The sequence below is a fragment of the Solanum dulcamara genome, chromosome 6, assembly GCF_947179165.1.
Source record: "Solanum dulcamara chromosome 6, daSolDulc1.2, whole genome shotgun sequence".
Taxonomy (NCBI): Eukaryota; Viridiplantae; Streptophyta; class Magnoliopsida; order Solanales; family Solanaceae; genus Solanum; species Solanum dulcamara.
The window spans coordinates 3498276-3569481 of record NC_077242.1 but is presented as its reverse complement, the minus strand read 5'-3'; the positions used below and the strand labels follow the sequence as shown (position 1 = coordinate 3569481).

Sequence of the window (71206 nt, the reverse complement as noted above, 5' to 3'; positions counted from 1 at the left end):
ATCTTTTGTGCAAAAGTGGAAAAAACCCTCAAAACTGAATTTTTCCTAATTTTCAGATTATGGGTAATCTTGATTTGTTGAATTTTTGCTAAATATTCATACAAATCTGATATTTGCCACAATTGAGTGAGAAAACCCTAAATGGTATAAATGTCAATTTTGCTTCTTGAAGAACCCCTAAAATAAGAGGAGTGTGGGACAAAATAAATGCATGATCCCTGAAGCTGGTGGAGAGAATAGTCTGTGGCATTACTGAATTTAAGCTAATATTATGTATCTAAACTCAATGGTTGATTTCTCATATTCTCACTCAACTAATAGTTATTATCTTTTAAGTCCTAATTCCAATTTTTCTTCTACGAAGCAAGCCTCATGTTTGACCATGACTCCGACCCAGGCCACCCCATCCCCCTCGCTCCTTGCCATAGGCAGGATGTTGGTGTTACCCAATAGTGACCATCTGAGAAATCAACTCCAATTATGTTCTTTAGAGTAGTGAATAAACAGGATACACTGCATGGACTGTCAATAAAGTTTGTAGCTTTGTAATGGTATCCGTGAGACATAATTTGTAGATATTATATTCAAGCTAATAAAGAACAAACTTTGGGCCTAACTCAACCCCCAAAAGCTAGTTGCAGTTTTTCTTATATACGATAGCACCCCCTCTGCCCTCCTTGTTTAAGTAGTTTATGAGGGGAGGATTGTCCAAGACCATATAATAGAGTTCTCCTGATCCCCCCTATGTGGGACTGAACACTAAGAAATGTTCACTGAATGAAAGATGGTATGGAAGAAAAGAATTGATCTTGGCATAAATGTAGTTGAATTGCTGGTCTGTTTAGAGTTCTTCACCTGCGTGTTTATTTTTTTGTTGTTGTAACTGCCTCCGGCATTCTCTTTTTGCTGGGTTACTAATGAAAACTACTAATTACCAATAATTTAAAAGGATGGTATGGAAGGAAACATTTGATGTTGCACAAATGTAGTTGAATTGCTGGTTTGATCAGAGTCCTTCACGTAGGATGGTATGAAGAAAAGATTTGGTCTTGGCACAAATGTAGTCGAATTGCTGGTTTATTTAGAATTCTTCACCTACACAACTTTGTTTTGTAATGGCGATCTGTTTTGGTTGCAACTGACCTCCATCATTCTCATTTTGCTGGTTTACTAATGAAAGTTGCTAATTACCAATATAAAAATAAATATGGTATGATAGAAAGATTTAATCTTGGCACAAATGCAGTTGATTGCTGGTTTGGTAAGAGTTCTTCACCTATGTGAATTATTTGGAGACGTTAGATTCGTTCTGATTAGAGGTTAGGAAGGACCCTCAAGCTATGGGAGTTGCATTTAACAAAGTCAGAATTCTGGAGTGGCAAAAACTATCAAGAAGGACACTTGATCATATTTTTATGTAACAAGTAGGACACGTGTTTCTTAGATAAATCAAGTGGACTAATGTTTCTACGATATGCCTTCATGAAACAATTAGGACACTTGATCATATATTTATGTTTATGAGAGCTGACGACTGGCATTTTTCGTGTATTCAGTTGGAAGTGCAGAATACACAGAAGAACCAGCAACTAAGGTGAAGTTTCAAAGATCATTGAGCCTACCTGGTTGCTCTAATTTATTGTCATTGCTTGGAACTGGTAAGCTGCAAATCAATCAATAATCTTTTCCAATAATTTAAGAACAAACTTCAGTTATTGGTTTATCTGCTTCAAGTTCTCTAGATCATGACAATGGTTATGTTCTACGCTCAATTTTTGTTGCACTTCCTACAAATTTAGGATACAGGGAAAAGGTTTTTGCAATTATTGGTGTCAAGGTCTATGCTGCAGGCCTCTATGTTAATGACTCCGTCTTTAGTAGATTAGATGCCTGGCAAGGACATTCTGCTGCAGATATTCAGCAGGATCCTTCCTTGTTCAACAAGATCTTTGAAGGTGAGTCGGCGATGTTAAATTGTTTGTGACTGTTGGGATGGGGAAGAGATCATATCATCTAGGTGATGCTAAAAATGATTCTACGAATTGCAGCCGATCTGGAGAAATCTTTACTTATTGTGCTGGTCAGAGATATTGATGGTAAAACTTTCTGGGATGCCTTAGATGAAGCCATTTCTCCTAGAATCAAATCCCCTACTGCCGATGATAAATCTGCTCTTTCCACGTTCCGTGGTGTCTTTCAAGGGAAACCTCTTAAGAAAGAAACTTCCATATTCTTGACTTGGGTTGACCCAACCAAAATGCTTGTAAGTATGCAGTTTATTTACATTATTCTCTTTAGGCCTAGATTATATAAACTCCTGGCATCAAATGTGGCCTTTGTTTTCTTCTTAGCTTTCTTAATTCTAATTCGATGCTCTCTTGTATTGAAATCTTGAAAGGTTTCACTCTCTTTTGATGGGATGCCTTCCTCGGTTGATGCTACTATTGAGTCACCAAATGTTGCATCAGCTCTCTTCGACGTATTTCTTGGAGGTGATCCAGTTTCTCCTTCACTGAAAGGATCAGTTGCCAAAGGATTGGAAGCTACACTCAAGTGAAGTACGTAATGAGTTAGTCTTCCAGTTGACTTTTAGTTCCTCGTTTTGTTAGCATAGCTCCATTGGAACAAAATTGCTCAAAGTTTTGTTAGTTTCCATGTATTCGGACCGAGGACAAGCATTATGCAAAACGAGTATCAAAAAAAAAAAATTATATTATTTGAGAGAAATTAGTATTGAAACAGAACACCAAGAATCTCATGCCAAAGCATTTATCTTTATTTGCTCAAGCACTAAAACGACTTCAGCCATGGTCGGTCTATTACATGGATCTGCCTCAAGGCACATCAATGCAATGTTAAATACATGGTTAATTTCATCTATGGGAAACTCTTCTAAGTTTTTGTCAAGTACATACTCTTCTCTTTTCTCTTGAACAACTGTCTTCACCTGTAAAACAGAACGAGATCAAGTGACCGAATTAATGACAGCTCGAAAGCAGCTAGCATGAAAAAAGAAAAAAAGTGAACTAAAAGCTTACCCAAGTTACAAGCTTGGTCCCTTCCTCCAAAAATGCTTCATCTGTTGGCTTTTTCCCAGTTAGAAGCTCCAGTAAGACGACCCCAAAGCTGTAAACATCTCCTTTTATTGTTGCTTTTCCGGTGTCAAAATATTCTGCAGAAGATAATGACATAATTGACAGTTTTTCAAACACAAAGATTTGAGTCTTCTGATCGCCTAATAAAAACGTACCAGGAGCCAAATATCCAAAAGTTCCAGCTACCAAAGTTGAAACGTGTGTCTTATCTGGATCCATCAGGGTGGCTAGTCCAAAATCAGATACTCGAGCCTCCATATTATGATCCAACAAGATATTGCTCGACTTAATATCTCTGTGGATAATGTGAGGGATGCAATCGTGATGCAGATATGATAATCCTCTTGCAGCTCCTACTGCTATTTTGTATCTTGAAGGCCAATCCAAAACCTTCCTGGCAGCCGATTTTCCTGCATTATAATGTTATCATCTTAAAGTATATCAGCATATCAAAAACTTGAAAGGTCTTTATTATGCATCTCTGATTCTAGCATTATTGCTTGTACTGTCCAAAAATACCTCTGGAGGCAGGTCAGATTCTCCAACAGTAGTGCATTTTTGGAGGATTTGACACTAGTTTGACAACATTTTTGGAGAGTCCAAGCAACATAACCTTAGACAATAAGAAACAGACATAGACATGTACCATGAAGTAATTCATCTAAACTTCCATTAGTCATAAGCTCATATATCAGAAGGTTATACTGAGTTGTACTGTAGTATCCATGAAGTATAACTATATTTCGATGCTTTATGTCCCCCATTGCCTCCAACTCTCTTTCAAAACCTCGGTCTTGTTCTGCGCTTATTCTGTTTAACCTCTTTACCGCGAAAGAAATTGATTCGTTAATTGTCAGTTTATAGACTGTTCCATAGCCTCCTGATCCTATAATATCTTTGTTGGTCAGCTTCATGGTCCTCTTCAAGAACACGTTGGACTTCAACGTGTTCATTTTCGGTGACTTAAACAGCACTAGCTTTCCACCTGAATATGAACATAACAAAAACATAAGATATTCTTGATCCAACATATAGAATCTTGAATATTGAACATCATATCTTACCAGATAAGCTGTCTTCAACAACCATTCGATTTCTCTTCCATCTACGGTAACAGAGGATTGCCATAATAATCTTCGAGATAACAAAAGAAACCACACATATTGTTACATAGAGTGCAATAGTTTTAGAATTTCCCATTTAGTACTGCAAGTAGTTAGACCAAGTTAGAAACCAACATTGTGTACATTAGAGCAAAAGTATAAGAGTTAAAAAAAGGTACCTGAATAGTCGGCGTCTCTCAGACTTTTGGCCTCCTAGGTTTAACTGTGGAATTACATAAATGTTGCTGTTAATAAAGTGTACCAGATGAAAAAAGGAACAACAGATTGTTAGTGATTAGGAGCTGTTTAAACCTCCTCCAGGCTTTTACTGTTATTCCTAGACTAATTTTTATTCTTTGAGCAACACCTTTTCACTTGGCGTTGTTGGATCACTAAAGCTGACTTTCTTCCCTGCAATCAATCTTCCTTCTGCTTTTTCACTCGAGCGCCAATCTTAATACACAACCTAAAGAGCCTACATTCCACTTGCAGAAAATACAACCACAACATAACTTACACGAGATTCAACAACTTAAGCTACTGATAGTCCTCCTGACAGAACAATATCTTTCTATAACAGTATGCGGTATTGAATAAGCAAGTCATTGGTCCAATCCAAGAAAGAAAAGAACCATCTTTTGAAAAGGAAGTAAAAGGAACTTGCTAGGCCTTTAGAACAAAAGCTATATTGTTCATGCTTCAGACGATCTGACCAATTCTATATACTATTACATAAACAAGCTTTAAGAACTTAAAAGTAGTACTTCACCTTGATAATCAATTGCAGGAATAGCTCATTTCTTGAAACAACCCAAAATCATGTAGAGTTCTCCAACCAAAATCATTCAAAAAAGTTTAAAGTAAAAAAATTCCAACTTTAGGAGCATCTAATAATAGTGGGGTCCAAAGCTAGCTCACCTGTCAGTCAGAGAAAGAAATCATTATCAGTATGAACAAGTCTCATGTGAATATGATTTATTTATTTATTGCTTTTTCCCTAACTGATAAGGTTGTTTTAAATTTTCAATCATTGATATATATGTTGACAAAAACATAAGTCCTAGTTTACTATTCATGGAAAATCAGAAAGATCTGCCAACCTTTCATGTATGTATGTACTTTTTGTTTTTGATATTAGTGGCCCCTTCATGCGTTAGGTTGCCGGCACACTTAAAAACATATACGTAAACGTAATCTTGAAACTTATACATACCCAACTTTTGTTGAAAATATTGACGTTTTACACTTTAAGAATTAAGGTGAAAAATGATAAAGTATATTTTTAAAAAAAATAATATGGGATAATAGGTCTGCCTTTCTATCCTTCTTCACGTGAAATTTTCACCATTGTCCCTTTTTGGACAATTGTTTAGTGAACGGCACTCTGTTTATTTCTCTGGCAACTTACAGATATTTTAAACCGGCAAGATTGAAATAATGGTGGTATTAAATTTTATAAGTTTTTTGTAACGTTAGATGACGCTCCAATATTTTATCAATAGCGTTGAGCAATATATGAACAAATGTTAGACATAAATCTAACATTATTCGGATTAGTAATTTTCCAAGGGCTATATTTATACAACTTGTAAAACAAGGAACAATATCTAAATGAAACTAGGAAAAAAATCTAAATGATGGCCTATAAAAAAAGGACATTTGCATAATCAACTCTTCTCCACTTAAATATCAAACTTTGATGTACAACAGAGTTTGAACTGGTGAGTACGCCTAACCTACACATCACATGCTACACTCTTACCATTAGACCTGTTGAAAAGTGACACATATTATTGGCTGTCTCCATTGATATGGCACCGAGCTGTCCTTTTGCCATTTATGTGGATGTTGGGAATATTATCAACATTAGTAGGATTGCTTTTCTTGGAAAAAGTTTGAGCTGTCAAACACGCTATTACTACTCTTTTAAAACTATATAGCTCCAAACTGCCTCATGAATATTGTGAAAAGCAAGGAACATTTTTTGAACTAAAATAAAGAAAAGAAAAAAGCATTATCTTTTTGACGTTTGGGAGTGTTTAACTGTTGAATTATGTATAAAGTTGATTTTTAAATTTTTTTTTTTTGGTAGTTGGGGGTTGTTCACACGAACAAATCATAACAAGTGAACGCCAATTCGAAGTTATTTTTGCTTTACCATTCTGTTAGAATTACTGAGTATGTTGGGGCATTCAACTACTTTAAACTTATAATTCTTTTTTTAATCTTATTCTGATTTGACAATGGACTCTACATTATGGCAGCTTTCAGAATAAAACCCAACTCTAAGTTGTGCATTTAGAGTTGTTATTTGTAAAAAGTAGATAACTGAAATCAATTTAATGAAACTCTTTGCAGTTTTGTTGAACAATGCCATTGTTGTTGTTTTGTTACTACAAGAACTAAGTTGGGAATTGAAAAAAAATGGAGGAAAAATATGTTATGATGATGAATAGATGAGTGGGAAATAATAATGCAAAGTAAAATGCCTTAAATAACAACAGGTTATTGTCAAATGTCTATTTAATAACTACACTTACATGTCATCCATGCGACTCTTCTACAGCAAGATATTTTTTGTTCTTATGCTGAAACTAATTTCTCTTCATTCATTTCACATTTATTCTTGTCTTAATTTATGAAAAACTAGAAATAAATTATTGAGTTCGATCAAATTCGTATGTTGTCTTCATCACATTTTCTTAAAATAGTAAAACATAAGTGAACGTTTTTAATTTATGTAATGTGTATAGACGATTTTGAAATAATTGAGAATTAATTTTACAAGCTAAGTAGTTTCTTCCTTTTTTTCAAATTTTATGTACAGAGTTACATAATACTCTTGTATTGTAAAAGCTAACAAATACTTATAAAATTAATTGAGGTGCGTGAACAGATTCATACTTTACCGTCTAAAATTTTTAAAAAAAAAAAAAAAGTTATGTGCTTGTAAAAATAGTGATTCTATTCTACAAGTACGATTTCTCCTCCTCAGTACATGTCCAAAAATTATAGAGTAAGATCAAAGGTGTAAAGAGATTTTCATTCTACTATGCAATGTATTTAACAAAATGTAGGGAGTTGTGCCATATTCATTCCAATATCACCTGTAGCATCCTTTAATTTGTAGGCTCTAATCATTACTTTGTTTTTCTCAATGTGATTTATTGCATTTTTCGTATAACTTTTTACATGAATTTTAATTTTAAATATTGAGTTAATTTAATTTAATTTAATTTTTAAAAAAGAGCCATAATTTAAAGTAAAATTTTTAATTATGAGAAGAAAATAAAAAATTTAAAATAAGACACTCAATTTTAAAAATTCACCAAAATGGATAATTCGTCCAAACTTCAATAATTTCCCTCAACATTAATAGTCCACTCCAATCAAATGTCCATGTTCAAACGAGGGACTGTTTGAGGTGGACCGTTAATGTTGAAGGAAATCGTGGGAGTTTGAACGACTTGTTCATTTTGATAAATCCCAAAATCGAGTGGCCTTTTTTAAAAATTTGCCCCTTTAAGCTTCAAACTCCCAAAAAATGTATGAGAATACTTTTAAAATATTAGTGTAATATATCACATATTACAATAAATTACAATTGAAAAATAAAATGACAAAAATGAATGAATTAATGAATAAATAATTCATTTAGGCTGAGGCGCGGATATCTTGCTCTCTTTAAAAAGATTCAAGCCTACTGCGGCATAATCTACACCAATCCAGCAGTAATACTCTTGATTTGTCTCCTCCAGGATACAACAGCTCAACAACGTGTACAATTCAAACAATTTTGAATTAGTTGAAGAGTCCAAAACTTTACCACGTGAACACCTTCCTTCAACATATAAATACCTTCTTTTGTATAGTGAATATAGTTGAAGACTTAGAACATTTTCTTGTCTCAACTCTCTCTTTCACTACTTCACACTACAATATTTTTCCACACTTAAACATATTTAAGCTCAGCTTATTTGACATACACTTCACAAAGAAATAAATACCACTATTTATAGGTGAGGAATTCTTCTCTGTCTTGAATAAAAATAAAGTGACTAATAATATAGGTAAATGAATAGAGAAATCATGCCTTGAAGGTTACATTAGTTACAAGGCATAATAAGGTAGAACACGACTTAGTAATTACATAAATTACACCAAAAATAATTAACCACATTCTTGTCAATTTATATTCACTAAAATATGCACTTAATATTTTATTTTACTAATAAAATGCATATAAACTAACATAAAACAAACACAACTCAATAGATTATTTTTTGAAGGGTCTAATGGATTTTATATTACTAACGGTTATATAAAGGGAGCAACATTACATATCCAATGGGTAGAAGAGGATGCAGTTGGTTGAGAGTTAATGTGGATACAGAGGTATTGCAGTCTCAAGTGAGATCATAGTGGAGAAATTTTTGGGCGAAATGCGTGATTCAGATTTAGTCGAAACTTCAATATAAATATTGAATATTGGGTGGGAAAAAAGAAAAAAGGTCAAAAATGCCCTTAAACTATTTAAAATGAACAAAAATGCCCTCCGTTTATAATTTGATCCAAAAATGTCCTTACCGTTAATATTATGGTCCAGAAATGCCCTTATTGTTATTTAATGGGTCAAAAATGTCCTTATTGTTACAAAATGGGTCAAAAATACTCTTTTCTGAATAAATATTTTTTTTAAGAAAAAACAAATCTTGTTCCTTATAAAAATATTACTTTTAAGAAACTCTATTCTTGTTTTCTTTCTTTTTAAACCACTTTAAGTAATAAAAATGTAGGAAATTATTTTATACTTTGTAATCTCATTTTATCAATTAAAAAGGAATAATTTCATGTACTTTATATTTTAACGGATAATATATGTCATATATATAAGATCATAATAAATCCATTATTAATTTATTCAAATAACGATAAAAAATAATTATAATAAAATAACAAATATTTTTAATAATTGAAGTAGAATAAACATTTGCTAATAAAAAAAATATTATTAGGAAAATAATATGTTCAAAAAGAATAAGTAACAATAGGGGCATTTTTGGACCAAAGTATTGATAGCAAAGGCATTTTTGAACCAAAATATAAACGGATGACATTTTTGTTCTTTTCAAATAGTTTAAGGGTATTTTTAACCCTTCTGCTCGGCCAGGACATAATTTTTCAATAAGGAGTGACCAACATCTTTATATGATTTAAGTAAGAACTTGTTGAGAATCTGTGGTTTGTAGAAGAGTCACAAGAAGTGCCTTATTTAAGGCAAGGTGTTGAATTTCCATATCAAGTTGAAAATGTCGATGTTGGTAGAATCATTAGATTTCAGTGAAGTTTCTAATATGTGGTTGAACTTGATCATAGTTTTCTGGTAAACATATGTCAGTGAAATGTGAATTATACTCATAAATTTTAAAAACTATTTAAAATACTCTTAAATTTGATATAAAATTATCAGTTATATAATAAACTAGACCATACATTATCCAAAACTTATAACACAATATTTTAATAAAACTACTAATAATACAATTATCAGTTATTGTAGTTCGTCAATTACAATTAGTAACGGAGAATTATGTCTTTTACAATCTTCTTCCTCGTGAACTTTCAGTTTGTGTAATATCTTAAAAATATATTAATGATTTATTTTATCATTTTAGTTGATACCGTTGAATCACCATGATTTATTAATATTTATCGTTCCTCAAAGATTATATTAATACGTTAAGAGTCCATTTTCTCTGATAGTTTATGTTAGTGGTTCGTCCTTACACATTTCGTTCTTCCTACCATCTTTATTGAGTATTTTTTTTTTAATTATGTATGTTATTTAAGTTGTGATTGAATCCCCTTACCCATTCATCCAAACACTGATATATGAAATCATAGTATATGCCATGATAGAATATTAGTGGACAATAATTTTTTTATATAGTATACGTTCCTCATGTATTTTATTTTTATGTATTTATTTATTATCAATACATGTAGTATTTTTCTAATTTTCTTGTCCACAATATATGTAATTTACTATTTGTATGTGTGAGTATACAAAATACTTAACTCATTCTATTGTCATTTTCTTAACTATAATTATAATTTATAATGTTTTCAAGTATTTCTTTCTTAAATTATGTTGACACTAGATATTTTATTCATTGGAATGATAAAAGCTTGGTTGAAATTTTTATTAAAATATAAAAATTGTTAGATTCTTTTGGGATCCTTTCTTTCTTCAAACGAAACAAAGAAAATCAAAAGCAATACAAAGTAAGCACACAAAATCTTGATATATTTCTAACTCCAATTCGAACAATATAAAATTAATATGGAGATGTGCTTTGTTTGAAAATGGGCATTTTATAATTGGTGGATCAAAAGACACATCATATTAACTATCAGTAATAATTTCATTTATTAAGATTTAAGAAATATCAAAGACATCACTGATAACATGGAGAGATTATGTAATCCAAAAATAGTTGGTGGTCTGAAATTTTTGGATATAACAAATTGAAATAGAGCTGTAACATGTAAACATTTTTTACAGCTCTTCTTAAAGAAAGATTGAATATGGATCTAATGAATTCATGCATATTATATCAAGAGAAAGGGGGCTGGGGGTGGGGGGGGGGGACTGTTTGACACGCAAATGCTCCCAAAGCATCTTGAATCTTTCGTAGCTACTGAATATAAGAGATGGAAAGTTGTTATTATGACAAAATTTAGTACAAAACTAATATACTCTAAACTGATAGGGAACTATACCAAAGTAAACTATAGAAGACTAGTGTGTAATAATCATGAAGTCCTAAAATAAAAGTTTGTACCATCCTAGCAATTTGGAAGAGACTGTTGACCAGAGACAAATTAGTCAGATGAAAAATTATTAGTGACACTTTCTCTATGTTATGTACCAACTTGGACGAGATCATGAACCATCTATTCTTTGAATGCTCATACTTTGATGCAATATGGGACAAGGTGCTACTATGAATGGACATTTAGAGATGTTCAATGGATTGGAAAAATGAATTAAGTTGAAAATTTGGTTATGCGAAAAGTAAATCATCACATGCAATCTTGTACAGATTATCACTAGTATGTTGTTGGTATTCAATATGGCAGGAGAGGAATATCATAATCTTCAAACAAAAAAACAACAACCTCATACACTCTTGAGAGTCATCATTCAAGCTATCTCACGAAGAGCTGCTCACTTTTTTGGCTTGTGTCCCGTTTCGGGAGGGTACCTTAGACGTGATCGACACTCAGAAATCATTACTGACTCTCAAGCGAACCACTTTGCCCAATCACACATCCGTTCGTTCATTCAATCAGCGGACGACTTAAAATAAAAAGACAATTAGGTGGACAATTACAATCAACAATCTAACTCAATGAAGAAAGACCATAGGACAACAAATTAAACTCCAATCTATGTCATGAGAATAGTCTGACAAGGACAATTCAAGGAATAAAAATACTCAATCAACCCATCTCTATATAATCTACGAAGCCTCTATCACTACTATCTAATTGGTGCCAATGACAGTTTCATGGCTACCTCAAATCAGAATGAAAAAACTAAATTCAGTGCAGTAATAACATAAGTCGTATCCTCCGGATGTAGGGGAGGACTCACCAATAAGCTTAGTGTGAAAAGATCCTCAACGGTATGCCTGTTGATGATCTCTTAAACCTGTCTCTGCATCATTAGACGATGCAGGTCCAAATGGACATCAGTACGTGGAATATACGAGTATGTAATATGACAAAATAAAACATGCATAAGGTAGAATAACATCAACTCAAGTAACTCAATCAGGATATCATAAGTCTAAAGCAAGAGTAAGGTTTCGACAGAGAACAATCATATACAATCCAATCCATTCAGAGTATACTATCAAGACGTAATGAGAGTTTCTCTTATCCGACAATAATCACTTATGAGCCAGTGACCGTACAATAAGCCCATTGATGTTGCCACAACTGTCCAGTACTTTGTCAGGGTAAAGGACAAAACATCCAATCAAAGATCCAATCAACCAGTCAAGTCCTATCTTTTCAGGACATTAAAATAAAGGAAAACATCCGACTTTAACGGTTCAGTCTTCTCCTAAACTGGTTACGTAGTTATTAGGTTCGAGTTATTACTTACTCTTACCCAATTCGGTACTCGACACTCCTCCCAAGACTCAATGCTTATACGACAATCAATTCCAATCAACCAATCAACAAGTTTCATATGGACTCTTACTAATTCATCAGTTCTATTCAATCAATCCTTTCAACCAATCATTCCCAATCATTTAAGAGTAGTTGAGACAATCATTTATGACAACATTAAGTTGAGACCATTCAGTTGGGTTCAATTATGAAGATTTAAAGGACTATCAAGTTTCATCAAGTCTATCATCATTCTCACATCCCAATCACAATCATATATTCACAAGTTCAAGGCTTTAGACTCAATCCTAAGTCATGTACATCCAATATTAGTCAAAAATCACGAGGGTTTGTGAAGTAAATAGTCAAAAATCACGAGGGTTTGTGAAGTAAATAGTCAAAAATTATTTTTTTAAAAAACGAGTTCATAGAAAACATTAATTACGCAATATTATGTGGAAATATGTTAAGTTTATGAAAAATTCTCAAGAAACACAATCATGGGACTCAATTCATTTACAAATCAACCTATCACAATCATGGGGCACATGAAAAAACAAGGTCCATGCTTTAGTTAAACCTTACATACCTGTAATAAAGACAAACAATAAAACTTACAAGATTCTGGCTTAAAATCCTTGAATCCTAGCCCTTTCTCCTCTCCTTAATTAACCCTAGTTTCTTTTGCTTGAAAGCGTAAAAGTGACTTAGGTATGTTTAGAAACTCTTTTAAGGTCGAAAATGACATATATCAGTCGTAGGTTGAGTATAAGAAGGGTGAAAAAAGACCGAAAGATCCCTCACTAAAATTGAAAAACATACAAAAAATACACATAAATCGCATTCCACGAATGCGTTTTATAAAGAAAAATGTAAATCGCATTTAACGAATGAGTTTTATGAATTGCAAATTTTGCCCAAAGAAATTATTTTTTGATTCGGTTGGCCTAAAATTCTATCGAGACCACTTTCCCCCATGATTTCCCCCTGATCGATATTCCGACCTTAAATTGCCCGAAAAAGTTAAGAATAATACGTTGTACGAGCGTTTTTTCATCTAAGGGTATTTTGATAATTTTTATCAAATATAACAGCTTGAGATCAAACTGACTGCACGTATTATCTACCTGATGTAATTTGTGAATCTTTGTTGGGGTTTTCCAACATTGTTCTTTTTGCTCTTCGATTTCTATTTTGATAATAAAATTAAGTTGGTTACTTAAAAAAGAAGAAGAAAATAAGAAGGATCATTAATGCTCCAATATATATATTTAAAGGACTATTTTGAGTTTAACTATGAACTAAAGGGACTATTTTAGTATTTTCTCCATTATTTTTCCTTTTATCAAATCTTCTCCTTCCTCACTTAGGGTTCCAACTTCCATTACCCTATACAATCCACTGAACCCCTCCCATTTCAACACTTGGGACATACACAGAATTTCGAAAAATCTCCCTATAACTCAACAAAACTCTCCAAATTCGAAGCACTTCCGATATGCCGCGCAACCGGGACTACGACGACGATGATGAACCAGAGGAGGAAGAAGAGGACGTGTATGAAGAGGAGGATGTAGACGAGGAGGAGGAAGATGACGATAGAGGGAAGTCTGGACGAAAACGGCGTAGATCAGATTTTATAGATGATGCGGCGGAGGAAGATGATGATGAGGACGAAGACGACGATGATGAAGATTATGGCGGTGGAGGTGGAGGCGGAGGCGGAGGTGGGAGAAGACGCCCTAAACGGAGGACTGGTTCGGAATTCTTTGACCTAGAAGCTGCTGTTGATAGTGATGAGGATGAGGAGGAAGAAGAAGGAGAAGATGGTTAGACTTACTATCTATTCTGTTTTCTTTTGGTTGTTAATTTGATTTATAGCTTAATTTGTTTACTTGACTGCATCAAAGAATGAAGAATTTCACAAAAATGTATTGAAAATATATTTATTTTTTTTTAAAATTGAAATTGGGGATGAGCAGATGAAGGAGGATCGGGAATAGGTGGAGAGTTTTATTTTTCATTAACACGGTCTGTCAGATCTTTAGGGTCAATTTGAACATATGTTTGAAGCTGAACTTTTTTTTTTTTTAAATTGAAGTTGGTTGATGTTAAATTTATGTTGAAACATGTATTGACAGTATACATCCCTTTGTTGTGGCCTCTTCTTATCAAATGATCTTCATGAGTGGTTAGGCTTACAGATGAAGGTAGTATGCTGAAGCATTCAGCAACCTGATTCAGCTCCGATCATTTATGTTTCGTCTGCATTTTGTATTCCAACTGTTGCCTGCCAAACATTCTGTTACTTGAATTCTTTGTCAAGTACCAACATTAATATTATTCTCTAAGGGGTAGATATCCCAACCATTTATCTTGCAAAAAATAAATCTTCCTTCCAATACCAATCTTGAAGTCAATATGCTGTTAGAAAACAGGCCATAAGGAGCATATGTTCCTCCAAATACTAATTCCTTGCGGAGAGGGACCTCATTTGGTGCACCATACATTCAAAAGACTCGAATTTCTTTGCAATTGCTCTCCTTCACAAGGTGTTAGCTTTCCACTGAATGTCCGAAGACATTTCTTTTAAAGGTTTCTGTTTTATATCCTTAAGTTTTCACTGCAACTTCCCTTGCTCCTTTGTTGCAATGGCAATGCAAGATTAATATTTCCTACTTTGGATGACATGAGAAATAAGGACATTGTATATGTGGGGATTGCATCCAGTACACTGTTCATTAATCTTAATCTTCCCCTAAGGAAATATATTATTTTTCCCAATTAGCCAATTTTATTTCACATCTATCCACTACTCCTTGCCAAATAAATTCAGATTTTGCTTGTGCCCCCATAAGCAATCCAGGTAACTAGTAGGAAGAAACTTTGTTTAGCATCCTAAATTTGCAACAACATTCTGCAAATCTTGAGTTGTGTTCAATGGAATTATTCTGCTCTTGGTCCAGTTTAAGCACACATAGAATCAGCCTCAAATATCTTAATTAGTTCACTTCTGATTCACCAATTTGTGAACCAATTAAGATATTTGAGGCTGATTCTATGTGTGCTTGAACTGGACCAAGAGCAGAATAATTCCATTGAATACAACTCAAGATTTGCAGAATGTTGTTGAAATTTTAGGATGCTAAACAAAGTTTCTTCCTACTAGTTACCTGGGATTGCTTCTGAGGGCACAAGAAAAAATTGAATTTAGTTGGCAAGGAGTAGTGGATTCACAAAAATTAAGAGAATCATAAGGTGTTCTCAAAAGCTTTCCTTGTATGCTCCCAGGCCCTCTTCTCGAGATCCACCTCCAAGGTCCCTTCTGGACCTATAGAGACCTCTTTCGGTAGTATTTGATCATCGGAATCAACCTACTGATTCCCCCTTCTTTCCTTTCTAGCATCCTTTTTCTTTCTCCTGAAGTATGGGTGAAGATGTCATATATTTCGCAGTAGGATTTAAATCGTACGATATCACTAGGACGGTCTCAAAAGCTAAGACTTGGTACAATTGGCTGGAAAGTAGGCGTAACATGATATATAAGAGCGAGTTTCAGCCAGAAAACGATGGAGTAGGTCATGTCCTCAGAGAAGCGTCGAAGACCAAAGGAAATTCAGTTAAAAGATGGGAAATTCATGATCATGTCTTAGAATTTTTTTGCTCTAGAAACTTCAACAAATTTTGCCGTTACATTAGCATTATTAATATGCAAGGGAAAAGGAAAGCAGTAATCATCATTCTTGAATGGTCTTTCAACTGAGGGTGGTTGGACATTGCTCTCAAAATAATGAATTTCATTAACGCCAAGACGAAAAGAACAGTGACATTAATGCAGCGAAATACAGTGAATGGAATACTGTATGCTGATACAGTCAAAAATATTAAATTGTCCATAAGAGAAATGATGTGCTGCTAGAACCATAGACAAGGAAATTTGCTGGTGATTTCTATGAGTCAGGGAGAACCCAGAATGAACTTCTGGCTAGAAGTGTAGTTGACAGTTTACCGGAGGAAATTCCTTGTGTCATCTTGTCGAAGATCTGCCGATGGTCGACGAGTACTTGGAAGCATCTTCATGGTGTAAACATATACAAGATGGGTCAAAATCAGTTTCTTTTTGAACTCCCCACATCTAGCTATTTGGAGGAGACTGCTGACCAGAGACAAATTAGTCAGATGAAAAACTATTAGTGATACTTTCTCTATGTTATGTACCAACTTGGACGAGATCATGAACCATCTATTCTTTAAATGCTCATACTTTGATGCAATATGGGACAAGCTGCTACTATGAATGGACATTTAGCGATGTTCAATGGATTGGAAAGATGAATTAAGTTGAAAATTTGGTTATGCGAAAAGCAAATCATCACATGCAATCTTGTACAGCTTGTCCCTAGCATATTGTTGGTATTCAATATGGCATGAGAGGAATATCATAATCTTCAAACAAAAAAAAACCCTCATACACTCTTAAGAGTCATCATTCAAGCTATCTCACGAAGAGCTGCTAACTTTTTTGCTTGAGATCAAAACTAACTGCACGTATTATCTACTTGATGTAATTTGTGAATCTTTGTTGGGGTTGTCCAACATTGTTCTTTTTGTTCTTTGATTCCCATTTTTTTTTGATGATAAAATTAAGTTAGTTACTTAAAAAAGGAAGAAGAAGAAAATAAGAAGGATCATTAATGCTCCAATATATATATTTAAAGGACTATTTTGAGTTTAACTATGAACTAAAGGGACTATTTTAGTATTTTCTCCATTATTTTCCCTTTACACTTACCAAATCTTCTCCTCCCTCACCTAGGGTTCCAACTTCCATCACCCTATACAATCCAGTGAATCCCTCCCATTTCAATCAAAAAATCTCCCTATAACTCAACAAAATTCTTCCAATTCGAAGCAATATGTGCCATGCAACTGGGACTACGATGACGATGATGAACCTGAGGAGAAAGAAGAAGACATGTATGAAGAGGAGGATGAGGAAGATGACCATAGAGGGAAGTCTGGATGCAAACGGCGTAGATCAGATTTTATTGATGATGCGGCGGAGGAAGATGATGAGGACGAAGACGACGATGATGAAGATTATGGCGGTGGAGGTGGAGGCGGAGGTGGGAGAAGACGCCCTAAGCGGAGGACTGGTTCGGAATTCTTTGACCTAGAAGCTGCTGTTGATAGTGATGAGGATGAGGAGGAAGAAGAAGGCGGAGATGGTTAGACCTACTATCTATTCTGTTTTCTTCGTGAAGATGGAGAAGATGGTTCATTGATAATTTGATGGGTTCTCAGCTCCAAATTATGCTTTAAAAGCAAAGTGCGTAACTTATTTAGCTGGCTCAATCAGGTTCCTGTAACTAGTTGTGCTATTTTTGGAGTGTTTTTCTTCCTTGGTACTAGACTAGACTAGTTTTTGCTTTCATGAGCAAACACACTCTCTTTCTTTCTTGCAACATCTTCTTGATGGTTTTTAATGAAACATTTCTACTTCACCCAAAAAAGGATATTATTCAACTATTGAAACATATACTTTCTGGGTTAACTGTTGTAGCTGTGACATTAGCCTTGGGGAAATCTTTAGTTCGAGATGCTATGTACAGTTTATTTGCAGTCTACTTTGTATTTGATGGAATTTCTTGTCCAGTCTATGAGTTTGAAGCCGTTGTGACCTGAGTTTGTCTCTGTCTAGAATAAATTTAAGGGGAACTTAGTTTATAAACGGAATAATAACTTTGAGCTTTTTCTGTGGTATTTTTTCCCTGCATTGTCTTTATCTGTGGGTATTGATTGTTAGATTTTCATTTGCAGATTTCATAGTAGATAGTGGAGCAGATATACCTGACGACGATGGTGCCAGACGTGAATATCGTCACCGACTGTTGCCGCATGAGGACCAAGAAGAAGACCTTGAGGAGCTTACGAGAAGCATTAAGCAAAGATATGCGAGGTCACCTCATGTAGAGTATGATGAGGAAGCAACAGATGTTGAGCAGCAAGCTCTCTTGCCATCTGTCAGGGATCCAAAGCTCTGGATGGTGAAATGTGCGGTATGGTGTTGGCGTTCTGCCATGAAGTTCAGAATTTTATTATTTTTTAAATTACAGTGGTGTCCGTGACATCTTATGCAACCTCGACTGGTCCATCGGTTTCCTGCTACTTCCACTAACATGGGTACCGAGTAACTCTGCCCACAAAGACTTAGGTAGATTGAAAGAAATCACCTAGTGTTTTTTAGGCTCTGCTAGGATTTAATCCAAGACCTCGTGGTTCTTCTCCCACTTCATTGATCATTGGGCTGGACCACTCCCTTGTGTGCTTAGGCATTTTTATATTTCTTTGTAATTTTTTTTATAACCTTCACATTTTGTCTTGTAATTTGTTGCTACATCATGTTTTGTAGATTGGACGTGAGAGAGAGGTTGTGGTTTGCCTAATGCAAAAGGCAATTGATAGAGGACCTGAATTGCAAATTCGATCAGTTGTAGCCCTTGATCATCTTAAGAACTATATATACATAGAAGCGGACAAAGAAGCCCACGTGAGGGAGGTATGTCATAGATGATACAGTATGCGCTGTTTTGGCTTATATTTATGTGACTCGTTAAAATAATGTGTCTATGGTGTAATTATCCAATAACCCGATTATTTGTATCCCGCCTTGCTACAGGCATGCAAGGGTATGCGCAATATATATGCCTCCGCTAAAATAATGCTGGTCCCCATAAAAGAGATGACTGATGTCCTTTCAGTTGAAAGCAAAGCGGTTGATCTTGCCAGGGATACTTGGGTCAGAATGAAGATGGGAACTTACAAGGGAGACCTTGCAAAGGTTGTCAAGTATTCTGCATTTTATGTTGCAATGAGTAAATTTGATGTTCTCTTCTGATATTCAATCTTTCTGCTATGTAGGTTATGGATGTAGATAATGTGAGACAGAAAGTCGTGGTGAAATTAATTCCAAGGATTGATTTACAGGCTCTTGCAAACAAGTTGGTATGTTTATTTTGTTGGTCATTGTATTTTGACTCTTATAGTCGTTAGTTGATAGGTTCTGTATTCTTGAAATACATGAGCATTAAATGTTAATGTTGTAAGAACTTTTTGAATTCCTTATCTCATGAAAGGGATTGTTGAGACCTGGCTGACTTATACATCTTTGTAGGTTCGCAGCATTATATAAAGCTGTTTTTTGGCAATTATTAAAATTGTGCTCACCTATCCAAAACAAATGTTCTTGTTGAAAGAAACAATTGACGTTCCTTCTTGCATGTTGTACTGCTTATGTAGGAAGGAAGGGAAGCTCCAAAGAAAAAGGCATTTATTCCTCCGCCACGCTTTATGAATATTGATGAAGCAAGGTAATTGTTCCTTGGTGTCTCTAGCTGCAATAAGAGCACAATAATGATCTATATTAAATTGTTAAATCTGTTTCTCATTAATTGCAGAGAGATGAACCTACGTGTGGAACGTAGGCGAGACCCGATGTCAGGTGACTATTTTGAGAATATTGGAGGTATGATGTTCAAAGATGGTTTCTTGTATAAGACAGTGTCAATGAAATCAATCAGCACCCTGAACATACAGCCAACTTTTGATGAACTTGAGAAATTCCGCCAAACTGGTGAGGGTGGGGATGGCGATATGGCTAGTCTATCTACTTTGTTTGCAAATAGGAAAAAGGGTCATTTTATGAAGGGTGACCGCGTTATTGTCGTGAAGGGGGATCTCAGGAATTTGAAAGGCCATGTTGAGAAAGTCGAAGAAGATACTGTTCATATCAGACCAAATCAGAAAGACCTTCCTTTGGTAATATTCCCCTTCTTTAAATTCGTATTTTTCATGAATCAAGTTTCGCAGAAGGAGTGAGTACTGTCATTTTTATTAACCTACTTTGGCAGCAGACTTTGGCTTTTAGTGACAAGGAGCTATGCAAGTACTTTGATCTTGGAAACCACGTGAAAGTAGTATCTGGTTCATCTGAAGGGGCAACCGGTATGGTTGTCTCTGTTCAGGGACATGTGGTTAACCTGGTATCAGATACAACTAAGGAGCTTGTAAGTTGAGCATACATGGTAATTTGAGGTCTCTGATCTGAAGTCTTCAGACCAATGGTGATGCGACTTTTTTTTTTGATACTGCAGCTCCGTGTATTTGCCGATAATGTTGTTGAGAGTTCAGAAGTAACATCTGGTCTAACTCGTATTGGGGAATATGAGCTCCATGATCTTGTAATACTAGAGTAAGCATTTAGCTTCTTATGAGAGTAAAGGGGACATGAAACAGTGTAGTCCTTTTTGAACTAAATTTCTTAATTGATTACCCTTCTGCAGCAATAAGAGCTTCGGTGTGATTATTCGTGTAGACAGCGAAGCCTTCCAGGTGAGTACTGTAATTTGAGGTTGAAATTATTCTGCTAATTGTGTTGCTCACATCTGAGTGATGTTATGTAGGTTCTTAAGGGTGTGCCTGATAGACCTGAAGTAGCACTTGTTAGACTTAGAGAGATTAAAGCGAAAGTTGAAAAGAAAGGGAATGCCCACGATCGGTATAAGAACCACTTAGCGGTGAAAGACGTGGTAAAAGTTCTTGAGGGTCCTTGTAAAGTGAGTATTGGCTTTTCTAAGAACTTTCTTGTGACTGACATTGTTCATACATTTTGTATGTTGTTTTTATAACTATTCTTGATACTTACAGGGAAAACAAGGTCCTGTAGAACACATCTTCAGAGGAGTTGTTTTTATCTATGATCGTCATCACCTTGAGCATGCTGGTTTTATTTGTGCCAAAACCCAATCTTGTGTGTTGGTTGGTGGCTCACGGGCAAATGGTGATAGAAATGTATGTCTAGTATTTCTTGCTTCTGGAAGTTTGTGTTCACTCTTGCTATTGCAATTCTATCTTAACAATTGTCTTGCTGGCAAATATTTTCTTACAATGGAACTCCTCTAGGGTAACTCGTTGTCATCAAGATTTGCGCATATGAGAGCTCCACCACGTGCCCCTCAATCTCCAATGAGATCATCTAGAGGTGGCCCACCTATGAGTTGTAAGTTTCTGATAATGGTGATATCTGGATGTTGTAAGTTATTTTTTAAAATTTTGTTCACGTGTGGAGCCTGATCATCCAATGTTTATTATTAAATGCTATTTATTACAATTTCTATCTTTATTTTGTGGTTCTTCATTTAATTATTAGTCTCAACTTTTATGCTTGGTGTGCTCTAGATGGAGGCAGACATAGAGGTGGAAGAGGGCACGATGCTTTAGTTGGCGCTGATGTGAAAATTCGCCTTGGACCATTCAAAGGTTGTAAAGGGCGTGTTGTTGATATCAAAGGAACTTCAGTCCGAGTTGAACTTGAAGCCCAGATGAAAGTTGTTACAGGCAAGTGTTTCTTCAATGTCGAGAATGGCCCTCATTTTTTCTAAGTTTTTTTTTTTTTTTGGGGGGGGTGGTGGTGACTTGTTAAGCTAAGGGTCCTCTTTTGAAAATTTTGTGGATGGAGGCTTTGTTGAATCCACCTTTTGGACAGTCATCTAAATTTAGGGCGGGCTATTCTTTTTGAAGTTTTTGTTTATTCAACTTTTGAGTGCTTTCATTCATTGCTGACTGCAATGTTTCCTGCAGTTGATCGCAACCATATCTCCGATAATGTTAACGTATCAACGCCATTCAGGTAAGTATATTTCCATTCTAAAATTTGGGTTGTTTTTAGTGTTCATGGTCTAACAATTTTTTCTGTTTGCAGGGAACCATCTAGATATGGTTTGGGAAGTGAAACGCCATCACATCCTTCAAGGACTCCACTGCACCCATTTATGACACCAATGAGAGATCCTGGAGGTCCATTATTCTGCTGCACTGTTCCAATAGTGTTTTTCATTCTTTCCCCCCAGCTGTTTGACTTTAAACTCTTCTTGTTATTTTCCTCTATAGCAACACCTATACATGATGGCATGAGGACGCCAATGCGTGACAGAGCATGGAATCCAATGAGTCCAACTAGGTATGTCGTTTCACTGGCAAAAATAAGCCCAATGGCTTAAGGTTTTGAAAATAGAATGAAGGCCATGTAATCTGCCTAGTTCTTATTTGACCTGAAACTAATCACGAACACACATGTAAACCAAATATCAGCACTTACTGTATCTAGCAAATGCATGCCACTTAGGGGTTGTTTGGTGGGGTGTATAAGAATAATGCTAAATAGAGTGTATTAGTAATACTAGCATTAGTGATGTTTGTATTAGTTATGCTTGTATTAATTATGAAGAGATATTTCTTATGCATTGTTTGGTTTGGTGTATTATGCATTGCATAATTTAAATATATATATATATATTTACAAGATTGCAAATATAATTGAAAAGATGTAAAAAAAGGTTTTGAGGGGCAATTAGGTCTTTAACCATGCTAATGCACGCAATAAATCCCATTGCATTACTAATACCTAGAAATCCATGGATTTAGTAATACACACTTTAATACACAATAGAGTGTATAACTAATGTGAAAAAGCGTACCAAACAAGGTACTACTAATACACCAAATTAATGCATGCATTATTTTTGCTAATACACTCTACCAAATGACCCCTTAAAGTGTAATCACGAACACACATGAAGACCAAAAATCAGCACTCACTTATTTTAGTTTGTTGATTTTACTGCCATAGTTTTAGTGAGTTGCAATTCCATTCTCTCTATATTAAATGGTTGCAATGGCCCACTGCCAGGGATAATAATTGGGAAGATGGAAACCCTGCTTCCTGGGGGTCAAGTCCGCAATATCAGGTTTTCATGCTTTCTACTTTATATCTATATAAACTGTACTTCTCTTTAATGTGACTAGTTTTAGTGTTTGTGCGTTGCACGTGTAAATTGTAGGTTGTGGAAATGACTTTAGATAGGAGGTTGTGGAGGACATAAATTAGGTCACGGTATCTTGCTATCCATCCATACTAGTAGTCATAGTACTGCTCGTGTAGTTTCTTGTACTAAAGTTATCGTAGTATTTTGCTTTGTTATGCTTTCACTTCCATTGCTTATTTTCTGGACTACTTTGGATTGTTTTTCCTTGAGCCGAAGGTCTATTGGAAACCACCTCTCTATCTCTGAGGATAGAGAGGTAGGGTAAGGTCTGCGTATCGTACCCTCCCCAGACCCCACTGTGGGACTATAATTGATATTAAAATATCTCCCGAAAGTGCAGCTATCCCATAAAGTTACAATGCCCCTTTCTAGTTCCACTAGCCTCCGATTGTACATATTTTCCCCCATCTATTAGGCCTTAATTCTTTGATAATGGCACTAATATCTCCTTCATTTTTTGATTCCTAAAAACATTAAACATCGGCCTTCCATATGTGAATATTTTTTTGTTAGCATCCTTTTCGATTGTTGATTCAACCTTCTAACATTCCATGATATAATGCTGACTTGTGTCAGCAGATCTGGACCCATTTTCTTTTTAGTGGCAGCCTTTTTATTGAATAAGAGGGCTTTTGGCTGAATAATGTTCCCCCGTGGCAAGTCACATGGATATTCCAACCTAGGGAAGGCTTCCACCTCTTTTGAACACCTCACGTGCCCCATCATACCTATATCACCTTGAAATGTTACCCTGTACTATTTGTGCCTTCTATTACCCGATGGCAGGGGCAGATCTACATTGATTGGAGGGGGTGCCACGCCACCCTCTGGTCTCGATTGAAAATCTGTATATACATGTATACTTGATATATTTATAAGAAAAATATAAATATTAAACGTGACACCCTTATAAATAATGAGCCTTGTGGTGCTAGTGGTTAAAGTTTAGGTTTACTACCATAGGAATACAAGTTCAAGCCCTGCCGTGGGGTGTATTTACTTAAAATGTTTTTTATCATGCAAGATATTGGTAGTGAATTTATTGTAAAAAGAATTGTGAATAAGTAGATTAGAACTCTAGACCTCTCGTAAGTAAAATCTTATCTAAACCAACAAAACAAGTCTAAATTTTGTATGCAAATTTGCTAATAAATATTAAGTATTATCTTGCTCTACGCTGAACTTTTTGCCATGGGTTACTGTTCAATGCACCATGGCACCTAGAAATTCAAAATCCTGGATCCGCCTCTGCCCGCTGGTCCGTTGTTCTCTCTCTTTTGGCAGCTTCGATACTGGTTCTCATTAGAGCTTCACACCAAATTTGAATCTCAGAGACGATACCTTCACTTTCCACCTCACCCCTAACCATTAGTATTGCCCATTTCAATTGATTTCCCCACTCAATCTCTTCTTCAGTTTGAATCCAACCACCATAGAGTTCTCCGATCTCCTTGAAAACCTTTTGGACCATTACTGAAGGGAAAGACCTATCAATCTGATCCAAACTTGATTCACCTCTTCATGTCTTGGAACAGATCTCACTGTTAGTGACCACCATTGCAGGTTGAGTGTGTGTTTCTTCCGGTGCTAATCACCTCTCATGACATGCTCTGCTTCCATCTTAGAAGAGAACTCGAACATGAATCGATTTTGGCACATTTCATGAATATTGGTTCCATATGACTGCTTTCGGGTGTTGATTACCCATCTTCATATTTCCGACAAAGTAAGGATGTCGGAAATGTCTTCCGAGAGAGCGCACTAAGCTCCTCTTTTTGAGTTGCATTTGTACCACCATCGAGATGGATGATTCCTTTTTCTTCTTGGACTGTGGCGGAGTTCATTTCTCTTACATGACCATTTAGATCTTCCGACTCTTTCTGAATAAAGAAAACCCTCCGTATTTTCAAAGACATTAATGTCTGTTTTGTGAGGTCTGCAGTTAATGAACTTCTCAACCTTACATTGCAATATATCCAACCACCCTGTCTTAAATGCCATTGATTACCGATCTCCTCCTTCCTTGAATGCGGATGAGAGTTATGTGACATCCATGCTTGTTCAAGTTTCTGACACAGAAGAACTCTGAAGAGTGATCATAAAACTTCCCTCTTTTCACAAAGTTACCGTTTACTTTCGAATGCCTCCTTTAGAGATGCACATAGCTAGAGCATCGTCTTCCTGCTGAAAAAGTTCTTCTGAATCAAGTTCCGTCCTCGTTGAGTCCATTCAAACCATTCCTCTGCTCTTGCTATACTTTTGTTGATATTATACGACTTGAAAGCCTTAACAACGTATATTGTGTTAACTTCCATTTCACCAACTCTGGAAAGAGATATAGAAAATAAAGAACAGAGAGAGAAGAAAAGGACGAAGATTTCAACAGAAAATACAGTGGATGAAATCTGAGCTACCAAGCAACCTGATGGCTGGTGAAAGTGCCGGAGAAGGTTGTTCTACAATCCTGAAGTAGGAAAGTGAAGAGCCTCAAAGATCGTGCCTAGGAGTATTTTTTGATAAGCATAAACCAAAGAACATTGTACTTTCAAACTCACAAGTTTGTCAATAACCCCCCGTCATAGTATATTTTGTCAATATACATCTATCTCAATGGTAGGGTAAGGTTTGCATACACTTTTTCCTCTCCAGACCACACTTTGTGGGACTACACTGGGTATGCTGTTTTTGTTGTTCTCTGAACAAGTATATCTAGTTAAACAAGAGAAGTATTTACGACATGCATAATGTCATTTTATAAAAAAAAAGATAATTTTTTATTAATTAAAAAATCAAGTACCAAAAATAAGGAAATAATGAAGATTTTAACATTAATTGTATTTTTTCAGTTGGTATTAGATGAAGTATGAATTTATCTTGTAAGGAGTAGAACCATTGTTCAATTTTCCCGAGTAAAATATGATTTTTATTTATCAAGTTTCTTAAAAAATATTTAATGTAAGAAATGAAGTTAAGCTACCTTTGTAACAAAAGAGACATTTTTTAAAAAAACATGTTCCTTTTTTTTCTTTTTCTTTCTTTTTCTTTTCTAGGGTCGAGTCCTATTCTTAATATTTTTTCATTTCATATTTATATGCATGTTCTGAATATGGTTCTTTCTAACTTAAGTACATAGGATTCTTATTTGTTGATCCGTTCATCAAAATTATAGGTAAGCTAAGTGGACCTCTTTATGTAAAGAATTTGTCTAGATTCTTATTGGTTCATGATCATCCAAGACTGAATTAAAAATTTCATTTCGAATGGACTTTGCCAGTAGACTACTTTGACATTTCAAGAGATCATACGGCTAAGGTTAATTTTTTAAAAATTATAGGACAACAAAATGGCATATTTATAGTTATTTCAAAGTTCCAAGTATATTAGATTATTTGAAGTTTAATATATTAATTGTAGTTATAATTTTACATAATAACGAATTGGCTATCTTTCTCTTTATATGGTTATAGCTTAATTTAAATCATTATTTCCATATTAGTTCAAACTTTTAGAATTTTATACCGAAAAAGTTTACTGATAAAGAACATGCATTGTTGCCCAAATAATCGAGAAAAAGAGAGGCTAATACTTGCTCCTTATGTCCCCTTTTTAACTGCTGCTCTTAACTCTTTTCATGCCTATTAAGAGAAACAATAAATATAAGCTATAGTTTACCAAGTTACTTATCCCTATTTATTAGATATATTATATGTTTCTTGAGCATTATTAAGTAGTTCTTTAATTTAAGGTTTAGTTGGAAACAATTTTTAATTGTTGTCTTGAATTCCTAAAGCGATAATTATTTTGTGACAATTATTTTTGCTAAAGCAATAGTTAAATGGGATGACGGGAGTACATACATTAGAGGCTATGAATACAGACAACATTAATTGCACTTATTAGTATCCAAAAGCCTCTTCAAGGTCCTTAGAAGCTAAATAAGGGTATAGTAGGAAACTATTACTAGGTTTTATTTTGAATTCCCAAGTTGATAATTATTTTGGGACAATTGTTTTTTGTTAAACGACAATTAAAATGGGACGGGGGGAGTATGCACCTTAGAGCTGTTAGGAAATGGATTTTTGGCCACTCAACTCGAAAAGTTAGCTCATGAGAGAAGGAATGTCAATACCATGTGAAGAGACCACCCATCACTTAAACCATCAATATGGGGCTTGTCACCCCACCCTTACACCCAGGGTTGGGCATCTAATGCATGAACAATTTTAATATAGGGGCCCAACATTGGGAAACAAGGATGGGTCCTGCTTTGATAACAACAAGAACAAATAATATACTCAGTGAAATTCCACAAGTGGGGTCGGAGAGGGTGAAATGTACGCAGACCTTACTACTACCTCATGGAGGTAGAGAGACTGTTTTCGAAAGTCCCTCAGCGGCAAATCCAGGTACAAAGAAGGGGACAATGAAGAAAATATAGCAAGTAACATGTAAGCAGTGCAAAGTCTACCAGAAAGAAGCAAAACAACATACTAGAATGGATTATTGTAAACAATAATAAACATTGAGAAATACCAAAAACAAAACTACAATCATACCACTAGTACAATAACAAACACACCACCCTAAGCAAGATAACTACACTACTTTCTAACCGTCTACCCTAATAAACATCCTCCACACCCTCGTATCTAAGGTCACGTCCTCGGTAATCGGAAGCTGGGTCATAACTTGTCTTATCACCTCTCCCCAATACTTCTTTGACCTACCTCTGCCTCTCCTCTTACCCTCTATAACCAACCTCTTGCACCTCCTCACTGGTACGTCAGCACATCTCCTCTTCACATATCCAAATCATCTCAATCTCGCTTCCTTCATTTGTCCACCTTGGAGGCCACTTCCATCTTATTTCGAATATCCTCATTTCTAATCTTATCACTTCTAGTATGACCATACATCCACTTCAGCATCCTCATCTCTACCACATGCATCTTCTGGACATGGAAGTTTTTGATGACTAATACTCCGCCCTATACAAAAATGATGGTCTAATGACCACTTTGTAGAACTTACCTTTGAGTTTTAGTGGTACCTTTTTATCATATAAGACTCCAGAGGCAAGCCTCCCTTTCATCCACGCCACACCAATACAATATATGATATCATCGTCGATGTCCCTACTCCCCTGAATTATAGAACCGAGGTACTTGGATCTGTCACTCTTGGGGATATTTCGTGTATCAAGCCTCACTTCCACGCCTACCCATGCCTCGCATCACTGAATTTGCACTCTACATACTCTGTCTTGGTCCTGCTTTGATACCATGTTAAGAAATGAATTTTGGGTCTAACTCAATTCCAAAAGCTAGCTCCTAAGGAGAGGATTGCCAAGACCATTTAAAGAGACCACTCGTCCCTTTAGCCATCGATGTGGAATTATTCACAAAAGAATAAGAAAAACACTAATTGCACATATTAAATTCCAAAAGCCTCTTCAAGGTCCACAAGGATATAATAGTAAGTCGATTATTTTCATATGGTAAAATTTTAATTGATTTTGAAGTCCCATGTATTAGGACATTCTTTGTCTTTTTAGATAAGGTAAATGTATTTCATTCATAAACATGGCAGAGCTGACCATATACAAGGGATTTATCAAAAGGTAAAGATTTTGCGAAATGTGGTTTTCTATGAAATCCACCCATTCTTCTATACAACACGAAACTTTATGGGTGCACCAAAAGAAAATAAGTGATCGGAGGCTACTCACCTTACTAAAACTCGACTCAAACCTTTCAAAAGCTTTTCTATTTCTCTCCCCAAATAACCCACATCAACAACGGGACCAAGCTCCATACACTATGTCTTCTCCTCTTGTTGAAGAATGAAAAAGTCCCACATCGGTGGTTAATGAGATGGGTGGTTTCCTTATAAAGCTTGGGTAATCCTCCTCCATTTGAACCAACTTTTGGGTTATGAGTTAGGCCTAAGACCTTATGTTACATAGTATCAAAGCAAGACCCCTCTCACCCTATGTTGGGCCCCCAAATTAAATTTGTCCACGCATTAGATATGCAGACCTGGGCTTAAGGTGGGGTGTTGAAGATTGAAAAAGTCCCACATCCAGTGTTATCAAAGGTGCGCTTAAAGCCCATTTAAGCCCTGAAGCAAGGCTCAAAACGTGTTGAGCGCTTCGCCTCGCTTAATGTGTGCTTCAATGTTGTCATCAAGCTTCTAAGACATTCGTCATCAAGGTTCTAAGACATACTTTTCTTGCCAATGAACCTCTTGTGAAGAGAAGACACTAAACAATGATATTTCACTTTATCAAAATTATTTTTCAATTTCTTCGTTCATATATTTTGTCATTCATGCTTATAAACTATTAGTCTTGGACTAAACATATATATTTGTATTTTTTCTCCCTTTGCGCCTTTTTTTATTTTATTAAAGTCCATGCTTTATTTTCTCTTTTTTGCTTTTGATAACACTGCCCACAACGGTAGTTAATGAGATGAGTTGTCTCCTTATAAGGCTTGGGCAATCCTTCTTCCTTTGAGTTAGCTTTTGGGTTGTGAGTTACGCCCAAGACCTAATTTTACATCCTCCTTATTAGGACATTCTGCCTAGTTCAAATGAGGGAAAAAACAATAAGTAAAATTTTAGTTGATTTTAAATTTCTAAATATTAGGAAATTAATTGAATGACAATTCTGTCTAATGTGATTTTTTTTGAGGAGTAAAAAAGGTGAACCACATTTCATTAAGGGGCTTCTTGCTTTTAAATGTATATAGATTATCCTGTTTTGTTCACTTTCCAAAGAAAGATTATCATGCTTTGTTTATTTTTCAGCCATCTAGTCCTCGTTCAAGGGCGTATGAAGCACCTACTCCTGGTTCTGGTTGGACTAATACTCCTAGCGGTAATTACAGTGATGCTGGGACCCCAAGAGACAATGGTTCTGCATATGGTAACCTAAAGTCCCATTTACAGGAGTGAAAGCTGCATTTTTTTCTTCAGGTCCTTTAAATGGAAAATGTAAAGCCATTTTTCTTTGTTTCATGCAGCTAATGCTCCAAGTCCTTACTTGCCATCAACTCCTGGTGGACAACCACCAATGACGCCGAGTTCAGCATATATACCTGGTACTCCTGGCGGGCAGCCAATGACTCCTGGAAGTGGTGGGCTGGATATGATGTCACCTATAGGAGGTGCGTCCCTTGTTCAGCACAATAGTTTGTCTTTTGGAATGGCAAATCACTTATAATAAATCTTACTGATAAGTTAAAATGAGAAGCATTTTACACTATTGAGCTGATAAACTTGTGATCACTGCAGATTTTATATATTTTACCCATACTCTCTTGTCTAGTGATAGAAAACATTTTATTGAGATCAGATGGTCTCTTGTTTCCACTTTGCCAAGTGATGAATTAGTGGGCCTTGTTATTCATATACATGCATTTTAATTCAATTTTAGTGTGTAATGTGGCTTCTATATTTTTGTTGATTTGTAGATCCTTGCAGTACTAAAATTGTCATTTAGCTCAATGTGTTTAGTTTTTGCATATTCTCAGTGGTTTGTGTTGATTATAATGTCGAAATTGCTCTAATGTTAGTCCAAATCGCAATGTGAGGAATGCAAATAAGTCTGAACAGTTGCGTCTTTAGACCATGATGATTTAGACATAGAGGAGAATGACCTTTAATGTTGTTCATTATTGCAAATTCATTTTATTATTTAATCTAGAAGAACCGTAGGCAATACTATTTTCAACATTCAGTAATAGCTGACAACTCTGAAATTGCAGGTGGGGATACGGAAGGTCCTTGGCTCTTGCCTGATATCTTGGTCAATGTACGGAAGTCCAATGATGATACTGTCATCGGAGTTGTCCATGAGGTGCTAGCGGTATGTATATCCTGCACTAATTTGTCTTCCCCTTAGTTGGAATTTGCTTCACAATACTATGACCTGGTTGCGCATGTGATAAATATTAGTTCTCCCTCAGTCCCATTTATGTGATAGTTTTCGGATTTCTCGAGTCAAACGAATTTTCTTTGACCATAATTTTTTCATGTCTTCTAATTATCTTGACTTATTAATTATTGTAACTACTCCCTCCGTCTCATTTTATGTGGCACCCTTTTCTTTTTAGTCTGCCCAAAAAAGAATGTCACCTTACTATAATTAGAAACAATCTAACTTTAAAATTCTCCTTTTACCCTTAATGAAATGATTTACAAGTTACAACCACACAAATATCTAAGGATTGTTTTAAACCACAAGTTTCAAAAGTCTTCCTTTTTTTCTTAAACACCATGCCAAGTCAAACGATGCCACATAAATTGGGACGGAGGGAGTAATACATTTTACGTAGTTTTCAAATATTTAATTTTATTTCAAAAAACTAAAAGATACAGTCCAGATGTACGTTTTTTTGAATCTCGAAAAGCGAAGTGTCAGCTAAATTGGGATATTGGGAGCATTACATTTAATTTTTTATTTTTTTTTTTGGTTTTGAAATTGTACGTTTATAGGGTGTTCTCTCCGGGGAGTGCATTGAAACCTCTTAACCACTTGATGAGAAGATATTGCACATGTAAATACAACAACATACTAGTTTGATCCCAGAAGTGGGGGTCCAGGGAGAGTGAGGTGTATGCACCCTTACCTTGTGTGAGGTAGAGACTATTTTCGATAGATCCTTGATTTAAAAAAAGCATTTTCAAAAGTACGGTAGAAAATACAACTACCGACAAGAAAAAATAATCCAAGTAACAACAATAGTAATATAAAATAATAATAGAATAATAATAATAATAATACTTTAGGGAGCATGGTGCTCTAAGCTGGTGCAATGCACATATAAATATTAGTTTGAAAGTGATTATTAAACATTTATTCAAGGTATCCTAAATAATGGTAGTGAAAATGACGAAGTTATGAATTTATATTGGATTTGTTTTCGTCCTTTTGAATTTCTGGTTAGAAGAATGAAATATTTTTCTCTAATCTTGCTGGATTAGATCTTGAACTTTGTATTTTTTTTAATTTATACTAAAAATATTTACCCTATTTGTTCTGATTCGTGGGTCACTCTCTCCGTACTGGGACGTTTCAAAATGATTGATATCTTTCTAGTTCTACGATACAACTTGCAAGCATTTAAATTCATTAAACTATTCACTCTTTAACTTTTTTCAGAACCTTCTACCATTTTCTGTAATGTATATACAAGCCAATAAAGTGAAAGTGTGTATATCGTTCAACGCATATAAAACTATGCTAATGGCTCTATACGTCATAACATACCAACATGCTTGTGCACTTGTTATACATATTTCTGAAAAGGTGGCTGCTTTTATCAGAGGTTTGTTCTTGTGTTTTTTTGTATCTGGCTGTGAACCGTAGTTAACACCTCGTTTTCAAGGAGGACTAGTTTCAGTTTTCATCGGAAAATTAACCAGTATTCTTTAATTTGCTTCTGGAGCAGGATGGTTCCTGTAGTGTTGGTCTAGGATCAAGCGGGAATGGTGACACTATAATTGCGCACCCAACTGAAATTGATATCGTTGTACCAAAGAAGTCTGATAAAATCAAGATCATGGGTGGTCCCCAACGTGGTGCAACTGGTAAGCTTATTGGTGTTGATGGCACTGATGGGATTGTAAAGGTGGATGATACCCTTGATGTTAAAATATTAGACATGGTACTTTTGGCCAAGTTAGCCCATGCATAGTTACTAGCAATTCTAGTTAGTGAGCAAGTTGTGTGAGCAATAGCAATAGTTTGCACTTGTATTATATTTCATGATGAGTTCAAGGTTACTTTGCTCTGTTAAGTAAGAAAGGAACTATGTAAATGCATTTTTCAAGAAACATGTTTAAAAAGGATTTCTCATATCTCAGTGAAACGCAGGAGGCCATCGTTTCGTTTCTTTTTCTGATGTGTTGTTTATTTGGGTTTTAATTGAACGCCTCCAGTGGTCCTCCATAGAATTTGTTTTTATTATTGCTACTCTGGCAGTTGTATGATTTTATATGAAATAATAATAGAGGATGATCACTGAACTTATTTGAGGAAAGGTCTCTAATTTTTATGATACTTAACAGGTGCTATTTTCGTTTCCCTTTCAAATTGTTTGATTGACAGGTACTAGGGGTTGATTTCTCAAACAGTCATTTTTCTTTCACTCAAACTACTACTCACAAAGTTAATCATTTTAGATGGGTTTTTTCGTTTAATTTTATTGACATGAAATTTTTTCTTTTAAGCTAAACTTTTTAAAAATAAAATGTCATCTATTTTAATCATTGTATTAATAGTCCACTGCGCCAATATTATATGGGTCAAATATTTCTCTGTTTTTTTTTTTACCCTCAACCTTTCTTGAATTACTCTTTCTTGCGTACAGGGCCCTTTGTAGTTTCTACGTTCGTTTGCCTCTCTCTGTCTCTTCTTCTTCATTAGATTGAACAACTTATGGTGGTGCTCAAAAAAAAATTTGGAAAATAAATAAATAAGTAGAATGATTCCTTTAATTTATTCGTCGACTACTTTGAACTTACAATTCTTTTTTTAATCTTATTCTGATTTGACGTCGTCACTGTCAAATTCTGAAAATATTTTTTGAACAATTAAAATCTGATATACAATTCTTTGAAAATTCTCTATAAAGGTTGTATTTCGTGCCTAATCTACATAGAGCACATCCTAAAATTCTCATAATTGTGTGTACATATATTGAAAATCTTTTCATGGATTCTTGGGCCAATCTTAACACACAACCGAAAGAGCCTACATTCCACTTGCAGAAAATACAACCACAACATAACTTACACGAGATTCAACAACTTAAGCTGCTGATAGTCCTGACAGAACAATATCTAACTACAACAGTATGCAGTATTGAATAAGCAAGTCATTGGTCCAAACCAAGAAAGAAAAGAACCATCTTTTGAAAAGGAAAAAAAAAACTTGCTAGGCCTTTAGAACAAAAGCGATATTGTTCATGCTTCAGACGATCTGACTAATTCTATATACAATTTACATAAATAAGCTTTAAGAACTTAAGTGTAGTACTTCACCTTGATAACCAATTGCAGGAATAGCTCATTTCTGGAAGCAAACCAAAATCATGTAGTATTTCATGTATGTATGTACTTTTTGTTTTTGATATTAGTGGCTCCTTCATGCGTTAGGTTGCCGGCACACTTAAAGATATATACGCAATCTTGAAACTCACATAACCAACTTTTGTTGAAAATATTGACGTTTACACTTTAAGAATTAAGGTGAAAAGTGATACAGTATATTTTTTTAGAAAATAATATGGGATAATAAATCCGCCTTTTCTGTCCTTCTTCACGTGACACTCTGGTTACTTAGTAAACGACACTCTGTTTATTTCTCTTGCAACTTACGCATATTTTAGACCGGCAAGATTGAAATCCTTATGAGAAAAGGTTAACCGTGATATAAAATTTTATAAGTTTTTTTGTAACGTTAGATGACACTCCAATGTTTTGTCAGTAACATTGAGCAATATATAAGCAAATATTAGACATGGATCTAACGTTGTTCAGAATAATAATTTTCCAAGGACTATATTTGTACAACTTCTAAAACTAGGAAAAAAATCTAAATGATGGCCTATAAAAAAGGGACATTTGCATAGTCAACTCTTCTTCACTTAAATACCAAACTTTGATGTGCAACAGAGTTCGAACTCGTGACGTACGCCTAATCCACACATCACATGCTACACTCTTAGCATTAGACCAAAGCTTGTTGAAACAACAACAACAACAACAACAATCCAGTGAAATCCCACAACGTAGGATTTGGGAAGGGTAAAGTGTACACAGCCTGTTGAAAAGTGACACACATTATTGGCTGTCTCCATTGATATGACACCCAGCTGTCCTTTTGCCATTTATGTGGATGTTGGGAATATTATCAACATTAGTAGGATTGCTTTTCTTGGAAAAAGTTTGAGCTGTCAAACACGCTATTACTACTCTTTTAAAACTATATAGCTCCAAACTGCCGCATGAATATTGTGAAAAGCAAGGAACATTTTTTGAAATAAAATAAAGAAAAGAAAAAAGCATTATCTTTTTGACGTTTGGGAGTGTTTAACTGTTGAATTATGTATAAAGTTGATTTTTTTAAAAAAATTTTTGGGTAGTTGGGGGTTGTTCACACGAACAAATCATAACAAGTGAACGCCAATTCGAAGTTATTTTTGCTTTAGCCATTCTGTTAGAATTACTGAGTATGTTGGGGCATTCTGTTAGTATTTGAAATGCATTGGTCCGACTAATCTGAAATTGCACCAGGGAACAAGCTCCCTACTAAGAGGTATTGAATTGCCAGTCAAGTAGGAGGAAGTTTGCAGCAACTGTCACAAGTTATAAAAATCTATCACATAGTTTACATTAACAAATTGCTCAGACATTCATATAACAAAGGATAAAACCCCATTTTCCCCCTCTTGGTTTCTCTTCCTCCTTTGAACACCTTTTTTTCCTAGCTTGCTAGTAACAGGTCCATTCATCTCTCTGATATGGCTATACAAGTATAAATCTTGAGTGGCCTACTACTGGCTTCTCACAATCCTGCAATTTCAAGATTTCTAACAATCACTTAAAGAAGAATAAACGAATTGACTAGATAATCAAAAGAGTAAGAAGTCTTGCCTTCCGAGCCGCCTGAGCTCAGGCTGTTCAAGCAGTATGTCTTGAATTGGCTTTATCGTCGTTCCCTTGACCCCGGAACTACAATGGACAATAAGAAAGTACCCTCTTAGTGATGCTGACATCAAATCCGTATGTCTCACATGTATGCAAGAGATACAAAAGTAATTGAAGATCGTAGTTTTTCCTAATGACTGGTATATAGTTGACTAGTTGTGGGAACACACTGAGTTTGTTGTTGTTGCAACGGAATTAGGTTAAAGTAAGAAAGAGAACAACAACAACATGGTACATTACCTGTAAATGAACTCGAGAGACATAAGTCTGTGGTGAATGGTATAGTCACTTCCAACATAAGTGACAACCAAATTACCAGCATCAGGGTGGGGCCAGCTCCTTGATGTAGGAAACCGCAGTATATAAGTACCTGGTTCTTGAAGAGCTCCTAGAGTTTTAAGTGATGATTCTGCTTCTTCCTTGGTAATGAACCCTTCGATCCACATGGGTGATGTCGAACCCCACAATGAAGAAATACATTGCTGTGACAATGTAAAAGCTACTGGGTACAGCCAACACCACAACTTTTCGAAGTTGTCTTGAGATACTAGATCTTGACAACCAGAGACTCTCCTCAGGAGGTTGAAATCCTGGAAATTGGACAAATTCATCAGTAAGAGAAGCAAATAATTCTCGGAGTTGTAAGATGCACAATGCTGATGAATAAAAACTAAGATTGTTAAGAAAATCTTTGTCAAGTTGTAATAATTTCGGGGTAATTTGAGTTTTTATTCTATTGTCAAATAAGAAGTAATGCAAGCCCCATTCTGTGTTTGCTCGGATTCTCCAAAAATGTTGTTGCACCCGTGTCAGATCTTCCGGAAATGCACTACTTTTGGAGATTAGAGGATCTGACATGCACCTGTCGGCATTTTTGAAGAGTCCGAGCAACATAGGGCCTATTTACTACTGAAACTTGGCTGAATTTACCCTCAATCAATGGAACAGGACTATAAATTTGAGAAAGAGGGAGTAGGAGGGATCATCTTATCAATACAACCGATATCGCCAGAAATTGTGCATAGCTATATTATCCTTATAACACTGATAAGAAATATTGACCAACTACTTATGTAAACAGCAATAATTGCTCCATTTTTTTTAACGGTACTGCATCTACGATAGCTTGCACAAAACTCGACTGTTCCACTGGGTACCTGCTAATCTAGTGTTTTTTGTTTCTTTGTTGGAATTTGAAACTTGGTCTCCAAGGTGTGCACCCACTTCATTGGGCACACCCTTATTATGCAATATTGGCCCTTCCTGCTACCCAAAATCACCACATGCCAACGAAAAATGACTTCGTAATAGAAAACTGAGAATTCACAAATTTTATATGACAAATCATTTCTCTCCGGCAAAAAGGGTGTTTGTTTCTCTTTCCCTTTTCCTTTTTACTTAATCTAGTCTTCTGAGGAAAAGATCCACCAAATCTTCCCAAACGTGATTGACATTGCAAGCTAAAAAAGGAATATAGTTCCGAAGTTGGTGAGTAAGTGGATTTGGAACCGCAGAGAACATGTAGTTATCACACTAACTTCTAAGTAATCCTCTTTGAAGTAATTTTTCTGACTATTTACCAGTTTAGAGAAGAAAAAAGAGAACCTGATGAGTTAGAGATCTGGTACGGCCAAATGTCATCTTCAGGAAATGCCCTTGAAGCCCGGACACCAAATTCTCCCAAAGGACATGGTGGTTGTCGTTGGATATTAAGTTCCAACATTTGATTCCCTCTTCTATCAGCCTCTTTGAAATTGATATTTGATGCCTAAAAAGGTAATGTGATTCAGACAACAGCATTCAAGGTAACTAAATAGTGATGACAACAATGAAATGAAAATTGAAACCAGGACATGTACATTTTGTTTATATCCCCTATGAACTACATGTCAATCTAACCCTGATCCATAAATTTAAAATCAATGTATTAATTCCAATAGTTTAAATTTTCCCTAGATGCATATTGCAAGTGCACACGTTCTTATCCCAACCACGAAATAAGCAATCCTTCCATCCTAAGTTGATAGTTGATCCTATTAGTGATGTCAGAGAGAATCTTGTTGCTTTTCAGAATAACTTTTACTTTAAACTAGTTATTTAAAAAAAATGTATTCTAAACCTCATGAACTAATGAGGAAAAAACTTGGGAAAAAAGTGATGCCTTTGTACTAGTCATTTTTCTACAACTTAGTTTTCTCAGGAACGGATCATTTATGATGATTTCTTTTACTTATTGGATGCCAATATCATTTAGGAATTACCCTTCAGATTTCCTTTCTTTTTTCTTTTTCTTATTTTATTTGTTTTCTACCAAAAGAGGAAGAGATTTCAAATGCTCAGGGAATAGAGATAAAGGAAAACGGGGAAAAGAAATCAGCGAAAACATAACACACAAAAACCTTCTGATTTTCTGGGCTATGCAATAAATAATAAATGTTTTTTCGCTCGTGCATGCACTGCTACCCTAATAAATAGAACTGGTATTTATGCTCTATAAATTGATCTCATTCTTTCAGAATTTTAACACACAAGAAGGGCTAAAATTATCCATGGTGATATGAGGAAATGACAGCTATAATTCTAAAAGGGAATAAATGCCAAAAGTGGCACTAAAAACTAGATGGTGTTAATATACCACTCAAAGACACCTCAATATGCAGCAAAATAAAGAAAATATACCTGTGGTGTGAACATCCAGAGAATAAAGAGACTCTCTCGCCAAATGTTGCAAGTTCTTCTTCTTTAGTAGTCATTGCCATTTCCTTGAGAAGAAGACGCCTCTCGTTCAGATCAGCGAGGCAGTATTTAAAAACAACCATATCAGAGATTGGACCTCTGTTACTCGGCAAATCATCAATGGCCGAGATCGTAGTTTCACTGTTTTCTGAATCAGATGAGAAATTTTCTGCCCCACCATGGCTTACTGGTCTTGCCACCAAAGAATTTTGATTCTGATATGCGTAGTTATCCTATTTTCAATGCATGTTTTAGTGAGAGTGATGATAATGATAATAACAAGGTCAGGTACAAGAAATTGCCAACATGACAAGAATAATAGGACAAAAAAAGGTATAGGAAACATTGACAAGGAGAATAATCATGATGATGATTGCGCACCAGTAATAAATATTGAAGAGAAATGAAGGTAGCAAAAACATTATTCGAGATCAGTCCCTTGAATGGTGACATGCATAATAGGAAACCCTTGTCACCAAATGAGAAGTTTTAGAAAACATTCCTGAGGAGAGGGATTGGTATTCAGAGAAAAACAGAAGTACCAGCGTTTCTAAAAGTGAAAAGCGCAAAAAAGCAAGAAGGTACATGAGTGAAGCGCACGGTTTACGGAAAACTTAAAACACCATACATATATGAATTTAACACTGTAATAACCAAATTACAATTAGAATAACTGAGTACAACATCCAATGAACTATAGTGCCAAATTGGCAATGTTAATCAAATTCCTCACAGTTAATATTCAAAGAACCGAACGTTTCTCATTTGGATCACTTTGTGGATCATCATTTGAAGTGCACACTTCTCTGAAGGGCATGACCTCAACCAAGAAGCGATAACCCCTCGCTTCGCATTGCATCATCACTTAAGCGACAAATGGATGACTTTAAATAACACTGAGGACAAAAACTTGATGACAAGAAGAAGCTTAATTTTCAAAACCAGCAATGACTTATACTTTCAACCTTATTCATCCACTTAACGAAGTAAGGTAATTATACAAGGTGCAGCATCCATAAGCATGTATTAGTTACCTGACCTAAGAAATAGTATCACTACCATATCTACCACCACCTGCTACAAAAATAATAGGACAAGGCAGCTGTTAAAAATACCTCAGAGGTCCAGGAATGAGATCTTGAACCACCATTAGCTTGCTTCAGCACAAAATCATCCTTAAAATTTGCAGTTAGTTTCTCTTGTCCTAATTTGACCCGTTTTGATGATGGACTTTGTTTTGCTTCATGTACAATACAAGGAAGGTCAGAAGATCCATCGTCCAACACATGAGATTGAGATCCATTTAGTAAATGGATCCCCAAAGATGATTTCCTCAACATTAAAGAGGTCGCCCGTGTGCTGCGATTCCGAGAAATACACCGAATTGGTCTGGAAAATACCTCAAGGAAAGGATATTTACCCAGTTTTGGAATGTCAAACCTAATGCGAAACAGCCTGTTATCGCACTTGGATGAAAGCTGCATTGAGACAAAAGATCAATTTTCTAAATGGACTTAATAGAAAGAAGCATTATGTATGTTTACTCATCTCCAGGCATAACTCTCGTCAATTTCCATGTAGAAGTGAACTACAACAATACACTCTACTTAATGTTGTAATGATATATACATATGACCAGCTACATAAAACGGTGCACAAGTAATCAAGTTCACAGATTATAAACTAGGATGATTTTTATGAGACATAATATATCCATATTGATGTGCTCATCCCGTAGAATATTTATCATTTTAACTCTGGTGGCACAGATTGGCAGAATTCAATGTAAAATTTGCAACAGCTATGATCATGTAAAATAACTCAAACCAATATTATATTTGCCTCATTAATCACATATCTTCTTTGCAAGTGGAGATTATGTGTCAATAAATATACCTTCTCCAAAGCAAGTATTCTCTAATTCAAGATTGCAACCAACAAACACTTCTGCCCACTTTGTCTTGCAGGAATTAAAAGAAGAGATACAACTATCCAGTACCTGAGATATCTTGAGCTTAAAGGAAGCACGCCCACTAATTATTTTGCTTGGTCTATCAGAAGAAGCATATTCAATTCCATCATAACTTGTAAGAAGGGCTGCATCAGCATCAACTGGCTTCTCAACCGGTGTTTCATTATCAGAATACACAAGCGTAGCAACAACCTTTGAAAGCATAACATATATGCATAAGAACAGTTGCAGCTAACTTACAGATTTCACTTAATTTTTTTGTGTAGACAAATAAATGACAAACCTCCGCTTCTTCGGTCATGGGGTGGCTAAAGTTGTCCATCAATGTTACGTCTAAATCAAAGTTTCTCCGACAGGAAGCCTGTTTTAAATATATAGTTAGAGGAGTAAAAAAAATCTTATCAAATAACATAAACACATAAATACCTCAGCAAAGTCCCCTCTTGCTATTTTATGAGAGAATCAATTTTACAACCGACAGCTTTTCATCATGTTCATCTCTCTCTCTCTCTCTCTCTCTCTAACTCGGTGCCTTCTCAGCCCTACTTCAACCAGCACACTCATTACCTTTAAAGGATAGTGTGCTTGGATTAGTCTCCCTTTAATAAATTCTACATTATTACCTCATATATAAGAAGAAATGCCTAATCAAATAGGCATAAATGCCCACTTTGAGGATAACTATTTTTCTGCCTAGTCAAATAGTCCCTCGTGAAATAGAAATGAATTAACATTAGGACAAATGGATGATCAGATAATGAGCTTTAACAACAATTGTACATGTCACTGTGCAACAGCTCTTAAATTACAAAGTCGGTTTCAATGTAATGCAAAGTTATATGACATATTGCATGGCAATACAGGGCTGCAATCCTCCAAATTCTTGAGAGATATCAGAGCATCATTGACAACCCTTGAAGATTTAACTTTTAAGATCAGCAATGGCTAACTTCAATATCTTATCACTGATAAAAGGCATACTTTAGCAGTTTTGTTATGCTAGTACTGCTTGTTTCTCCGCCTCATGTTCCACAAAAAGTTGCGAACTTTTTTGCAAAATTTTCCATAGTTCAACCTACTCTGCTGCTGCCATTTCTGAAGGACTTCACTGTTTGGACAATAATCAAATCTACAAAAAATCCGCAAAACCCACATTTTTTACCTTTTGCGGAACAAATGAGGAGAAACGAGAAGGGCTAGCTTTACAAGAAATTCTAAAGTATGCCTTTATTGCTGGTAAAATATCAAAGTAAACCATTGCTGATCTTGAATATTCAATGGTTGTCAATGACATTTAGATGTCTATCAAGGACTTCGAGTCATGTGGATTTGATGTAATCTAGCAAGCTTTCACCTCCTAGCTTTGATCCCATCAATTAAAAATCAACTTTAAATAGAAGATGCATGACAAAATTGAGGAGTAACGCAGATGTTTTAGACATTCTAAAGTAACAGTACTCGATTTTAGGAAGATTATTCACAATACAGAAGTAGAAGCCCTGAAGAGGAAGCAGGGATCAATTTTTTATAATGTTTCTTACTAGACTGATTTGTGTCCAAATAATTTGTCAAGATTTGGTCTGTTTCCAGACCCCCTGAATTTTTTCCCAAGGAATTTCAAAGCAGTTATATTTTTTTACCTTTCCACCAACAATGCTCCAAACACCATCACTGTCTTCTTCAATTTCATAGGCACTTGAACTATCAATAGATAGTTGTACAGGAGGGTCCTGATAGGTGCACATAGCAGAAACTAGTAAATACATGAGTAGAAACAATCTTCGTAAAATTAGTGACAATTCTGTTTACCTTAACATAGTGATTTTCTATAGTTGATAGTATAGGAAAGAGCTCTGAACTGTGCACATAACCATCCAGCTGAGAATCCTTTCCACTAATGCAAGTCAAAGATATAGAATTGTCTGATCCCATATCATTATTGAGTGAGGAAGTCAAAGACTTCTCACCTACAATCTTCCCATCAAAGTAGAGGCGCAAAAGATCTTGTGTGACCTGAAATGCTCCACTGATAAGTGTTGCTTAAACAGACATGAAACAAAACAAAGTCCCCAAGAATCTGGCAAACAGCGGAGAGCAGATAACAACCTTATGAGATCTTTGGACTGGTGATAGATTTAGATGATGATCCAATTAGTGTATTACCTTTGTTCCATAACAAGGAAAGTCGTATAAAGATCTCGTTTGTGCATAACAAATTCATTTTTTTCTTACACATCATGTCACACTTGGATAATGAGTTCCCTAATCAATCCGGATTTGCTAACTTTTGGGGCAGAAAAACTTCATTCGACAAAGTGAAAAGCGACTAGGCGTAGGCCAGTCTTTTAGTTTCGGTGTTCTTGTGTTAAAAATTGCTTTTCCAGAGCAAACTTAGAGCCTGTTTGGATGGACTTATTTTAAGTAACTTATAAGTTGAAAACTGCTTATAAGTTTAAAAAAAATAAGTAGGTGCAGCCCAACTTATTTTTTTCCTACTTATTTTTTTTTGACATATAAGTTGTTTTCAACTTATAAGCTGCTTAAAATAAGTCCATTCAAACAAACCCAATTATGTATTGAGGCTTATTTTAAGCACAAAATGACTTTAAATTGGCCAGTCAAACACTCAAAAAAGTTGAATACAGCTTATAAGTAACTTATAAGACAAACCAAACGGGCTCTTAATGACAAAATCAATATATCTAATAGAGTGACAACGTGCAAACAAAAACCGTAGAAGGTAACAATGGCCATGGTGGAGTGAGAAATTAGTAACACAACAATGTTAAGAGTATACAAATAGCAAAAACACATCAAGTGTTATGAATGTAACTAGAGGAACTAGGCCGAGTCCAAGTTTTACCTCACATCCAACATGAACCCATTTCTTGGTGGGAAATTCACATTCAGAAATTGCAGGTACAACTTCTCTCCAGGAAGTAATATTTGAATGGCTTGAAATTAGTGAAGGGAAAAGTAAAATCTTCTTCTTTTCATCAAGTAACAGGAAAGGAATATGGGATATGACATCTGGATGCTCCTGCATAATTGACAAGTGTCATCAACCATATCAAAGTAAAATGGTGCAGAGGAAAAATTATATCTTGGAGAACAAATTCAATAGAGTGATCATAAAGATTCAAAAGCTTCTTCCTTGAATTTACTGGAAACAAATGGAGGTATGGCTAGGTTTATGTCTTTATCGTGGAATAGTTACAACTCTCAAAACATCTATTCTTTAGTAGGAAAGCATGATTTGCAGACAGCTATATGTGGTCACATATTCAATTACCAGAAATCAAGAGCTAATGCAGGCACACGAAGTAACGATGAAAAGGCTTAAATATAAGGTAATCCAGAACACAACATAAAAAAAGGGGGACTTTTGCTAAGTTGTCATCAGAATAAATAAGAAAAACATATTCTTAAAGACAAATAACCAGAGAATATGAACAATTCACATTAGCCTGAAGAAACAATTTGCAACTCGCCATTTTCTAAACCGTGGACGAGCTATAAAGTAAAAAACTTTCCACAAGACGACAACAACAACATATCCCAGTGTAGGCCGCTCTTACCCTTACCTTGTAAAGTAGAGGGCCTGTTTATCATAGACCCCCAGCTCAAGGAAAAGCATATCAAAGAAATAAAAGACGTGAAAAAAGCATGACAAAGCATTCTAAAAATCTTTTCACAAGTGTGAAACCTAGATCAGCAAAAAGAATGTAACCGCCATAAGAAGGGGAAACCAAAGGAATACCACCCACCAAACCCCATCTCATTCCCAATACGAAGAACAGTCAGACACAAACTAGTTGGACAAAATAAAGCAGCAAATGCACAAAACTGAGACGCGTAACACTCAAAAAAGAACTGAAAAAACAGCAGTGAAGGATATTATTTTTCAGTGAGCAAAAATAGAAAACCTGATAAAGGATTGTAGAGGGTAAAGTTGAGGCTTCATTCAAGTAAAACCAGAAACACAAAGAAAACTTATTTGTAACTTCAGAATCTTTGAATTCCACTTGAAGATCTCTTAAAAAGCTATAATCTTGAACACCCATAGAACCCCTTTTCACCTTTCTTGAAGCAAAAAAAAAAATCAAAAAAACAAACACCCACAAGCACAAATCCTCAAAAAAAAACGATCTTTAATCTTTGGTGACTCTTAAAGCAGTTTCTACGGCGGCAATGGCTGCGTCGGTTTTTCTTGACGGCTGTTAATTAACGGTTTGGTAGTGTCATCGGCAGTTCAGGTTCTAGTCTTTACAGTTCCCCCCAAATTGAAGTATTTGGCTGCAATCCTCTGTGTCGCGGATTTGTGTGTATTTAAAAGTTAACAAATCCGGATGTGCCACGTGGGACTTAGGAAGAATTATATTTTTAAGTGGAAGTCAAAGCTAAAGTCTTCCTTTCTTTTTTTCAAAATGATTTCCTCCTATTTCATAGATTGCTTTTTTGCTTTTTGTCTTATTTTTTTAGGTTTACAAAATTATGTTATTTCCTAAGTTCAGTTTTTCTTCTGTTATTTGAAAAATCAAAAGATAATTTATAATTATATTTATTTTTATTATTATTATTATTAAGTACTCTTTATTTTTACTTCATTTTTCAATGAGTGAGATGACTTATAATAATTAGAGGTAATATAGTAAAATAATTATTTTGTTTATTGTGAATTAAATGATGTGTCAAGTCAAATAAGAGCGGAGAAAATACTATTTACATTTTGAAAATCTGAAGGCTTTTGAGAATGTTGAAACTTGAGAATTAAAAAAAAAACACTAATAAAGACACTACGAAATAATTACTTACTATATGTATATTAAGCAAAAAAACGTTATGAGTACATAAGTTCGCATTAGTTATATCTATGGTGCTTATTTGACTTGTGTATCTAATACATTGTTACAGCATCGAAACGTTGCTATGAACATATAATCAGTGTAATCCCACAAAATGAATCTAGGGGTGTAGTGTTTACGCAGGGTACGAACATATAAGATATTTATGTAAAGTATGCTAAAAATGTGTACATTTGACCAACTTACACATTATGTAAATGTGAACATATCAGCAGAAATGAACTTAACACATCACACAAAAGAAACAATCAAGCTTAATTAAAACTTTAGAAGCAACATTATTCCTGCATATGAATAATTCTGCAGCTTGATATCTTCAATCTCTTTGATAACCTGTTGGATTCGGCGCAGCACATTTCTATTTTGGCTTGAATTTTAGGGCAGCGCTGCACGTATAAGCTAGGTTTCAATTTCAAAGTTCAGAGCAAATGAGAATGAACATAGACTGCATTAAAGGAAGTAAAGTAATGTACCTATTGATGCAGTAACGCTTTCCAGTAGGCGGAGGGCCATCATCAAATACATGCCCAAGATGAGCATCACATGCTGCACATAGAACTTCTTGACGAGGCATGAAAATGATAGACAAGTCCATCTTTGACTTCACATTGTTGCCTACGGGCTGGTAGTATGATGGCCACCCAGTCCCACTATCAAATTTGGTAGAAGATCTGCAACAAGCAATATCGAAATTTCAGGTTTGACGTGGTAACAAAAATCTTAAAGACGATTGAGTAATGATCAAATACAAGAAAAACACATACTCAAATAAAGGAGTGTCGCAGCAGATGCAGTGATATGTTCCAGAGGTCTTAGTGTTCCAGTACTCCCTGAAAACGAGAACAATGAAGAGATCAGTTAAAACAGGCAGCGACGAAAAATTTGTAGCACCGTGTTTACCATCCCAACCAATGGGCACTAAGCAGCAATGAAATTACATCTACTCTAAATGCATAATGATCATTAACACAGATTCTCAACTCTCATGTCTGTGTTAATGATCATTACGCACTTAGAGTTGAATTCTAAACTCATGGCTGAAATCAATTTGGGGAAAGATTCTCAAAATTTTGCATTTTCAATAAGATATCCTATAATTCCTGATTCTTGCTTTAGGTAAGATTCAAGAGACACATAACTCAATATACTGACTACCTCCTCTTGTGTTCAACAACAACATACCAAGTGTAATCCCACAAGTAGGGCCTGGCATTGTTATTTTGATGGGGGTGGGGTACTTGTGTCTTGGTGTCCACATGAGTGTTTTTCTTGCCATGTTTCTTTTCCCAAAGGTGTAGTTATTTATGTTGAACCGACATGTTTAGGTAGTTCTATTTTGTTTTATGTGTTTTTGTGATTAGGTAAAAGAAAATTACAACTTAGGGCAGTCTAAAATAAGCAACTGTCACATGTAAATACTGGTTTTTGAAGGAAAAGATTGTAAAAATGGAGACCCCTCCGAAATTTTTCTTGTGTGCTTCATTGTTTGATATATCGACCCTCAAGCTCTCTGCATTACATTATGAAAATTGATGTGATAATCGTTGACACACAAGTGGGGCCTCGGGAGGGTGGTGTGTATGCAGCCTTACCCCTACCTCCCCTTGTCTTCCTCTCCCTAAATCGTTTAAAATAACAAGCAAGAGGAAAAAGAGAGAAAAGTTATGCGCAAGTGGTCCCAGTATTCAACACACATTAGTGCAAGAAAATAGGAAAGCTGAAAATTCTAGAGTCGGATGGGTCCAAATGCAGGCTTACATGAATGAGCAGACAGATCTATCTTTAAAAGATCTAAGAGGCTTTGTGAAGGTGGTCGCCAGGAAGTTGAAACTGGAATGCCAAGATTGTTATAGAAATTTTAAACATGCTATACATCCCCTCTAAATCCTTATCCTTCATTTTCCTTTTTGATGTTGAGACGTCTATTGGTCCCACCCTAAATCGTTGGGATTATAAATGGATACCCTCAATAGGAAGGAAAAAAAAACATTTGCGGTAAAAACACAACTACATACCCCAAATCAGCAACCTCCTCCTTCCAAAACCCAATTTCCAGATAAATCTTTTCCTCCCCAAATGTAAATGCTAACATTGCAATCAATCACCAATACACCGGTAAGCATCAGACTTCTTACCAATATTTGAATACTGATGGTTCCTTGAGAGAACATCCTATTATTGTTGAATTCTACTGACATGCAAAAGACAAAAGATCCACTCTATCATTTAAAAAAAAAAAAAGATGAATGGAAAAAGATCATACCCAGTGAATGCTCGTTCTGTACCCTTTTGCCGTGTAATGTAAAATTGTTCATTTGTTAGCTTCTTCCTCCACTCCTCATCACTTATTGAGCTATAATCCATTTTACTTGACCCTGCACAATGATGTTCATTTTTTATGTCATGGTAAGATGATTCACATCTCCGAAAGCTCCATGCTTTAACTGTTTCAGTAACAACCCCATAAGATGAATAGACAAATATGCTTTCCAAAGCTTATTTTACGCCAATCCATTTTGAGATTACTTCACAAAAATACAATCAGGCTCAGCAGTCCCTTAATCTTATCTTAGTAAAAGCAAGTTGTACATTGTCACATTGATATGAAAATAGACCTTGGGTCTAATTCAACTCCAAAAGTTAGTTCATGAGGTGGTGATTGCACAAGATGGCACACACCAATGTGGGACTCTACATACATTTTGAAAATTTTCATGTTCTTATGGCATTCCAACTGCTTTTTTGAGCAAAATTCTCAGTTTCCAAAATTCTTTTATAATGGTTCTTGACTATTTCACGGCGGTAGCTTTTACTTCCCATTGGTACGAGTACAGGTAATTCTATCAATTTCCAAAATAACTTGGTACAAATTTTGTAAAAAGAAGACATCAGAATGTAAAAGAAACAACAGGCTCAAAACGAAAGAACGAAAGACTGGAACTTTAAAGTTCTTCTTCAACCCAATATCCATTTTCACATATTAACAGGGGCGGAACTCTAGCACTTCGCCTACAGGTTTGACAGAACCCAATAGCTTTAGCTCAAACCCCTTATTTGTATTTTAAAAACGTAACTTATCAAGAACCCAAAATAAGCTATATTTTATAGAATCCAGAACCTATAAACCAACAATAACATATTTAGTGTAATCTCAGTGGAGTCTGAGAGGCAATAAATTGAGGCGTTAAATTGAGGCATTCTATTGTGAGAAGTTAAATAGTTGAAGGGTAGAAGTGTCATTCTACCAGAAATTAGTTAGTGGAACTAACAAGTTGTTAAGTCTGTTAGTGTAACTAATTTCAGTTAACAAGTTTAATAAAGTGTGTATATATATACACTAATTGTAGTTGTTGGAAGTAGCTGATGAAATAAAAAATATCTTCCTCTTTCTCACTTTACTCTTTCACATTTCTGCTCCTTCTCTCTTCTCCTTCATCTTCATCTTCATCTTCATCTTCATCTATTTTTCTTTCTTTCTGTACAGCTCATGTTTTTTCTTCATGGTATCAGAGCAGGACGCTGATCCTCGATGTGGAGTCAAAGAGTCTCAATGAGATTCACTGATTCATAGGTTGTTTCGTTGTTTGTGTTTGACAGAGCAGTAGATCGGAGCTCCGATCTGTGTTAAAATTTGGCGATTGTGTTACTGGTTGAAGAAATGGCAGGTGACACGGCGGCAGCAACAAGTTCACCTCAAAATTTCAACCAAAATCACCAACAAGCTAGTGTGCCAGCCTCCTCAAGTAGCAATCTCACTCTAGGGCAAGGTATTGACTATAATCATCCGTTATTTCTTAGTCCTACAGATGTAAGTGGAGTTAGCATCATTTCTTTTCAACTGACTGGTGTTGAGAACTACACTCTGTGGAGTCGTTCAGTCAAGTTAGCCTTGTTAGGGAGGAACAAGTTGGGGCTGGTTGATGGAACATGCAGAAAGGACATGTACAGTGAAGAACTGTGGTGTCAATGGGAGAGGGTAAATGCAATTGTTTTGTCGTGGTTAATGAACTCAGTCTCAAAGAGTTTACTTAGTGGAATTGCGTTTGCCTCAAGTGCATTGCAAGTGTGGGATGATCTACAAGAGAGATTTGATAGAGTAGATGGATCAAGGACTTACAGCTTACACAAAGAAATTGTTACTCTACAGCAGGGTACTAACTCTGTCTCAGTGTATTATACGAAGCTGAAGGCATTGTGGGATGAATTTGAAGTGTTAGTGCCCTCACCTTGTTGCAACTGTGAAAAGTCCAAAGGATTTGTAGCTCACATGAATAGACAAAAACTGTATCAATTTCTAATGGGATTAAATGATTCATACATTCAGGCTAGGAGTCAGATTCTCATGATAGATCCATTACCAACTATAAACCAAGCATATGCCATGATAGCAGGAGATGAGAGCCACAAATCTGTAGTTACAGGCATCAATAATTTGGGGTTGCATTCATCTGTTCTAGACTCAGCTGCTATGTACTCTAGAGGTGGCAGTAGTTCAGGTGTAAGTAATAGGTACAGGAAGAATACAACTCTACTTTGTGACTTTTGTAAGTGTAGAGGCCATACTAAAGAATTTTGCTACAAGGTTGTTGGATATCCACCAGATTTCAAGTCCAAGAGGAAGGCACAAAGTACATATACTGATGCCTCCAATCATACTCAAAAATCAGGCCAGGCGAATTTTTCTTATGGTTTGAATACAAATGTAACTAATGAATTAGTGTGTGGTAGGAATATTACAGGACAGCACTGTCTAGACACAACATCAGCTGAAGCTTCTACTAAAACTCTGAGTCAGGCTGAGAAAGATGTCAAACAACTACTTCAAGGGTGCACATTCACAAAGGAACAATATGAACAGATACTCAAGATGATGAATCAACAACCAGGAGCTACTGCATCTGCTACATCTGACTGTAATAAGGCAAATAATGCAGGTAAAGCCTTGTTTGTAACTGAAAATAGTGATGTGTGGATTGTGGATACAGGTGCAACAAATCACATGGTATCTAAGTTAGATATGCTACAAAAAGAATCTGTCCTCAAGCTTGACACACCCAAGGATGTATGCTTACCAAATGGTGGTACTACACAAGTTACTCATATTGGCTCTTGTAACCTATCAGCTAGAAGTATGATCACTAATGTGTTTCATATACCTGAGTTCAAGTATAACTTAATGTCTGTCAGCAAAATAACAAGGGAGTTAGGCTGCTCAGTCTCCTTCTTCCCTGATTTTTGTGTTTTCCAGGAGCTTTACACTGGGAAGGTGAAGGAAGTTGGTAAGGAAGAAGGAGGACTATACCTGCTGTGGAGACATTTAACTCAAGGTAGTGTCAATAATGTCAAGGAATCTGCTAATGCTGTTGATACATTTCCTTCAAATGGTAAGGAGTCAGACATGGAGCTATGGCATCAAAGGCTTGGACATCCCTCTTCTACAGTACTTTCAAAGATGTTTGCTGACAATAAAATCACTATGTGTAAAGTGTCTAACTGTTTAGTTTGCCCATTTGCAAAACAAACTAGACCTGTGTTTCCTTCTAGCAGCATTAAAAGCAGTAGATGCTTTGACTTGATACATGTTGATCTCTGGGGACCCTATAATACAGCTACGTTTGATGGCAATAAATACTTTCTTACAATTGTGGATGATTTTTCAAGAATGACCTGGTTATTTCTACTTAAACTTAAGTCAGATGTTTCTGTATCTCTTCAAATGTTTTTGCAATATGCAAAAACACAATTTGACAGGGTTGTGAAGATGGTTAGATCTGATAATGGTACAGAATTTGTTAATTCTGTGTGCTGCAAACTGTTCAAAGAATGGGGCATTATTCATCAAAGGTCTTGCCCTTATACCCCTCAGCAGAATGGTGTTGCTGAGAGGAAACATAGACACCTGCTGGAAGTGACAAGAGCCCTGAGATTTCAAGCCAAAATACCTATCAAATTTTGGGGTCACTGTGTTCTAGCTGCAGCCTATCTCATCAACAGACTCCCTAGCAGTGTCATTGGTTTTCAAACTCCCTATGAAAGACTACATGGCATCAAACCAGGGCTATCTCACTTAAAGACTCTTGGATGTCTGTCCTTTGCTAAAAACCTTGCTGAGCATGACAAACTTATGCCCAGGTCAAGGTTAGCAGCTCACATGGGCTACTCTGAAGTGCACAAGGGATATATTTTGTTTGACTTACTTAACAAATCATTCTTTATCAGTAGAGATGTTATTTTCAGGGAGGATATCTTCCCATTTGCCAATAAAGCTAATGCTGATTCACAACAGCTATTTGTAGACAGTTTACAAGAAGCAGATATGACCATTCCAGGTTTATCTACTATAACTCCCATATCTTCTACCAATATTGATGAGAATCCAAGCCTTCATATAGGATGTGAGCATACTACTGTGGAGCATTCTGAGGATCAACTACATGCTGCAGATGGTGCTGGCTCTGGGGAATCAAGACTTGCAGAAGTACCCATTACTGAGGACCCTAGTGCTCCTAGAAGATCTGTAAGATCTAAGCACCCTCCAAATTGGCTGAGGGACTTTGTTTCACTAAACATAACCAGTGATGTTCACTATCCTTTATCCAACTATGTGAACTATTCTCATCTATCTCCCACATATCAGCATTATATTGCTGCTACTTCTATTATATCAGAACCTACCAGCTATGCAGATGCCATCAAGAATTCAAGATGGGTTGATGCTATGCAAGCAGAGATTCAAGCATTAGAAAACAATAATACCTGGGAGATCACTACCTTACCTGCAGGTAAAAGACCTATTGGCTGTAGGTGGGTTTATAAAATCAAATACAAGTCCACAGGTGAAGTAGAAAGATTCAAGGCCAGGTTAGTTGCCAAAGGATACAGTCAGCAAGAAGGTATTGACTACAAAGAGACATTTTCTCCAGTTGTGAAGATGGTCACAGTCAGATCTATTCTAGCTCTTGCTGCCTCCAACCAGTGGCATATCCATCAAATGGATGTGTTCAATGCATTTCTTCATGGAGACCTTGATGCTGAAATCTATATGCAACTTCCTCAGGGGTTTGTCAGTCAAGGGGAGAAGGTATGTAGACTGACAAAGTCCTTATATGGACTTAAGCAAGCCCCAAGACAGTGGAATCATAAGCTCACTGAGGCCCTTATCTCCCTTAAATTTAAACAGAGCCAATATGATCACTCACTCTTCATCAGCAAATCAGAAACAGGAATTATACTCATACTTGTGTATGTAGATGACATGCTAATCACTGGAAGCTCATTGAAGTTAATAGAAGACACAAAGGAGGCTTTACACAAGGCCTTCAAGATGAAAGATCTAGGGGAGCTTAAATATTTTCTGGGAATTGAGTTTACAAGATCCACAGAAGGGATACTAATGCATCAAAGGAAATATGCCCTTGAGCTTATAGCAGAAGTTGGAATGGGAGCAGCTAAACCAGCAGGAACACCTATAGATGTTAATGTTAAACTAACATCAAGAGAGTATGATCAACATGTGAAGAAAAGGCAAGAAGCAGATGATGATCCTCTAATAGATCAGGTCAGTTATCAGAAACTCATAGGGAAACTATTATATCTCAATATGACAAGACCAGATATTGCTTTCAGCACTCAGACACTTAGCCAGTTCCTGAGTCAACCAAAAAAATTCCACATGGAAGCTGCACTAAGAGTGGTAAGGTACTTGAAGAAGCAACCTGGACAAGGAATACTACTGTCCAGCAACCCAGACCACAAGATTACTGCCTTTTGCGATGCTGATTGGGCCTCCTGTCCACTCACCAGGAAATCTGTAACAGGGTTCATGATTGTAATTGGAAAATCCTTGGTTTCATGGAAAGCCAAGAAGCAAACAACAGTATCAAAGAGTTCAGCTGAGGCTGAATATAGGAGCATGGCCTCTACTGTATCAGAATTGGTATGGATGCTTGGAATGCTGAAAGAAGTAGGAGCTGAAATTGAGCTCCCAGTACAAGTTTACAGTGACAGCAAGGCTGCAATCCAAATTGCAGCAAATCCAGTCTATCACGAAAGAACAAAACACATCGAAATAGATTGTCACTTCATTAGGGAGAGGCTACAACAAGGTTTGATCAAGGTGGACTATCTATCTACTCAAGAACAACCTGCAGATATACTAACTAAAGGACTGTCCAGGATGCAACATGAATATCTTCTATCCAAGCTAGGAGTTTTGAACATATTTGCCCCTCCTAGCTTGAAGGGGAGTATTGTGAGAAGTTAAATAGTTGAAGGGTAAAAGTGTCATTCTACCAGAAATTAGTTAGTGGAACTAACAAGTTGTTAAGTCTGTTAGTGTAACTAATTTCAGTTAACAAGTTTAATAAAGTGTGTATATATATACACTAATTGTAGTTGTTGGAAGTAGCTGATGAAATAAAAAATATCTTCCTCTTTCTCACTTTACTCTTTCACATTTCTGCTCCTTCTCTCTTCTCCTTCATCTTCATCTTCATCTTCATCTTCATCTTCATCTATTTTTCTTTCTTTCTGTACAGCTCATGTTTTTTCTTCACCAAGAAAAATGGAACAGAGATTCTCTATTCATACAAATTATATGTAAATAGAGGAGAGAGAGAGGAGACCTTGAGCACTATCGGGTTTCGAGGAAGAAGAAGAAGCTGAGGAGCCCATTGCACGAATTGAGAGTGGAATTCTGCTTTTGGATCCTCCAATAGTTAGGCAAGGCAATGATTTTCTGTTAAATCCCCATTGGGATTTTGATGAAAAGTTCACTGCTGAGCTGAAAGAGGAGATTGGTATGGTCCGTGAAGCCATGGACATTTACCAGAAAAATTGATTCTTGAAATGCTGGCATTTTCTAGTATTCATAGAGGAGATGTTCCCATGCTCCGCAACCCCATTGAAAGATGCTGGTTTCATCAACTTAAGCCGTTAAGCTCTTGACTCTCCTTTTCTTTCAACTTATAATAATATAATTAATAGGTATGTATAATTTTCTTGGTATAAAATTCGACGATATTACAACATGAGATATTGAAATCAAATAACTATTTATCTACGTAAATTTATTTATTAATATCACGCGTGATTGTCTTATTTAAAAATTTATGTATTAGAGAGAATTTATTTATGTACGATACTATATGTCTATCTAAAATCTAACTGGTTATGACCAGCTTTTGATCGTGAAGTCGAGCGTAGCTGAATATGCCTTATTTTGGCCAAGATTGAGGTTTATCTCTAGCCACGTTAACTGAAAATAATTTTAATGGGCTTTGCCTTGCTAGTATTAGATTGTACCGGCCCACAAGCTTCTTACTACATTAATGGGCCACAAGTTCTCTCACGGTAAAGGTTAATGTCATAGCCATTTGTACGGTGGTGTTTAAGCTGTAACCATTAACCAGTCTTTAAATTTTTATTGTTTTTGCAATTACAACTATGTAAATTTTTCATGTCCACTTTTATTAATACTTTGATAGGAAACTTGCACAAATTCCATTAGTTTAGGGCTTAACTATATTTTTTTTTTATTCGTATCAAATTTTAATCCCTAGATACATGTATGTAGGTGTGCCGGAATACATGTATTTTGAATATATAAAATTAAAATTAGATGTAATTTATTCTAAATACATTATATTCAAGGGAATTCGCGTGTATCTCATGAGATACATAGACTCTTTGCTTGCCTTTCTTCTATCTTGTTCGCCTCTCTTCGTATGTATTTGTATTTAAAATGTATCTGGTATTTCAAATATATGTAATTAGTGTGATTCACGTATATCTGAAATACACCTCGTTTCTCCAATGTATTTGTATTTTAAAATGTATCTAATACAGTAATAAAAATACATATATCTAGATGTATCTAACTTAAAATCTAATATAAAATTATTAATTAGTGAGATAATATGTAATTATTTTAAACTATACGAAGAATTAATAAATATGATAGGAATATTTTTGTAATTAGGTACTTTCTCCTACTTTGATCCAAACTTTAATTACTTAATATTGTGGACAATTTTGATAGTTTTCACAACTTGTGAAATTTTTGTGTTATAAAAAGAAAATATAACTTAAAAATTTAAATTACATATCCAAACAAAACCTTTTCTTCTCACATGACCAAACGAGCTCCTAAATCTCTTCGTCTCATATAACTTGTTGCACGCTCCATAATAAATCATAAAAAAATAAGTATATATTTATTATGAAATTGGATGTCACTTTCTCTTCCCTTTTTTCCCTTCTACGTTTTCCTTCTTTTTCTTCTACTTTTTCTCCTCCACTAACTTTTGTCCCACCAAGTCGAAGAATCAACTTGTATTAATTCGTTGCTTTCTACATTTGCAGTGGTTATAAATAGCCACTACAAATAGAAATATACATACAGAATTTCATCTGCTCCTTTCTATTTTCTCTTATTCTGTCTTTATTATTTTGCTAAGTTAGTTTGTTTTATAACACGTTATCAGCACGAGTCTTCATCACTTTAAGCAATTTTAACAAGGTAACAAAATGATAAGAATTTTATTTTCTTAAAATGTCGAATATCTCTAAATTTGAATTTGTTGCTCTTAATATATATGAAAAAGGCTACTCATCATGGGCACTAGATGCTGAAATTAACCTAGAATCGATGGGTCTGGCAGACACCATCAAAGATGACAATACGGCATCTAGTCAAAACTGTGCCAAAGTCACGACATTTCACCGACGCCATCTTGACGAGGGCTAAAATTACAGTACCTCACATTAAAAGACACCTTAAACTATAGAAGAATCTAAAAGAAAGATATAACCACCTGAAGTTGGTCATCCTTCTACAGGTACATCATTATTGGCTCAATCTGAGATTAATTGATTTTAAAAATATAACTGAATATAATTCTGCCTTGTTTAGAATTATAACTCAGTTAAATTTATGCGAAGAAGAAATCACTTTCTTATTGCTGAAAGTCACAATGAACTGTCAATGAAAAATCATGATAGTCGGCCCGTTGGTTATTTGTCACTCTCTGAAGTTAATCAGGCAAACCAAAATCAACGAGAAAGAGGTCATGGCCCCAGTCGTGGTCATGATCGAGGTCGAAGAAGAAATTATAATCATGATGCTAGACCGGCATCGAAAAATGATCAGCAATATAAAAAGAAAAGTAAAAAGCCAGAAATTATATCAAAGAAAAGATCAGAAATTATATGTCATAAATATGGAGGTATGGGGCACTAGTCACGGACCTGTCGGTCATCAAAACGTCTGGCTCAGCTATATCAGGCATCCTTAAAGAGGACAAAAAATAATCAGAGATAAACTTTATCTCTAAATATAATATTAAGCCTATGCATCTGGATGTAGCTGATTTCTTTAATTTTTTAGAAGAAAATATAAATATTGATAAGACTAATAATATGTAAATAATTTTCCTTTTATTTGTTTGTACTAAATGATATGTTTGTATTTTTCTAATCCATGTAAATAAATAAAATTTATATAATGAGCCATTTTTAATTATAATATTTACTTTATTTCTTTTAAAATAAAAATATGGATATGCCTCAAATTTTGTTTGGATCAATGATCAATCACGAGGATATTTATGTAATTGATAGTGGAACAACTAATGTCATTTTTAAAGATGAAAAATATTTTTCCAACTTTTTTCTAAGAAAAGCAAATGTTACTATAACTTTTGGTAATTCAAAAATGATTTAAGGCTCCGAAAGAGCTACTATATTTCTACCTAAGGGGACAAAGATTGTTATAGAAGATGCATTATTCCTTTTTAAATCTCCAAGAAATTTGTTAAGTTTAAAAATATCCGCAAAAATAGATATCATGTTGAGACACTAAGTAAAATGAATATTGAATACCTTCGTATAACCAAGAGTGTCTAAGACCGGAAATATATTTTGAAAAAATTACCAACTTTGTCGTCTGGCCTATATTATGCAAAAATTAATGCAATTGAAGCACATTTGATCGTAAACCAGAAGTTTACTGATCGAAATAAATTTGACATATGGCATGATTGAATGGGTCATTCTGAATCAATAATGATGAGACGGATTCTTAAAAATTCAACTGGACATCCGTTAAAGAACCTGAAGATTCTTACGAATGATGAATTTTCATGTGCTACTTGTTATCAAGGCAAATTAATTGCCAGACCATCAACCCTGAAGGTTGGCATCGAATCTCCTGGCTTTTTAGAGCGTATACATGGAGATAAATGTGGACATATTCATCCACCTAATAGATTGTTCAGATATTTTATGGTGTTAATAGATGCATCATCAAAATGGTTTCATGTGTGCCTGTTATCATCTCGCAACCTGGAGTTTGTAAAGTTGTTAGCACAAATAATAAGATTAAGGGCGCAATTCTCAGACTATCCAATTAAGGCTATTCGCCTTGATAATGCTGGTGAATTTATATTCCAAGCTTTTGATGATTATTGCTTATAAATTGAGATAAAAATTGAACATCTTGTTGCTCGTGTTCACACTCAAAATGGTCTTATAGAGTCATTTATTAAGCGCCTACAATTGATAACAAGACCCATACTAATGAAAACAAAATTGTCAATTACTGTTTGGGGTTATGTTATCTTACATGCAGCACTACTTATATGTCTCAGATCGATAAATTATAATAAATACGCTCCGTCACAATTAGTATTTTATTATGAGACAAATATAGCCCATCTAAGAATTTTTGATTGTGTGGTATACGTGCCTATAGCACCACCACAACGTACAAAGATGAGCCCTCAACGAAGGTTGAGTATATATGTTGGGTTTGACTCACCCTCTATAATTCGCTATCTTAAACCGTTGACAAAAGACTTATTTACTACTAGATTTGCAGATTGTCGGCTTGATGAAACAATTTTCCCGCAGTTAGAGGGAGAGAAAACGGAACCCAAAAGAAATTTGATGAGAAAGAAAATGGAACCCAAAAGAGAAAGAGAAATTGCGTGAAAAGTTCCATTACTATCTCGGTTTGATCCATGTACATACCCGCATATGTGAGTAGGAGGTACAGAAGATCATCCACTTACAGAAAATAACAAATCAAATGTCAGATGTATTTACTGATTTGAAATAGATAACTAAGTCATATATTCCTGCAATGAATGTGTCTATCCGGATTGATGTCCCAAAAGGACCATCTACTAGTATCATAACTTTCGAATCTCAAACATGCCTGAAGCGTGGTAGACCATTGGGTTCAAAGGATAAAAATTCTAAAAAGAGAAGCATGATAAATAATAAAGATGATACTATAAAAGAACTTCCTGAAGAAGGTCAAGATTTGAGTAATCTTGATATTCCTAAAGAAATCAGTGAACCCAAGACTTAAGTGAATGAAGAACTTTCAATAAGTTCTACTGATAATGAGATAAATTACTATGAATAATGTTTTTTCATATAATATTGCAATTAACCTCATTCAAGATAGTGAAAGTCTTGAGCCTAAATCCATCGAAGAATGTCAACTAAATGTGATTGGCCAGAATGGCAAAAGACAATTCAATCAGAATTAAACTCACTTGCTAAACGGAGGTTTTTGGACCTGTAGTCCAAACACCTGAAGGTGTAAAACCAATTGGATATAAATGAGTTTTTATGCGTAAACAAAATGAGAGAAATGAAATTGTAAGATACAAGACACGCCTTTTTGTACAAAGATTCTCTCAAACACCCGTGGTCAACTATGAAGAAACATATTCACCTGTTATGGATGGAATAACTTTTCGATATCTCATCAGTTTAGCTATATGTAAAAATCTTGAATACATCTAATGGATTTAGTTACAACTTACCTTTAGGGTTCACTTGATAATGAAATTTACATAAAAATTCTAGAAGAATTAAAATTGTCCGAAGCATGTACAAAATCTTACAAGATGTACTCAATCAAATTGCAAAGATCATTATATGATTTGAAACAATCAAGGTGTATATAGTATAATCTTCTTAGTGAGTACTTGATAAATAAAGGTTATATAAATGATGTCATTTGTCCATGTGTTTTTATTAAGAAAACGAAATCAGGGTTTGTTATACTCGTCGTTTATGTTGATGACATAAATCTCATTGGAACCCCTGAAGAGGTCCAAAAGGCAATTGAATTTCTGAAGAAATAATTTGAGATGAAAGACTTTGGAAAGGCAAAACTTTATCTAGGTCTGCAAATTGAATACTTAACAGATGGAGTCTTTGTCCACCAATCTGCCTACACTGAGAAAATTTTTAAACGATTTTACATGGACAAAGCACATCCATTAAGTACTCCAATGGTTGTTCGATCACTTGAAATGGAAAAAGATCTATTTCGACCTCTAAAAGAGAATGGAGAACTTCTTGGTCCTGAAGTACCATATCCCAGTGCTATTGGTGCAATTTTGTATCTTACTAATGCAACCAGGCCTGATATAACACTTTTTGTTAATTTACTGGCAAGGTATAATTCATCGCTAATGCGAAGGCATTGGAACAGTATCAAACATATTTTGCGATATCTAAAGGAAACTATTGATATGAGTTTGTTTTATACGAACAAAGGTTGTGTAGACCTTATTGATTATGCAGATGCAAGTTATTTATCAAACCCACATAAAGCTCGATCGCAAATATGCTATCTATTTACACACGAAGGAACTGCTATATCATGGCGATCTACAAACCAGTCTATTGTTGCTACTTCTTCAAATCATGCAGAAATAAAAGCAATTCATGAAGTAAGTAGAGAATATGTGTGATTAAGATCGATGATACAGTTCATCAAAGAAAGATGCAGCCTGTAAAATGATGTTAAAGTACCCACAATGATATTTGAAGACAATGTTGCGTGCATAGTTCAATTAAAACGTGGCTTCATAAAAGAAGACAGAACGAAACATATTTCATCAAAACTATTCTTCACACATAATCGCCAGAAGAATGGTGATATTGATGTGCAACAAGTTCGTTCAAGTGATAATCTTGCAGATTTATTCACAAAGGTATAACCAACATCAACTTTTGAGAAGCTAAGGTATAAGATTGAAATACGTCGTCTCCAAACTATCAAATGAAGTTTTCATCAGGAGGAGTAAAATGCGCGCTTTATTCTTTTTCCCTTAACCAAGGTTTTGTCCCATTGGATTTTTCTGATAATAGCGCTCAAAGCGTATTATTAAATATGTGTACTTTTTTTTTCACTAGGCTTTTTCTCATTGATTTTTTTCTTAATAAAATTTTAACAAAGCACAACATCTATGAATGTTCAAAATAATTATGTATATTATTTCATGTAAAAAAATTTTTAATTACACGTGGACATTCAAAGAGAGTATTATGTAATTGAATGTCACTTTCCCTTCCCCTTTTTTCCTTCTATGTTTTCCCTCTTTTTCTTCTACTTTTTCTCCTCCACTGCAAATGTAAATATACATACAAAATTTCTCCCTTCTATTTTCTCTTATTCTCTTCTTATTATTTTGTTAAATTAGTTTATTTTATAACAATGTTTGATAATTTATTTATTTTACTCTTTTTAATACTCTTTAATTTATATATGTGTGCTTTAATCATCAATACAAAGATTAACAATATTTTTTTTTGAAACTTTAAAATATATATCTTTTAAAAAAAACAATTCAAGGGCAGAATAAAAAAAGCAATTGATTTATCTTAATTTTATAAATTGACCAAATCATTTGTGATAAATAGTTTTAGTAATTTGAACAAGTGGTATGAGATTGAGGGAGTATCAACTTACTTAAAAATACAATTGTTGTTGCGTGGAGAATGGAAAATCGAAAAGGGATTTGAATAACTGCATCTGAACGGGATTAACAAATAATTATTTATTATCAACCAAGTAAAATGGTTGTCCACTTAAAATGGTGGATAGTCCATTTACTTTTTAAGTGGGTAAAATACCCATTAATATTTTCCTCCACTTGTAAATATGGCTATAAATATAGCCTTAAACTTCAATGTAAAAACACACAAAACATATAAAAGAAGAGAATTACTATTACTCTCTCTATATTACTACTCTCTCTATTAATACTTTCTATATTATTCTCTTGTTCTTCTTCCTTTACAAAATTGTCAAGTTAGTTAATTCATAACACGTTATCAGCACGAAACTCTAATTTTTCAGAAAATTAACTTCTATATCAGGTATATCTACTAAAGAAATTTAATTTTTAAGTTATCTTTGTTACTTTCAAATTAATTTTCATCATGTCAAACTTGTCAAAATTGGAATTTGTGGCACTTGATATTTCTGGTAAAAATTATTTGTCATGGGTACTTGATGCTGAAATTCACCTTACCGCTAAGGGTCTTGGTGATGCTATAATTGAAGGAAATACAGCATCAAGTCAGGATAAAGCAAAGGCTATGATTTTCCTTCGTCATCATCTAGATGAAAGCCTAAAAATGGAATACTTGACAGTGAAAGATCCACTTGAATTGTGGAAAGACTTAAAAGGGAGGTATGACCACCTCAGGGCAACGGTTTTGCCAAGGGCTCGTTATGAGTGGATGCACTTACGGTTTCAAGATTTTAAAACCGTAATTGAGTATAATTCTGTTGTATTTAGAATAACTTCCCAATTAAAATTATGTGGGAAAAATATAAATGATGAGGACATGTTAGAAAAGACACTAACTTCTTTTCATGCCTCTAATGTAATATTACAGCAGCAATACCGTGAAAAGGGTTTTTAAAAAATACTCTGAATTGATATCATGCCTTCTGGTGGCTGAACAACATAATGCCCTTTTAATGAAAAATCATGAAGCCCGTCCCACTGGAACTGCTCCGTTACCGGAGGCAAATATGGTAAAAGCACATGGCCAGTCTGAAAGAAGACATAATAAATATCAAGGTCACAATAATGTGCGTGGGCGTGGCAATGGCAGAGGACGATATAATAATCGTCGTGGTGGTGGTCAACATAAAAGGGAGAACAATATCAGTTCTCAAAATGGCCCTTCAAAAAGTAACTGTCATCGTTGTGGCATGAAAGGCCACTGGAAAAATGAATGTCGGACGCCTGAGCATTTTGTAAGACTTTATCAAAATTCTTTTAAAAGAAAGGCAAATAGAGGTGGTGCCTCTTCTTCTAATGCTCGGATAGAGTCACACTTGGCGTTCGAAAATAATGTTGAGGCAAGGCCTTTGAATAATGATAATATTGAAGCAAATATGGCCTTAAGGGATGATGATTTTAATGACCTCAATGATATTACTCATTTGGAGGTTGAAGATTTTTTTAAGGATCTTAATTGATGTTTAATTTCATGTTTTTCAATATGTTATCATATACTTCGAATTATTGTGTTTTTACGTTTATGTATTTGAAGAAAAAAAAAATAATCAAGGTTACATTTTTATGATAATTGTATATTATTTATTACATTGTGCTATTTTACAATGTTGTAATTAATTACTATTAGTGTGCTATTATTTAATCTTAATATCATATTGTTACTAAAAATAATATTCGCCTTATTTAATGTCATTATAATAACTATTTATTCTTGTTAATGTTTTAGACATTAATAATATATAATGATTGTATTATTTTTGTCAATAAACAAATTATCTATACATGATGAATAATATTATATTAATGTTTTATAATATTTTATATTTGTTTTTAATACTTGTGTATAATATTTATTTAAGGTTAATAAGTATACAATTCCATAAACTAAATTATTGTAACATTCATCATAATTGAATCATATAATTTTTTAAATTCTAAATTACCATAATTTAACTTTTTTTAAAAAAAAAAAAAAAAAAGACTTATGTTTTTCTAGCAAAATTGTTACTTATTTTATTTCTTACAATGCATTTTTATTTTATGAAGATAAATAAATTTATCAGTCTTCAATTGGATTCAAGATGAATAATGGAGATATGTGCATTTTGGATAGTGCCACAACTCATACGATATTAAAAGAAAAGAAATATTTTTGTCATTTGATTATGAAAAAGGACTATGTCAATACAATATCTGGTAGTACAAAATTAATTGAAGGCTCTGGAAAAGCAACCTTATTACTACCTGGAGGAACGATATTGATAATTGATAATGCATTATATTGTAGTAAGTCTCAAAGAAACTTGTTAAGTTTCAAGGTTATTCGCCAAAATGGCTATCATATTGAGACTGCAAATGAAGGAAAGGTTGAATACCTTTATATTACTACAATAAATATGGAGAAGAAAATTGTGCACGAAAAATTACTTGCACTTTCTTCTGGGTTGTACCATACAAATATTGGTACTGTTGAATCACATGCCATTGTAAACAAAAGGTTTACTGATTCTGATGATTTTATCATTTGGCATGACCGGTTGGGCCATCCCGATTATAATATGATGCGCAGAATTATTGAGAATTCACATGGGCACACTTTGAAGAATCAGAAAATTCTTCAATCTAAGGAATTCTCTTGTGTTGCTTGTTCCCAAGGAAAACTGATTATCAAACCATCAGCAACTAAGGTTGGGATTGAATCCCTGCGTTTCTGGAACGTATACAGGGTGATATATGTGGGCCAATTCACCCTTCATGTGGACCATTCAAATATTATATGGTCTTGATAGATGCATCTACAAGATGGTCACATGTGTGCTTATTATCAACTCGCAACATGGCTTTTGCGAGATTGTTAGCTCAAATTATAAGGTTAAGAGCACAATTTCCAGATTATGCAATAAAGACAATTCGTCTTGATAATGCTGGTGAATTCACATCTCAATCATTTAATGATTATTGTATGTCGATTGGAATAAAAGTTGAGCATCCGGTCGCTCATGTACATACACAAAATGGTCTAGCAGAATCATTGATTAAACGCCTCCAATGGATAGCTAGACCATTGCTAATGAGGACAAAACTTCCTATTTCAGTATGGGGGCATGCTATTTTGCATGCAGCAGCACTTGTGCGCGTAAGGCCAACAAATTATCATGAATTTTCCCCATCACAGTTGGCGTTTGGAAGGGAGCCAAATATATCTCATCTTAGAATATTTGGGTGTGCGGTATATGTCCCAATTGCTCCACCGCATCGCACAAAGATGGGTCCCCAAAGAAGGTTGGGAATATATGTTGGGTATGAATCTCCTTCTATTATAAAATATCTGGAACCTATGACTGGAGATTTATTTACGGCAAGATTTGCTGATTGTCATTTTGATGAATCAGTATACCCAACATTAGGGGGAGAACATAAGCAGATGAAAAATGAGATAGATTGGAATTCATTGTCACTATCTCATTTAGATCCTCGAACAAATCAATGTGAGCAAGAAGTTCAAAAGATGATTTATTTGCAGAATATTGCAAATCAACTGCCGGATGCATTTACTAACCTTCCACGGGTTACTAAATCGCATATCCCAGCTGCTAATGCTCAAGTTCGAGTTGATGTCCCGGTAGGACAACTTATTCAGGCAAATGAATCTAGACCACGCTTAAAACGTGGAAGACCATTTGGTTCCAAAGATAAAAATCCTCGAAAAAGGAAAGGAATGAATGATCAAGATGATCATAATTTGGAGGTGAGTGCTCAAGAAGAGCCCAGAGACACAACAAATGGTGATACCACCGAGGAGGTCCAAGTACCTGAAAATAATGAGAATGAAAAAATCTCAATAAGTTATGTGTCAACAGGAAAACGGTGGAACCGAAATAATATTGTGGTCGATAATATTTTTGCTTATAATGTTGCCATTGAAATAATGCAACAAGATAAGGATCTTGAACCAAAATCTGTCGATGAATGCAGACAGAGAAATGATTGGCCAAGATGGAAGGATGCAATTCAAGCAGAGTTAACTTCACTTGAAAAACGTGAAGTTTTCGGATCAATAGTTCGAACACCTGAAGGTGTCAAGCCAGTAGGGCACAAATGGGTTTTTGTGCGTAAACGAAATGAAAAGGGTGAAGTCGTAAGATATAAAGCACGACTTGTAGCCCAAGGTTTTTCGCAAAGACCTGGCATTGACTATATGGAAACATATTCCCCTGTGGTGGATGCAATTACTTTCAGGTATCTAATGAATTTGGCAGTTCATGAAACGCTTGAAATGCAGTTAATGGACGTGGTCACTGCCTATTTATATGGCTCATTGGACCACGACATTTTTATGAAAATTCCCGAAGGGTTCAAAGTGCCTGAAGCATACAAGGATTCTCGAGAAAATTGCTCAATAAAACTTCAAAAATCCTTGTACGGGTTGAAACAATCAGGGCGAATGTGGTACAATCGTCTTAGCGAATATTTGCTAAAAGAAGGATATAAAAATGATCCAATTTGCCCTTGTGTCTTTATGAGAAGGTCTGGATCTGAATTTGTCATAATAGCAGTATATGTTGATGATTTAAATATTATTGAAACTCCAGAAGAACTTTCAAAGGCAGTAAAATGCCTGAAAAAGGAGTTTGAAATGAAAGATCTTGGAAAGACAAAATTTTGTCTTGGTCTACAAATTGAACATTTTACAAATGGGATATTTGTCCATCAGTCAACATATACTGAAAATATTTTAAAGAGATTTTATATTGATAAAGCACACCCATTGAGTACTCCAATGGTTGTGAGATCTCTTGATATTAATACAGATCCGTTTCGGCCTTATGAAAATGATGAAGAGCTTATTGGTGCTGAAATACCATACCTTAGTGCAATTGGTGCATTAATGTATCTTGCCATCAATTCTAGACCAGATATAGCTTTCTCAGTAAACTTGTTAGCAAGATTTAGTTCTTCACCAACATGCAGACACTGGAATGGAATTAAGCATATATTCAGATACCTTCGAGGTACCATTGATATGGGATTGTTTTACTCAAATGATTCCACGTCACAATTGATTGGTTATGCAGATGCGGGATATTTATCTGATCCCCATAAAGGTCGATCGCAAACAGGCTATTTATTTACATGTGGTGGTACAGCTATATCATGGCGTTCAACAAAGCAAACTATGGTTGCCACTTCCTCAAATCATGCAGAGATAATAGCCATTCATGAAGCAAGTCGAGAATGTGTTTGGTTAAGATCAATAACTGAACACATTCAAGAAACATGTGGTCTTTCTTTGACAAAAGACGCTCCAACAATATTGTATGAAGACAATGCTGCATGTATAGCTCAACTGAAGGGAGGATACATCAAAGGAGACAGAACAAAACATATTTCACCAAAATTCTTTTTCACTCATGATCTTCAAAAGAAGGGTGAAATAGATGTCCAACAAATTCGTTCAAGTGACAATTTGGCGGATATGTTCACCAAAGCATTGCCAACTTCAACCTTTGAGAAAATGAGATACAAAATTGGAATGCGTCGTCTTCGAGATATTAAGTGATATTTTCATCAGGGGGAGCAAAATACGCGCTGTACTCTTTTTCCCTTAGTCAAGGTTTTGTCCCACTGGGTTTTCCTGATAAGGTTTTTAATGAGGCAGCACTCAAGGCGTATTATCAGATATGTGTACTCTTTTTCCTTCATTAGGTTTTTTTCCACTGAGTTTTTCCTAATAAGGTTTTAACGAGGCACATTTCTCGTGGACATCCAAGGGGGAGTATTATCAACCAAGTAAAATGGTTGTCCACTTAAAATGGTGGATAGTCCATTTACTTTTTAAGTGGGTAAAATACCCATTAATATTTTCCTCCACTTGTAAATATGGCTATAAATATAGCCTTAAACTTCAATGTAAAACACACAAACACATAACAAAAGAATTACTATTACTCTCTCTATATTACTACTCTCTCTATTAATACTTTCTATATACATATTCTCTTGTTCTTCTTCCTTTATAAAATTGTCAAGTTAGTTAATTCATAACATTATTATATCGTGTTTCGTTTATGTAATTATTTAAAATTGTGTCTACTCACGAAATCGATTTTTGGTTAAAAAAAGATCACTGGGATTTAGTTATTTCCCCGATTCAAAATTTAGTTTTTTAGAAAATTTAATCAATCATCATTCCAAAAGCAAAAGAACGTTATAGCAAAAATAAAGAGGAAAAAAACGGAAAATAAGCGTGAAATTTAAGGAGAAGAAAACGGGAATAACAGAATGAATTTTTATTTTTTTAAATTTTGTGTCAAATTAAATTAGGTTATTCTTTTTTAAGCGGAAAGAGTATTGTTTTGTCACATGTGGCGTCTCTCCATCAATAATAACTCAAAACAAGAATGACTCAAACACCAGAGCAAAATTTTGAAGAAGAAAAGAGCTACAGTGTAGAGAACATGAGGGGTCTGACAACACCTTTACAATCAAAGTATTGGCACCCAACAGCCCAAAACAACTTCAAAAACTCAGAAAGTTTCAATCTTTACCGTCACCCAGTTCAGTTTAATGGAAAAAACAACAACCCCTTATCAAGAAAAGTGAAACCCATCTCTTGTTTTGCTTCAGAGAACCCAAATCAACCAATCTTGAAAGAATCAAAGCCTCCATTGGTAGTAGTTGGATCAGCTAATGCAGATATCTATGTGGAGATTGATAGGTTACCAAAAGAAGGGGAAACAGTTTCAGCCAAGACAGGTCAAACATTGGCTGGTGGGAAAGGGGCTAATCAAGCTGTTTGTGGTGGAAAACTTTCGTATCCAACTTTTTTTGTTGGTCAAGTTGGTGAAGATGCTCATGGGAAATTGATTACTGAAGCATTAGAGAGTGGTGGGGTTTGTTTGGATTACCTTACTACTGTTTCTAATGCTCCAACTGGACATGCTGTGGTGATGCTTCAGTCTGATGGGCAGAATTCGATTATCATTGTTGGTGGTGCAAACATGTCTTGTTGGCCTGAAGAATTGTCATCTGAGGATTTGGAGATTGTGAGAAGTGCAGGGATTGTGTTGCTCCAGAGGGAGATTCCAGATTTTGTTAACATCCAAGTTGCAAAGGTTTGAGCTTTTCTGTTTTATTTTTGATTTCCAAATGGTTATATTCATTTAGTCAAAATTCAATTCGTGTGTGGATATATTTGTCAAACTTAGATTTGAATTTGTTAGAGTTGGTTACAATCCACATTGGTTGGGGAACGGTTTGCTTATATGGACTTGAGCAATCCTCGCATGTTATTAGAGTCATGCCTTTCCCCGTTTGGGCTCCCGGTCCACATTCTAGTCAGGACTGGACGTGAATGGGGTGTTAGAGTGGGTTATAGTCCCACATTGGTTGAGGAATGCACGGATGGTTTGCTTATATGGAATTGGGCAATACTCCCCTCAAGAGCTAGTTTGGGGTTGAGTTAGGCCCAAGTGTCATATGTTTACAAAATTTATATTTTCTCACTATTTCTTTTAAGCTATCCTGTTTTTATGTTTTTGCTGAAATTAAGGTTCTCCTTTTGAGGAAATAATATCATAGGTAAGTAAAGAAAGGTAGATCATTTTCATTTTTTGATAAAACAGGAGATTATATTATATTAACTAAACTGTGAAGCAGTACAAGGAGCATTGTGCTGGCATGGTCCAGCATCATTACAGTAGTAGTGATTAGGGGGCGACCCATTAGGGAGTCGTTACAAAAAGAAGTGGGGATAAGGGACCCTATACAAATGCTTCTAAGGGGGAACTCGAGTGAGTTAGTAGTCTACTGATAGGGGGTCCTGAGATGTGAAAGGTAGATCATAATAACGTGTTTTTCCCACCTACCTTTTTCTTGTGGTAAACTAAAATTCGCGTTGGATATCTTTTCTAATGTTTACTTGGATGATTAAGGTCACCGTCAGATCAGCTTACCCAGTTGTAATTGTGCGTTTCGTGCACTGAGAAGGGAAATGTCCTCCTTTTACATAAAATTGGAGAGAACTTCTTTCATTGATTTTTCTGTGACACTCTTTTCATTTTTTGACATTCCAAAATACTATTCCATTGATGTATTACTTTATACTACTTTCAGGAATTCAAATTCATCTAGCTATTCAAATTTCAATCTCTAATATGGTATTTTCTTTATCAAACTAACTTTTCAAAAACAACTTCAATATTTCTTCCCCTACTACTAATATAATACACAAGGCAATTACTATCTTGAGATCCATGTCTAATCAAGCATCGTCGTTTATTGAAATGAAGGAAGGAATTATATATGAGTGTGTGTTTTCGTGTGTGTGTGTTTATGTGTCCACCTGTGTCATGAAGATTTCAAGTGTCTTCGGCTGATATGCTTCTTTAAACGTCTTGGTATCTTCAGGCTGCCAGGAATGCAGGTGTTCCAGTTATTCTAGATGCTGGTGGTGCCGATTCTCCAATCCCTCCAGAACTTCTTCGTTGTGTTGACATTTTCAGTCCAAATGAAACTGAGCTGGCTCGCATAGCAAAAATGCCAACAGGAAGTTTCGAACAAATCAGCCATGCAGTGGAGCAGTGCTATGACCTGGTCTGTTTTTCACATACCTTTTTATTCATTTTTCCTAAAGTTTGCATCCTAAATTCAGGACATAGACTTGCAGAAGTTCAGTTGATTTACACTTTATCCGTGACCCAAAATAACTATCCGAGTTACATATTAGGGGTCTGAATCTAACAGTCCTTTGAGGTGTTATAGTTACCTTCCCTTATTGATTTTGCAAAATGTGGAGGTACTGATAAGACTTTTGCTTGGTGAGTCATAAATATCTAGTGATGGCTTTGCTTCTCCTGATAATATGATGGCTTTACACTTTGTTGTTTGTGGGGCTCTGTTTGGTCCACCGACCTAGTAGGACATTCCTGGTTAGATTTAGCTCCATTATCTGTTTTGCTCTATGTTTGTGGTGTTACAAATTACAATAGATATCTATAAAGTTGTGATTATATCAATTTGATTTTGTGGAATGATGTTTCCATGCTCTTTTGTTTCCCAGGGAGTTAACCACGTCCTTGTTAAACTCGGGGCCAATGGATCTGCTCTGTTCACCAAAGGGGAGGAAACCTTGCGGCAACCCATTATTAAAGCTGCAAAAATCATTGATACAACAGGAGCTGGTGACACTTTTACAGCTGCTTTTGCAGTGGCCCTAGTGGAGGGCAAATCTAAAGAGGAATGTTTGAGATTTGCTGGTAAGCATGCTGGTGCTTTCTCCCAATTTTTGTTTCAGCATCTTTACTCTTATATTTTTTCTTCAAACATGTTTCATAAAGCTTTTTTCTTGAGCTGAGGGTCTATCGGAAACAACCCTTTTATCCCACAAAGGTAGGGGTGAGGTCTACGGACATCTCACCTTTCCCAGACCTCACTCGTGAGATCATACTGGGTATGTTGTTGTAGTAGTTACCTATCTAACAAAGGCTTCTGCATTTACAGCTGCAGCAGCTTCTCTATGTGTTCAAGTGAAGGGAGCCATTCCAAGCATGCCCGAGAAGAGAGCAGTGTTCAATCTTCTTCAGTCAGTTTGAAGACTTGGGGTTTCCTTTATCATCTCCTTGTACAAAAAAAATAAGAGGTAGTCTTCTAAATGTTCAGATTATATAAGTTGGTGCTTTACCCTAATCAAAGGATGAAAAGGAAGACTGTTCAAAACGACAGTTTCCTAGGGAGGAAGTGAACGGGAGAGACACAAGGGTATCCAGATGAAGTTCCAGTTGACAACTACTCCCTCCGTTTCAATTTGT

The 71206-nt window shown here is 35.3% G+C and overlaps 6 protein-coding genes across 10 annotated transcripts in view; 3 read left to right on the top strand and 3 right to left on the bottom strand.

The window, feature by feature from the left end:
* LOC129892453 (fatty-acid-binding protein 3, chloroplastic) overlaps positions 1-2744 on the top strand; it is a 3178-nt gene extending 434 nt beyond the window's left edge. Inside the window, exons 2-5 of the mRNA XM_055968023.1 lie at positions 1557-1658; positions 1800-1955; positions 2049-2263; positions 2399-2744. Of these exons, the coding sequence (XP_055823998.1) occupies positions 1557-1658; positions 1800-1955; positions 2049-2263; positions 2399-2557 (632 nt within the window). The 3' untranslated portion in view covers positions 2558-2744. The remainder of the gene's footprint in view (positions 1-1556; positions 1659-1799; positions 1956-2048; positions 2264-2398) is intronic.
* Position 2745: 1 nt separating this feature from the next.
* LOC129892452 (receptor-like serine/threonine-protein kinase At1g78530) lies at positions 2746-5197 on the bottom strand. Of its 2 annotated transcripts, XM_055968022.1 has the most exons (7): positions 4968-5197; positions 4378-4421; positions 4160-4301; positions 3742-4080; positions 3251-3505; positions 3039-3172; positions 2746-2947 (listed from the first exon to the last, which is right to left on the bottom strand). In XM_055968022.1, exons 3-7 carry the CDS (start codon positions 4293-4295, stop codon positions 2756-2758), a joined length of 1056 nt encoding a protein of 351 aa, XP_055823997.1. In that variant the 5' UTR covers positions 4296-4301; positions 4378-4421; positions 4968-5197; the 3' UTR covers positions 2746-2755. The 2 variants fall into 2 exon arrangements, with proteins under 2 accessions (XP_055823997.1, XP_055823996.1); XM_055968021.1 differs by having other exon boundaries at positions 4378-5197.
* An 8504-nt stretch (positions 5198-13701) lies between these two features.
* Positions 13702-33166, top strand: LOC129891197 (putative transcription elongation factor SPT5 homolog 1). 3 transcript variants are annotated; one of them, XM_055966475.1, is made up of 22 exons: positions 13702-14211; positions 18203-18441; positions 18795-18941; positions 19062-19223; positions 19304-19387; positions 19682-19752; positions 19840-20200; positions 20293-20448; positions 20536-20633; positions 20725-20773; positions 20845-20997; positions 21089-21232; positions 21344-21440; positions 21620-21778; positions 22022-22070; positions 22143-22237; positions 22331-22400; positions 23130-23187; positions 30076-30193; positions 30291-30434; positions 31035-31135; positions 32432-32653. In XM_055966475.1, the coding sequence occupies exons 1-22, from the start codon at positions 13881-13883 to the stop codon at positions 32636-32638; spliced, it is 3093 nt and encodes a 1030-aa protein (XP_055822450.1). In that variant the 5' UTR covers positions 13702-13880; the 3' UTR covers positions 32639-32653. The 3 variants fall into 3 exon arrangements, with proteins under 3 accessions (XP_055822450.1, XP_055822448.1, XP_055822449.1); XM_055966473.1 differs by lacking the exon at positions 32432-32653 and adding an exon at positions 32721-33166 and having other exon boundaries at positions 13703-14211; XM_055966474.1 differs by lacking the exon at positions 32432-32653 and adding an exon at positions 32721-33166 and having other exon boundaries at positions 13704-14211; positions 20296-20448.
* A 2393-nt stretch (positions 33167-35559) lies between these two features.
* Positions 35560-44951, bottom strand: LOC129892325 (SH2 domain-containing protein A). Its single transcript, XM_055967895.1, has 12 exons — positions 44617-44951; positions 43554-43730; positions 42500-42703; positions 42331-42420; positions 40974-41051; positions 40718-40882; positions 39834-40196; positions 38662-38951; positions 37588-37750; positions 36223-36572; positions 35929-36006; positions 35560-35847 (listed from the first exon to the last, which is right to left on the bottom strand). The coding sequence occupies exons 1-12, from the start codon at positions 44752-44754 to the stop codon at positions 35829-35831; spliced, it is 2115 nt and encodes a 704-aa protein (XP_055823870.1). The 5' UTR covers positions 44755-44951; the 3' UTR covers positions 35560-35828.
* A 733-nt stretch (positions 44952-45684) lies between these two features.
* On the bottom strand, positions 45685-54394 carry LOC129892364 (peptide methionine sulfoxide reductase B1, chloroplastic). Its single transcript, XM_055967934.1, has 5 exons — positions 54180-54394; positions 47819-47930; positions 46320-46385; positions 46029-46226; positions 45685-45941 (listed from the first exon to the last, which is right to left on the bottom strand). Exons 1-5 carry the CDS (start codon positions 54376-54378, stop codon positions 45914-45916), a joined length of 603 nt encoding a protein of 200 aa, XP_055823909.1. The 5' UTR covers positions 54379-54394; the 3' UTR covers positions 45685-45913.
* Positions 54395-67759: 13365 nt separating this feature from the next.
* Positions 67760-71206, top strand: part of LOC129892822 (ribokinase) — a 4452-nt gene continuing 1005 nt past the window's right edge. For both annotated transcript variants that reach the window (XM_055968364.1, XM_055968365.1), the window contains exons 1-4: positions 67760-68512; positions 69807-69992; positions 70459-70654; positions 70899-71037. In XM_055968364.1, the coding sequence (XP_055824339.1) occupies positions 67799-68512; positions 69807-69992; positions 70459-70654; positions 70899-70990 (1188 nt within the window). In that variant the 5' untranslated portion in view covers positions 67760-67798 and the 3' untranslated portion in view covers positions 70991-71037. The remainder of the gene's footprint in view (positions 68513-69806; positions 69993-70458; positions 70655-70898; positions 71038-71206) is intronic.

Bases quoted from the DNA above. Each gene is read 5' to 3' on its own strand.
- LOC129892452 (XM_055968021.1), bottom strand. From the start codon at position 4,295: ATGGGAAATTCTAAAACTATTGCACTCTATGTAACAATATGTGTGGTT. The intron at 3,506-3,741 runs GTACATGTCTAT...ATTATAATGCAG, and splicing joins TTTAGATGAATTACTTCATG to GAAAATCGGCTGCCAGGAAG. The intron at 2,948-3,038 runs GTAAGCTTTTAG...TCTGTTTTACAG, and splicing joins GGACCAAGCTTGTAACTTGG to GTGAAGACAGTTGTTCAAGA.
- LOC129891197 (XM_055966473.1), top strand. From the start codon at position 13,881: ATGCCGCGCAACCGGGACTACGACGACGATGATGAACCAGAGGAGGAA. The intron at 18,442-18,794 runs GTATGGTGTTGG...CATGTTTTGTAG, and splicing joins TCTGGATGGTGAAATGTGCG to ATTGGACGTGAGAGAGAGGT. The intron at 19,224-19,303 runs GTTGTCAAGTAT...TCTGCTATGTAG, and splicing joins ACAAGGGAGACCTTGCAAAG to GTTATGGATGTAGATAATGT.
- LOC129892325 (XM_055967895.1), bottom strand. From the start codon at position 44,754: ATGGGTGTTCAAGATTATAGCTTTTTAAGAGATCTTCAAGTGGAATTC. The intron at 38,952-39,833 runs GTATTTTTAACA...CATTGAAAATAG, and splicing joins CTCATTCCTGGACCTCTGAG to GATAACTACGCATATCAGAA. The intron at 37,751-38,661 runs GTATATTTTCTT...TTACCTTTTTAG, and splicing joins TCTGGATGTTCACACCACAG to GCATCAAATATCAATTTCAA.
- LOC129892364 (XM_055967934.1), bottom strand. From the start codon at position 54,378: ATGTCCATGGCTTCACGGACCATACCAATCTCCTCTTTCAGCTCAGCA. The intron at 46,386-47,818 runs GTATGATCTTTT...TCTCGTTTTCAG, and splicing joins ACAGAACGAGCATTCACTGG to GGAGTACTGGAACACTAAGA. The intron at 46,227-46,319 runs GTATGTGTTTTT...TGCTTGTTGCAG, and splicing joins TGCGACACTCCTTTATTTGA to ATCTTCTACCAAATTTGATA.